This window comes from Piliocolobus tephrosceles, chromosome 9 (assembly GCF_002776525.5).
Source record: "Piliocolobus tephrosceles isolate RC106 chromosome 9, ASM277652v3, whole genome shotgun sequence".
Lineage (NCBI taxonomy): Eukaryota > Metazoa > Chordata > Mammalia > Primates > Cercopithecidae > Piliocolobus > Piliocolobus tephrosceles.
The window spans coordinates 127,621,545-127,693,633 of record NC_045442.1 but is presented as its reverse complement, the minus strand read 5'-3'; the positions used below and the strand labels follow the sequence as shown (position 1 = coordinate 127,693,633).

Below are 72,089 nucleotides of genomic sequence, written 5' to 3'. Positions count from 1 at the left end.
GACAGGACAGTTCACTATGCACTGATGCATGTTATCTAGGGGAAGATTTAGTGATAATTTGAAGAATTCAAGCTCAGGGTCTCAAATATATATATATACACAATACTCACACTCACATAACTGAAAACTGTCTCCACATTCACACCAGATGCCCTCATGATTGGTTTCGCACGCACCAGCATCAGTGTAGACTTAATCAATGATTAGGCCTATTCATAGAAAATAGGGACTTGGACTTGTTATTTTGAAAACCTTTAAAAGGAAGAAGAGCCAGGTGCGGTGGCTCACCCCTGTAATCCTAGCACTTTGGGAGGCAGAGGTGGGCAGATCACCTGAGACCAGCCTGGCCAACAGGGCAAAACCCCGGCTCTTCTAAAAATACAAAAATTAGCCTGGTATGGCGGCAGGCACTTGTAATCCCAGCTGCTCAGGAGTCTGAGGCAGGAGAATCGCTTGAACCCAGGAGGTGGAGGCTGCAGTGACCCAAGATTGCGCCACCGCACTCCAGCCTGGGTGACAGAGCAAGACTCAGTCTCAAATACATAAATAAATAAACAAAAGGAAAAAAATTAGATTTTTCCATGTACTAGGGTTAATTTGGGGGTTATGTGTTACATTAACATACCTTACAATAATTACATGCATTACATTATATTTTTGTCTAAACAGTCTTATGAGAATACGTTTCACATGTCTATGTGTGCTGGTAGGTTAAATTCCCCTTTCTTGCTCTTCTATTTAAAATTCACAGATTCACGTGGTTATTCTCACTCACTTATGTTCAAGGTATATTTTTAAATTAATTTATAAAGATTCCAAAGGAAATTCACTTAGACCTTGTTTAAAATTACATATGACATAATATAGAAGAAAATTATACCTTTATTGATACGGTTTGACTGTGTCTGCACCCAAATCTCATCTTGAATTCCCACATGTTGTGGGAGGGACCTGCTGGGAGGTAATTGAATTGTGGGGACAAGTCTTTCCCATGCTGTCCTCATGATACTGATTAAGTCTCATGAGATTGGACAGTTTTATAAAGAGGAGTTACCCTGAATAATCTCTCTCTCTCTTTGCCTGCTGACTTCCATGTAAGACCTGACTTGCTCCCCCTTGCCTTCCTCCATGATTGTCAGGCTTGCCAGCCACATGGAACTGTAAGTCCATTAAACCTCTTTCTTTTGTAAATTGCCCAGTCTTGGGTATGTCTTTATCAGCAGCATGAAAACAGACTAATACATTTATAATATTGAATTTCCATCCAGAAATTTATCTCTCATTTACTCAATTAAAAATTCCCTGTCAATTTTGAATGTCCTTTACCTAGTTTCCTTCTCTCTCTTGTTGAATTGTACATGCTGATAGAAAAGCTATCAGCCCAAAGGGAAAAGCAAGTGTTTTGTGTTCTGTATCATCACTACTTTAGGCAACATGATTGCTCAATATAGATTATTTTCCCAAATGTCAGAACAATGATTTATAAAGAAATATTCTATGTATGTGGTGCCACCTCATTATCCGGCAGACGTTGTAGCAGAAAGTCCTTTTAAATTTCACAGACTAGGTATTATCACAATACAATCAATAAAAACAGCATGATAATTACCAGATGAGATGACTACATAGTAAAAATGTTATTTGAAACTAAAATTCAATAATATAAAGAATAAAGATTTTCTAGGGCCATTTTGTATCTTATCATTCTTAAGAATGAATAAATACAGAAAAGTGGCAGCAGAGAGTCATGCTTTCTAGAAAATAAAATGCAGAGAAGGAACTGCTGCCCTTGCAAAAAATGGCTTAATTCCTTCAACTTTTCATGAATTGAAGAATCATTGCATTTCTTCCCTCATTATGCACCCAAATTAAAAGCGAAGATAAACCTTTTAGGAAAAATGACCATCTAGAAATGAACTTGATATTTCCAGTAGAAATATGTGTTTTGTTTTTTTTTTAATATTTTAAATTACAGGGAATTTTAATTGTCAACATTTTAGAAGCTCCAGTCTCACAGTCATCACTAGATATACTAACACCAGCCAGTGACATGCCACGTGCTTCACTAAATCTGACCCTCCCTGCCTTTCATGGAAATGCACACTTAGAATTACAGGTTTATATTTGTGGTTTCTGGCTTTTTTTTTTTTTAAACTACTTTTTTTTACTAGAAATATCTTTTTTTTTTTTTCTAGACTGTGCTACTAAAAAGTTCAGATAAAGATAATCTGTAAAACATACAGCTTATGTTCTTTTTTTTTTTTTTTGAGAGGGGGTCTTGCTCTGTAGCCCAGACTATAGTGCAGCGGTACAATCTCAGCTCACTGCAACCTCTGCCTCCCAGGTTCAAGCAATCCTCCTGCTTCAGCCTCCCAAGTAGCTAGGATTACACCCAACTAAGTTTTGTATTTTTAGTAGAGACAAGGTTTCACCATGTTGGCCAGGTTGGTCTCGAACTCCTCATCTCAGGTGATCCACTGGCCTTGGCCTCCCAGAGTGCTGGGATTACAGGCGCGAGCCACTGTGCCCAGTCAATTTTATGTTCTATGAAGTGTAAAATTATTCATCATTGTTCGGTTTCACACACAAAGCATCCCAGCCAACAGTGTGAGGATTCTATGGCCCAGTTAAGAATGTTAAGAATTGGATGCTACGGATTCTAAAGATAATTCATTTCACTCTAATATGTACTTGTCAAAGAAGCTTTTACATCACTACATTTTTTTACATCTAGCTTAGGAAAGAGAAATTGCACATATCAGCTATTCTCTACTCTCTACTCACAGAACTTGACAGTGGACCAGAGAGAGAGAGAGAATAAGAATGGGGCAACCACGATAGCAAATCATCTTTAACAAACATTTACCAAATTATCCATCTCTGTTTAAAAATTAGAATAGCTGAGATATAGTGAAGGCTTGCAATGTGCCAGATACGAAGCCCATTGGCTGGATGATCTCATTCAATTCTCACAGCAACTTTATGAGCTAGGTGCTATTAGTGTAAGTATTTTTCAGATGAGAACACAGGTCTTGCAGAGGACAGCTGGGAAGCAGAGCCTGTTACAGGGCTGTCATTGCGGAGCCAGCATCTGTACCTGGCTACAAGACTCAGCCACACTCCAGCCCATAGTCGTAAGTTTTAAAAGCACCTCCAAAATCCTTTTGCCACTCAGTCCATCATGAGGTGAAGCTTTGTCCCCTCACATTGATGGCCATACACACGGGGCATGCAGAAGAAGTGACTCGGGGCCTGTTGCCTTGGGAAATAGGGGTTTTCACCTTCTATTTCTAGAGGCATTTGCTGTTGAGATCCAGCGTCCATTCTGGGAGCCAGCTCGGGCTGCCTGCCTGTATCTGAGCCATCTTGGAAGTGAACCCTTTCGAACTCAGCACCCCTGCTTGTGCCACGGAGCACACACCAGCTGCCATTTCTAGCCCTAACCCAATGGCAGATTCCCGAGCAGATCAAATGAGTGGTGACTTCCAGCCACTAAGTTACCGTCCAGTTAACTGATACACAACTGTTAGACCGTCTCCTAAAGCTGCATTTAAAATAGAACTTTAAGCTAGTAGTGCTATAGAAATAACTGTTGACACACCCATGTTTTAGAACCAATGTCACTAGGCCATCTTATTTGCTATTCTTTTTTTCTTCTGAAAACTTCATTAATAAGAAGCCACAGAACTCACTGCTTCTCCTCTTGTCAAGATACCTCTTACAGGAACTCAACCCAGTGTACAGTAATGCTCTTTCACTAAACTAGGATGATGGGGGTTTCATGTCTTGGGGACGTTGACTTGCTGTTCCTGGGATGTTTCTGATGCAGCCACGGATGCACAGGAGTGCCCGGAATTCACAATCCCAATGAGACTGCAGGAGCTTTGCCACAGTGGCATGGAGGTAACACCGGGAGGAGACACACACTGACCCTGGGCCCATGACCCTTGTGAACAGTCTGACCCCCCTGCAGGACACAACAGTCTGTCCCAGGCTGGAGATGCCAGTGATGCCCCAAAGCGCCTTGGTAGGAGGGACTGTGGACACAGCCTGCCCATCCAGCAACTGTGCAGGCTGTTGCTCCATTCGCCTGCCTGCCCCCTGCTCACCCTACCTCTTTGAACACCTGTTGCCACCTTGGTCTTTCAAAGGTGTCCCTCTCTGCAGTCTTCATTCCAGAGTCACGTGAGTCTCTCCGGGCTGTCTGTCCTGTCAAGGTCCCGCCCACTCGGGCACCTCCACTTGTCTGATGACCTGCTCTGACTCTTCTAATCATGTTTTTGGCTTTAACGCCTCTTTGAGCACCACGTCTATAAGACCATAAGACCAAACTCCAAGACCAAACTCAAATGCTGTGAGGAGGTAGCTGGGGAACATCTGTAGGAAAAATAATTCGGTATCAGACAGCAGGGAGACGAGGGGCTTGGGTGGTTTGTTTATAATCAGAACTATTCAAGTTTATTATAACACCATCTAATAAAGCAAGTCTAGAGAAACTGATATGGGGCAAAGAGCCTCATTTTGACCCATTCATAGTTCCTGAAACTTTGGCTTAAATCTATCCCTGGGACTAACAAGAGTGGTACCCCAGTTTGGAAGCCATTACGATGAGGAGAGATGGGGCTCTAACCTACAAAATCACCCACTCCATGTGGGCACAAACCAGAGGAACCTTCCACACCTCGACCTACCTGATAGCAGAAGCATCTTTAAAATAAAAGTCTTAATTCATAATAATGCCGGCACGCTAAATTATGATTAAATAATTGAAATTATGATCAAAATCATTCAAAGAACCAAGCAATCACCAAGTAATCACACACAGGCATGTAGATGTCTATACCTTGGGTTTATGTCACCAGCCTTTTACAAACATCTCTCTCTCTCCAGCACACACACACACACACACACACACACACACACACACACACACCTTGCTAGAGTCTGCGCCTTTTCCAAGTTGCCCCAAGAGAACAATGGGACTCAAGCTCTTGACTGATTTGGGGGTGAACCAAGGAGAGAAGAAGCCTGCTTCATTAGCTAAAACCAAAAGAAGGGAGGGTACTAGCTATACAATGAGCTCAGAAAATACCTCTGCCATCCTTCCATCAGTGGTGTTTGTTTTACCTGATTATTTTAGTTTGTTACCATGGTCTGGATGGACCATAAACAGCAGAGTTATTTCTCACGGTTCTGAGGGAACCAAACTGCTGGGAAGTCCAGACTCGAGGCACTGGCAAACTTGGCATCTGGTGAGAGTTTGGCCCCCCAGTTCACAGAATGCCTGCTCACTGTGTCCCCACAAGACAGAAGGGGTGAGGCAGCCATCTGGGGCCTGATGATATGGGCACTAATCCCCATTGGGGGCTCCATCCCCATGATCGAATCACCTCTTAAATGAGGATTAAGATTTCAGCATGTGAATTTGGAGGGGAATGGGGCCCACACACTGTCTATTGCACCGATTTTATTCATTTAAAAATGTTGAAAGAGGATTAAAAATAAGAATAAAAAAACTCTCAGCCTAGAACATGCTATTTGCCAATGAGATTTTCTTTTTGTTTTATTTTTAAAGATCAACACCAACTTACTTTCCCAAGCTTATTTTGAAAGTTGACTTAACAGAAATAATAAGAGGCTTAAACTTTACAATTTCCTTTACCTAGAAATTCCATAAACAATCTAAAAGGCAAACAGAAAATTTGAGGGAAGTTTCCAACATACATGATAGGAAAAAGTTAATATTCTCAGACTGTAAATGACTGACGTTATTTGAAAAGGCACACACTTCAATAGCATAATGGGCAAAGAATATAAGCAAGTAATTTAGAAAAAAAAAAACCATATGGTCATAAAAAAAGAAAAAAAATATGTATGAAATTATTTAGCCTCAATAGCATTCAAAGAACTGTAACATACCAGATACTATTTTCACCCATCAAAAGTCAAATATTAAAAATAAATTATATTATCCAATGTTGTCCCACATATGAGGAAGTAAACAGCCTCCTACACTATTGGTGGAAAACAAATTCATACAACCTTTGTGTAAACTAATTTGCTTATTCCTATTAAAAACCTTTAAAATAAGTACATTCTTTGGTCCAATAAGTTTACTTGGAAAGATTTATTATAATAAAGTAATTATAGATATACTCAAAGATTTAACTGAAATATGGTCATTGTTTATATCTGATCAAATATTTGTACAATCTGGTGACCAGAATAATACACAGTATAACCCCATTTTTGTGGAAACAAATATTTATATGTACAGTTGACCCTTGAGCAACACGGGTTTGAACTACTCTAGTCCACTTATGTGTGGATTTTCCGGTGAATATATTGAAAAATTTTTTGGAGATTGTAACAATTTGAAAAACCTTGAAGATGAACTACTTAGCCTAGAAATCCTGAAAAAAGTTAAGAAAAAAGTATGCCATGAATATGTAGATGTAGATATGTAGATATGTAGATGTAGATGTAGATATATGTCTTATTTATATGTTAGTCAGCTGTTTGTGTTATCAATAAGGCTTCCTGTCAGGAGTCAGCTATCAGTATTTTGGGGGAATCAAAAGTCATATGTGAATTGTATTAGTCCATTTTCACCCTACTGATAGATACATACTTGAGACTGGGAAGAAAAAGAGGTTTAATTGAACTTACAGTTTCATGTGGCTGGGGAGGCCTCAGAATCACAGTGGGAGGTGAAAGGCACTTCTTACATGGTGGTGGCAAGAGAAAATGAGAGAGAAGCAAAAGCAGAAACCCCCAATAAACCCATCAGATCTCGTGACACTTATTCACTACCATGAGGACAGTATGGGGGAAACCACCCCAATGATTTAAATTATCTCCCACCAGGTCCCTCCCACAACACATGGGAATTGTGGGAATATAATTCAAAATGAGATTTCAGTGGGGACACAGCCAAACCATATCAAGAATTTTTAACTGTACAAGTGGTCAGTGCCTATAACCCTTGCATTGTTCAAGGGTCAACTATGTATAAAATACAGTTTAAAAAATACATAAAAGTATACACAGCAAAGTGGTTATTCTGGAGTGGTGGAATTTTATATGATTTTAATTTTTTCTGTGTTAATCTATGTGGGCTATTTTTCCTTCAATAATCATGTGCTATGCCCTTAGATTTTTTATTATGTGATAAACGATAGTTATTCCTTTATTACTAAAAGTAAATGCTTCTAGAATAAATAAGTATAAGTAATATAATTATTTGGTATGGATTTTTAATGAAATGATGCTGTTAAAGAATAAAAATTCTTACATATGCAAGGAAGAATCAGAATGTGTATAAACAAAAAAGCAATAGTCTTCATGTGTGATTATGAATTGTGAGATGTTTATTTTCTTCTTGTTCTCATCCACACTGTCTAATTTCTCTATAAGAATGTTGATTACTTTCTAAGAAAACATATTTTAATTGGCACCTTGGGGTTGTGGTGAAACAGGCATCCTGATGCCAGTATAATTGGCTACAGCCTTTCTTAAAAACAATTTTCAAATTCCCTTCACTATCCTTAAAAGACGACAGTGTTTTACATAGTGATTCCATTCCTGTTGATCTATCTTAAGGATATAATCAGAGTATTGACTCAAGACTGTTGTTTTTCCAGAATTCTTTTAAATTGAAAAAAAATTTAAAAAGAATATCTAAATAAATAAAAGTATATCGATATAATGAACGATTGTGCAATCATTAGAATTCTAAGTGTTTTTTAAGTAGTAACTTGTTATTGAACATTTAGTTTGAGCCATACGTTACATCAAACGTTTCACCATGCGTGAGTTCATTTGATTCTCTCCACAAACCTGTGAATTAATATTGTGACAATTATCATTCACATGAAAAAACTGAGGATCAGAGAAAATTACGAGACTCTTAAGTGACAAGATGTCTAAATAGAGTACTGTTTGAATCCATCCCCTATGCATTTTACTACTACTGTCTGGAAATGATAAAGTAAAATCAGACACTACCAGTGATTTAATGCTAAGAGGAAAAACGTCATCACCTAAATTGTATCCTGTTATAATAGACATATAGGCATAGGAAGAAATACAACAAAATATTCATAGACACCATCTGGGCATGGCAAGTTTTCAAATTTTTAAAATTTTGTTCCTTTCTGTGTTTCTCAAATGTACTACAATGTACATGTATTATAAGAAGAAAAAAATAGGCTGGGTGCGGTGGCTCAGACCTGTAATCCCAGCACTTTGGGAGGCTGAGATGGACAGATCACGAGATCAGGAGATAGAGACCATCCTGGCTAACACGGTGAAACCCTGTCTCTACTAAAAATACAAAAAATTAGCCAGGCATGGTGGTAGGTGCCTGTAGTCCCAGCTACTCGGGAGGCTGAGGCAGGAGAATGGTGTGAACCCCGGAGGCAGAGCTTGCAGTGAGCTGAGATCACGCCACTACACTCCAGCCTGGGCGACATAGCGAGACTCCGTCTCAGAAAAAAAAAAGAAAAAAATAATGTAGCTCTAAGTAACTGAAAAAAACACATTTTCAAATGGGGGTTATTCTCATGTTTGACGTGTTTCATGTAAACACTAACAGTGCTAGAATAATGGGTAACTTGACTTTATACACACCCTGCTTTATCATAATTCTGCAGAAAATGATACAAAATATATCACTTGACTTCGAATATGAGGGTCAATATATTTTGTAATCAGGTATTTGACAAATGCTTTCCTGTAAGAGCTCCTCCCTTTGTAAATATGGACACACTACTATCAATGATAAAATAAATATCAAAGTCTACTTGTCATCCATAGGGGCAGGATGTTGAGATAAGATTTTCGTTTCACCCTTTACTCACTATATGGTACAAGAGGGACCCCAGTCGAGCAGGAAGTTCAAGTAACATTATTCAGCATTACTCGAAGTCTCTTCTGAGTGTTTCTTTCTCGCTTGCTGTCTTACACCCTTCAGATATTATCTTTTACAAGATTTCAAACACTAATAAAATGATACACATTAGTAAAAGAGAAAAATCCATTATGTAACCCTTCAGAATAGGTTAAAGGGAGCAGAGTCCATTAAAGCTGAATCATCCCAATGTGTAGGTCCTCACAGACAAGAGTGACTTATCGGCTGAACCAGGAAACCTCATCTTCAGTACACGTGAGGTATCAGTAGCTGTTTCACAGGTTGATCATAAAGTGAGGCATTTAGGTAAAGATTCGCATTCTGACTTTATCACTCACTAATTAGAGAATTGCAGGCAAGTTACTCAAGCCCTTAATACCTCTGTTTTCTCAGTATTATGAATGCAGGCTAATGTCTATTACATAGGGCAGTTGTGGAATTTGGGTAAGAGAGTATGTGTTAAATCCAGAGTCTGACACAAAGTAAGTATTTGACTCAGTCAGCAAATGCATTTACTAAGTGCCAAGTCACCCACTGAAATCAAACATGTCCCTGGTGCCACAGACACAGCTGTAAGAATGCAGCCAAAACCCTGTCCTCCGCCAGCTCACATTTTAGTGGTCCTTGTTGTACAGGTCTTGCTTTTTTACCAATCAGCGGACATAGTGGTTTTTGTTATAATAAAATCTAGATTAAACGTATTTATTGGATAATTTTTAAATCTCCAGAAAAAGATTCACAAAAGAATATTTTATATTGCAATGTATATTTTTACTTGATTGGTAAAACTAAGATCTTTAATCAACTTTTCAGAAAGACTTTTTTGATAGTTAATTTTATGTCAACTTGACTGGGCAAAGGGATGCCCAGATAGCTGGTAAAAGTTCATTCCCAGGTGTGTCTGTGAGGGTGTTTTTGGAAGAGATTTGCATTTTAGTTGAATTGATGGGATTGATTTTTGAATTGGTGAATGGATGTAAAGAAGATCCACCCTTGCCGATGTGCGTGGGCATGATCCAGCCCTTTTGTAATCTCCCAGTGGGTTCACCTTGCTCGCTGCATAGACAGAACCGATTTATCAAGACAGGGGAATTGCAATGGAGAAAGAGTAGTTCACACAGAGCCGGCTGTGTGGGAGACTGGAGTTTTATTACTACTCAAATTAGTCTCCCTGAACATTTGGAGTTCGGAGTTTTTGAAGATAATTTGGTGGGTGGGAAGGGGCAGTGAGTCGGGGAGTGCTGATTGGTTGGGTTGGAGATGAAATCATGGCACGTCACTGTCTTCTTGGGCTGAGTTAGCTCCTGGGAGGGGGTCACAAGATCGGATGGACCAGTTTATCCATCTGTATGGGACCAGCTGTTTCATCAGGTGCAGGGTCTGCAAACCATCTCAAGCACGGATTCCAGAAGCAGTTTAAGGAGGGTCAGAATCTTGTAGCCTCCAGCTGTATGACTCCTAAACCATAATTTCTAATCTTGTGGCTAATGTTAGTAGCCTAGTCCCCAGGCAAGAAGGAGGTTTGTTTTGGGAAAGGGCTGCTATCGTCTTTGTTTTAAACTATAAACTATGAACTAAGTTTCTCCGAAAGTTAGTTCAGCCTATGCCAAGAATGAACAAGGACAGCTTGGAGGTTAGCGGCAAGATGGAATTGGTTTAGTTGGATCTTTTTCACTGTCTCAGTCATAATTTTGCAAAGGCGGTTTCACTTTCAGAGCCCAAACAGTATTTAAAAAAGTAGTGGAAGGGTGAATTTTCTCTCTGTGTTGTAGCCAGGACATCCATCTTCTCCTGCCCACACACGGTGGGAGATTCTGGTTCTTAGGTCTTCGAATTTGAACTTGGGACTTGGGACTGAGCCACATCACCAGTGTTCCTGGCTCTGCAGCTTGCAGACAGCAGATTGTGGGACTTCTAGGTCCTCATCATCTCATCAGCCAGTGCTGTCAATCTCTCTCTCTCTATATATATATATATACATATATATACATATATATATGTATATATACACACACACGCATATATACACATATACGTGTGTGTGTTCATGTATGCATGTATGCATGTGTGTGTATAGTAACACTTTTGTGACTCCATTTAACCTTGATTATGTAACAGTCACCAGCAAGTATTTAAATACAATTCTTTTTTAATTTAAATTATTTGGTATTTTGTGTGCCTTTTGGTTTAAAGGCTCATATTCTTTAGCTTTAAACAATATTCTTGTTTCACTTCTTTTATAATTTCTATTTTTCCAAGTTTACTTTGCTGTAACTCCAGTTTTTTTTTTTTTTTTTGCCTTCAAGGTACACATATATACTTTTTGTCATATATATGCATGTGTGTGTGTGTCCTTGATGACAAGAAATATATGCATATGGACCTTGAAGACAGGAACTATACACACACACACACACATGCATGCACATTTTATGTATTTGCATCTATACATGCATGTAGAGCATATATATCTATATGTGTGTGTATGTGTGTGTGTATGTATGTGTGTTAGTGTGTGTGTGTCATTGAAGAAAAGAAACATATATATGGACCTTGAAAACAAGAACTACACACACGCACACATACACACATGCATGCACATTTTATGTATGTGCATCTATACATTCATATGGAGTATATATATGTATATGTGTATATATATGTGTGTGTGTATATATGTGTGTGTGTCCTTGAAGACAAGCAATACAGCTATTGTTTACATCTCCTGTACCTATCACAATGCATGGGATATGATATGCTTTCAGTAAAGCTTGCTGAACAAATGCATGAACGAATGGGTTAGCAAAAATATTTTAACCTGCCTAAAAGAAACCATACAATTTATAACTTTTTTAAACAAGACTGTCATATATGTATCAACAGATAAATGAAAATTTGTTCGAGAAAAAGAAAAAGCCCAGAATGAGAATATTATGTTCTCTTTATCTAAACTAACTCCTGTAGATGTGAAACTTAGAGAGAAAATATACAGGATCATTTGCTTAGGATTTCTCTTCTAAGAGCTCTAAATATCGAAAACAGATTGAGTAGCAATATTGCATCTAAATCTGTTGGTTAAATTAAAAATGTACAAAATAACAAATATCTTCCTTAGTGTAGGCCCATTAAAAATAGATTTACTAAATGAAAGAAGTAGTGTTTCAAAATAATTTTTGTCACAAATTTGAAGGTTTTGCTTTATTGCATTTTTTGTTCAATACTGCTAAAGCAATTTTTATCATTTTTTCAGTGATTCTTTCTCAATTTTGAACCCTTTTGTTACTCCGTTTAACCTTGATTACATAACATTCCCAAGCAAGTATTTAAATGCAATTCTTTTTTTAATTTGAATATTTGGTATTTTGTGAGCCTTTTGGTTTAAAGGTTCATATTCTTTAGCTTTGAACAATATTCTCGGTTTATTTCTTTTATAATTTCTGTTTTTCCAAGAAACTTTTGCTGTAACTCCTGTTGTGTGTGTGTGTGTTTAATTATTATTAAGCTTCCCTGAAATCATTATCTATGTATTTTACTTTTCCCTATTATTTTCTGTACCTTTGTATTTTTCTCAATTAACTACTAGAATAATGTAAGTATTTGACATTTTGAAATCTCACCATCAATATCAGAGTCACAATTTATGAGGAAAGAAAGAAGGTTAAAACAAAGACAGCGTCTAGCATAATCTCTTTATCAATAGTGCTGATTGGATTAACTATGTACTAAGTAGAGCAATAAAGTAGCTGCAATGAACAGCAAGGAAGGACAAGCATCCCATTCAAGGAGCATCAGGAAACCTTTATCTGGCCCTCACCAGTTCTGTGCCCCACGTTGCTGATAGATGATCAACATGACTTTGTCCTTGACCTTGAGGACTGAAAGCTTAATATTTCCTTTTCTTACCATCCTTTGCCATATTAAAACAATTCCAAACTGGTTGCATGGTGCATACCTGTAATCCCAACTACTCCGAAGGTTGAGGTGGGAGGATCCCTTGAGCACAGGAGTTCAAGGCTACAATGAGCTCCAGTGGTACCACTGCGCTCAGGCCAGGACAACAGAGCAAACTCTATCTCTAAAATAAACAAGGACCGATACGGTGACTCACACCTGCAATCCCAGCACTTTGGGAGGCCAAGACAGATGGATCACCTGAGGTCAGGAGTTTGAGACCACCCTGGCCAACATGGTGAAACTCCATCTCTACTAAAAATTCAAAAATTAGCCAGGAGTGGAGGCACACACCTGTGGTCCCAGCTACTTGGAAGGCTGAGGCAGGAGAATTGGTTGAACCTGGGAGGCGGAGGTTGCAGCGAGCCAAGATGGCACCATTGCACTCCAGCCTGGGCAACAGAGTGAGACATGGCCTCAAAAAAATTTAAAAAAAACTAAACAAATACATAACTAAAAATTTAAAAATAAAACAATCTCAGGCTTTGAATAAAGCTTCTCATTATATTATGATATAAAAATATTAAATTTTACTCCTAAAAGTCTTACAATCACTACCCCTCTTTATTTTCTGTTGGACCATACCAGGCAGTCAGAACATTCTCGCGCTCTCTAATCCACAAAAACACACGTGCATTCAATATTCGCATGCCCTAAAGCTATCTCCACCCATTATTCAGTTTATATAAAGTCACTATTCTATTTCCAATAGTCATCCATCCACTCATTCAAACCAAGGTTCTCAGTTAACTGTAATTCCATGAGCTGCAAAGTTCTTCACCTTTGAAGACGTCACATTGTTTTCTAGAATTCCTCCTTCCTCCTAACAGTCTTGTCACCATATGCATCTTGCTCCAGCTGCCTTCTGGAACAGGTGATGTGATGAGAGAGCAAGAAGAATCCCTCCTCCCATCTCTCAGAAGTGTGACTTCTGCCAATCACCATGAAACAGCAGGAACACTGGGCTGGAAACAAGCACTGAAGGAACAAAGAGTAAATAAATATCAGCATAGAGGCAGACCTTGATATCCAACTCATCAAAGTGTGCTGCACCTTCCTAAAAAACAGTCCCTTGCTTGAAAGAGCATTAGAATTAGAGACGAGCCTATGACGCTCTGCAATACCACAGCTGCTCTCAGCAGGGTGCCACAGTACAAAAGGTCTCAGGAAACTGTCACGAGTGAAGGAAACACAAATGTAAAATTGATGAGGAAAATACCTGCCTTAAAATTGTATGGCAATTGGAAGTATTCCAGATGGGGTCAACGTGGAAATGATCAAGAGAATGAGATTACAGCGTAGTAGGATCCCAGGTCGATCTTAAAAGTTGTTGTGTACATCAATGTTTATTAATTTGAAAATATATTCATATATTTTATGAGAAAGGTCAGGTTTCAAACAATATGTAAGATAGGATTCTGATGTAAAGACATAAGAAAAGGAGAGAATGAACAAGAACTTGACAGGATCTGTAACTATGTGTAATGCTGGATAGTGAATTATTTTCTTCCTTCCTCTTTATTCTTTGTTCCTACCGTCTAATATTTATAGTAAATATATATTTTACAACTAGACAAAAACTCTTTTTTTTTTTTTTTTTTTTTTTTGGGACAGAGTTTTGCTCTTTTACCCAGGCTGGAGTGCAGTTGGTACGATCGCAGCTCACTGCAACCTCTGCCTCCCTGGTTCGAGAGATTCTCCTGCCTCAGCCTCCTGAGTTGCTGGGATTACAGGTACGTGCCACCACACCCAGCTGATTTTTGTATAGACTAAAACATTTTTAAATGTATAAATTTCACACCACAGTGCAATGCAATGCAGAGAAGCACTGCAGTGCGGTGGGAACCCTGTGTGGGGGCCACATGCCCGGGTTTCACCTCCAGTTCTGCTGCCAAGACATGTAAGAAAATCATTTAACCTACTAGAGTTCATTTCTCCACCTTGAACATGAAGACGCTAAGTCCACTTACGGCTGTAAAATCTGGATTAATCAATTTTTTAAATCAATTTTATATACCTACCTACCCTAAACACACTGTTCTTACACACATTGCCAGACTCTCCAGCTCATCGTCACACAGCAAAGCCAAAGACCTCAAACCTTTCTGCCGGATGACAGCCCTGCTGGAGGCTTCTGGTCACCCCGTACATTCTGGCGTGTCCTCTGTGGACAGAACGCCACACAAGCCTTTACATCCCACAATCCAGGGGAGGCTGAATTAGCAGCTGTGCAACGCCACGAATTGGAAGCCTTTCAGACTTCATTGAGTTTGACTTAAAATAAATGGAGACTTGTGTGTATCGGGGATGGGAGTGCATATCCCCATTTTGTTTAATTTGGGAAGGGACTTTTGATGGCTCTGCCAAGCCATGACAATATTTGCAGTAAAAATTCACAGCTGATTATCTCCCTTCTGGTCTATGGAATCTCCTTGGGAACCACTGATATGAATCCAGCCCCTGTCTGCAGAGGTGGAGGATCAGGGGGCGTCTGCAGGAGCAGGCGGCCAGGCATGGGTGCACCTAGACGCGGTGAGTAGGGGGCTTGGAGAACAGTGTCTCTGACACAGGGACGCAGGTCGTGGAGGACATCAGCCAGGGCCCCTGGAGCGCCATAAAGCTACTGGGGCTGAGGCAGGATGAAGCAGGCACAGGGAATGTTGTCTGTTTCTCAAACTGGGGGACGGTGGGATGAAAGCGGCACCCAGGAAGGCTCAGCCTGGCGAGAGTGTGTGAGCTGAATGGAATGTGGACAGTGTCTGCCCAGGACGCAGCTCAGAGGCTGTTGCAGTAATCCGGGCATGAATGAGGCTGTAATCCCCACAGAATGATGTGCTGGGTCATGTGGAGCCTGACTTCATTTCCAGCTCTATTTATGGCTCTGAATTACAGGAAAAGTTGGGGAGGGAATTGCTCCCAAAGTTCCGTTTCCTCCTCCCGTGGTCCTAGGTATCTGACCACCTGCAGCCACAGTCCCTAAGCACACTGCGCATGCCCGAAGCCCAAATACACAGATTCTGGAACTTTCCGAAGACACAGGATGGCTCTGTTTTTCCCCTGAAGGCACCTCATCCACGCTACACGTGTCTTTATCACTACCAGGACGCTCCAGTGTGTCCTAACACCTCAGGTTTGATGGTTGACTCTGTTTCACTCTGAACACCACAGAAGATGGCCATGCCAAAGATGGAGGGAAATGAGAATGTCTGCCAGATAGGAGCACAATTTTCCTCTCAAGCTTGGTTCTTAAGAGTGACCCTCGCTTTATGACATAAACTCAAATTTCTTTTACACTAAAATCAGGGGTCATAATAAATAGGTATTCTATGTGACCGGGAAGCATGGTCAACCGTAAAAACAGAACTTCAAAACAAGAGGCAGAGCCAGTCACGGAGCAGTTCCATACAAACAACATGTACAGCAAGGGCTGAGAAAAATACGGCCTTTTCCTGGGTATTGTTTTGTGGGACTGGATCACGGTTTCAAAATTCATGTGCCTCATTAGAAGCACAATGTTCTGCACTTACACCCTAGTAAATATTTTTACAAGATAATATTTCATGATAAAGGTGTTTTGCTCACAAAACCTCTCCCGTCAACAACTGGAGATTGACCTCTTACTTGCCCAAAGCTGTACAAACACTTGTGGGGGATATTTGCATCTGTCGCTTCTAAAACACCTTCCGTTTTAAAGCTCGTATGAAAGACAGTTTCCTCAAAAAAAAAAAAAAAAAAAAAAAAAAAAACGAAAGCTGTTCTTTTTTTTTTTTTTTTTTTGAAATGTTCATGTTCCTAAGACTGGGGGAAATCTGAGTGTTTTCCTGAAAGCAGAAGTGACTGGCTGGTATGAATTAATAGGATGTCACTGGTGCTGACTCCCCCACCTGCACATTCCTGCCCACAGTCGCGAATCTTGAAGATGAGATCCGTGAGCGCAAAGAATTATGCCCGGCAATCCTAGAGAATGGAAGTGTTTAACCTTTTCCTCGCCATCTTGTCTGCTTTCATCTCTGCAGAACCCTCTGTGGAAGGGGTGATCTGACACACAAGCATTTCTGGGGGATGCTGAACGCTGCTTACAACTCCCTGCTGCTGTCAGGCAGAAAGTTCTCCAAACCGCATGAATTTGGGAGTCTGGACACTTCAGGCATCATCAGGGTTATGGTTTTGTCATAATCCTGCTGAAAGTCCTTTACCATCTCCAGGCCTCCATTTATTTTCTATAAAATAAGGAGTTTGGAATAACACTGTGTTGATATTCTCCAGTTTTATGAAACATCATATTCAACAATCGCCAGCAGGCGTTTTACAGAAGACCTTGCTTTCCTAGACCCTGTTCAAGTAGAGCATTCAGGTTAGTGCTGAGATTTAATATGCTGCCTCCATCTGACCTCCATATTATGAAAAAATATATATAAAGGAAAGAGCAAAAGGTAGAGCAAGTAGGTTTCTGGCTTGGTAGAGTAGCTCTGAGCGCTGCCCTGTCCTTGGCTGTGTGTGTCGGGCGAAGCATCTGTGAAGGTCCCCAGTGGGGTGTGCAGAGCACAGGGGCTGCTTCTGAATGCAGGCACGTGATCCAAGGACACTGTGCATCGCCAGTGTGACCCCATGAGTAGTTTCAGAGCTTTGATAAGACCTAGGCTGGGCTCGGTGGCTCATGCCTGTCATCCCAGAACTTTGGGAGGCCAAGGTGGGTGGATCACATGAGGTCAGGAGTTCAAGACCCGCCTGACCAATACGGTGAAACCCTGTCTCTACTAAAAATACAAAAATTAGTTGGGTGTGGTTGCAAGTACCTGTAATCCCAGCTACTTGGGAGGCTGAAGCAGGAGAATCAGTTGAACCTGGGAGGTGGAGGTTGCAGTAAGCCAGGATCATGCAACTACCCTCCATTCTGGGAGACAGAGCGAGACTTCACCTCAAAAAAAAAAAAAAAAAAAAAAAAAGAGAGAGAAAAACAGGAGCATCAGATGTAGACTGCATTGATGGCCTGCCTCTCTCTACACCACAGGAATGTGGGCTGTAAAGGCGGGATGTAAATTCAAGTCCACATGCTATGGAGAAATCAGAGGTTTCGAAAGTGTCTCCATGACTATTTTTAAAGTCACAGCTAATAATTCACCGTCTGACGCTCTGGGGCTTGCCTGGATCTAAAAATAGTTGTTCCTGAGCTGGTCGGGGAACTGGCTGAGAAGGAGGGGAAGCTGCGTGGAATACATTCTGAACCATCAGGAAACCCAAAGCAAAATCGAATCTAGCCACCTAAGATTTGATTGTTAAAAGATGGATTTGACTGCTGATCCCGTATTAATTACATTTGTGAAGACATTTGAAAGAGAGGAATGAAATGACAGTGGCCCTGACACAGTCCTTGGGGTTTAAGATGGAGTCTGACATTGTATCCATCTCCAGTCCTGCAGCAGCTTAGTGACATCAGAGACAATTGAAGCAAAGGGCCCACTTAGGGCTGACAGCTGACCCTGCAGTCCGGCTGGGGAGCCCCTGAGAGGACCCAGGTCCAGCCACCAGGGAAGGGAACCAGCATGGCCCCAGGGGGGCTTTAGGCTGAGGCTTCTCCCAGGATGTGGAGGCTCAGCACTTTGCACAAATCGAATTCATGCCAAAGGAAACTGAAAGCCCGCCTTTTTTTCTCCCCCAGCGCACATCTCAGATTATTTGGCCTTTGTCTGAAGACTGAAAACAGTTCTGTGTCCAAGTATGTTTTTAATAGCTGATATTTATTTCACAAAAAAACTGAAATTGCTTTGTGTGTCCAGGCTTGAATGTTTAAGGCGTGCTTGATTAATACATGTGTGCTGAGTGCTTCCTAGGGCTCCTAGACACTGCCAAAGGTAGCTCAGTGGGGAAATTCAAGGCAATTTTCCTCTTAACTTTTGCTACTTCTGACCATTTTCCACTTAAGTTATTATGCTTCTCTATCCATCTATCTGCCTATGTCTAGCTATCCATCATCTATCAATCAATCACTCTATCTTGCAATGGAGGAATTAACTGTGATGTTTTCAAGCATATCGCTTCTCTCATATTCCTATTAACATATTGGAAATGCTCAGCTAAATAGAATAAAGTATTTAGCCTAAACACACGTGAATGTCGAATGCTTTGGGCAAGATATTGAAGGGGTGGGAGAGAAATAATATTAACGCTTTCATGGACACAGCTGGGCTTCTTTCCTCCTAAACATGAGTGAGAATGCTTTCTATGCTTCTAGCTGGGATTGTAGATAAATAGAGAAATCACATTTGAACACAGGAAATGGCTTCGGATAAGGAAGACACATTCCTATCTCTCTCTCACACACACACACATGCACACGCACGTACGCACACATGGACCACCCACCCACCCATCGGAAGTGCATCAGCGGCCTCTGCCTCCCGCCAGGATTCCCGGCTGCAGGACGCAGTCCAGCAGGAGAAGCTTTTCCCTCCATTCTTTCAAGGGTGAGTGGAGACATAGGCTGGTGTTATGTGTTTTGCTCAGTTGAGTGAGGTCCGATTCCTGGAGCTGAGTTTCCTTTAACATCTGAGGTCAGTCACATGGTCCCTGCTGCAGAGCCTTCAGAGAGGAAACGCACTGGTTCCAAACAGGTCAGTTTAGTTTCATTCAAATACAGAAACATGGCAACACAGATTAGACTCGTATGATCAAGTTGTACTCAAGCAAAGAATACAATACCAAAATGTTTGATTTCTTATGAGTGTCCTGAGTCTCACATACACTCTAAGTTAGTTACCAAGTTCTTTATGAGATCTTTTCTAAGATTATGAACATCATATTTGACTTGTGTAAAGCATCACATCATTGACTGAAGAAAATATGCGTAAATATATATATATACACATACACAAAGTTGTATAATATTCAAAATATTTCTGAGTGGTATGACTTGAAAAGATATTACAGTAACTGATTATCATTGTATGGGAAGATGCTTTATAAAACAAGATTCTTCAGTATAGGATACTCTCAATGGCATTATTTCTTGACTTCTATTTATCATTAATAAATTTGGTGGAAATATTAAAATAATGTTAGAGGTTATTTAATGGGAAATATGTATGTTTCTTTCCATTATAAGAAACTATATATCTTATAATAGGATGTTTTTCTCACCTCACCAAAAAATAACACAGAATGTCTTATTTCAGATAAATATTAGTTTTAAAAGGTTTTAGTTATATGTCTTATATCCTGTTTAATTTGAGTTCTTTTTACACTTGGAATGAACACATCCAGATTCTAACAAAAACACAATAAACACAGATGAGACACATGGGCTAAGTTCAGGTATGAGACATTTGCGTCTTCTGTCCGCAGCGTTCTCAGGAACATGTCACTGTGGACACAGACATGGTTTTAATGGGAAAGAGGTAAAATTTTTCCCAGAAAATTGTATGTCATAAGGCATCATTCTGGAGACAAGCCCTTGAACTAAGGCTTTACATTATATAAAGACAATTTCTGGAGGCGAAGGAGAAATTACTGTAGAAGGGGGACAGGTGCTTGGAGAAGTTCCCGTTCTGCCCCAAGGGCGCTGGGGAGGCCAGGAGGAGCTCTGCTTCCTGCAGGGCTGTGTGTTGTCAGCATAGCCCCTGGTGGCCTCAGAGTGACCCCATAGAGAGTGGAAGTCGGCATGTACGCTTTGCACAGTGGCAAGCGTGTCATATCCCAAGTTTAAATACACCAGTGTGCACCTTTGTGTGATGATTCTGACATCATGAATGCACCAGGTCTCATTGTGATGGGGTCTATTTCATAAAAAACATTTTGAGGACTAGAGAAAACCATACTCTAACACAGTTTTTTTTTTTTTTTTTTTTTGAGACAGAAGCTGGTGCTGTCACCCAGGCTGGAGTGCAGTGGCCAAATCTCAGCTCACCACAACCTCTGCCTCCCAGGTTCAAGTGATTCTCCTGCCTCAGTCTCCCAAGTAGCTGAGATTACAGGTGTGTGCCACCATGCCCAGCCAATATTTGTATTTTTAGTACAGATGGGTTTCACCATGTTAGCCAGGTTGGTCTTGAACTCCTGAGCTTGAGTGATCTGCTCTCCTCCGCCTCCCAAAGTTCTGAGATTTGCAGGTGTGAGCCACTGCTCCCGGCCCTCACTGTTGATTTATTAGGAGGAGTTTTCTTCTAAATACCCCAAAGAAGCCATGTGGGACACAACCCTGGGGTGGTGGGCAAATCAAGAGTCAAACTCTGAATGTTTCCCATCCCAAGGAGAGGAAGAAAATAAATCTAATCAGAGAGAAAGTGGAAGGCTTATTATAAGAAGTCAAGCCAGATTATCAGCTCCTGTTTTGGGCCAGGCCTTTGAGGGGTAGCGTCCTGAGCCATGAGGAGCAGGTATCAGGCTAGGGACTGGTGGAGATGTCAGGAATCCTTACACAGTCCCAAGGAAGAGGAAAGAAAACCTACTGAGGACTGAAAAGGTTAGTCACGCCCAGTGGAGGTGAGGAGTGGGGGTACAGGAGACTGATTTCCTGCTGTTCAGCAAGGAAGTCTTGGGTGTTTGTCACTGACGTATTTTATGTTTCTAACTAAGACACAGGACTTCAGGAATAAGATTGCCCTGAAACGTCTCCTTCAGTGGCTCTCTCTCCTGGGGTTGACTTGACTTCCCACATCCCACCCAAGCAGGGGACACGTGGCAATGTCTGGAGGTAAGTTTGCTTGTCACAAGTGGCAGATATGCCCCTGGCATCTAGTGGGTGAGGGCCAGGGGTGCTGTTGAACACACCGTGTACAGGACAGTCTCCTACCACAAAGAACTGTTTCTGTCAGAATGTCAACAGAGCTGAGGCTGGGAACACATACTCTAAACTCTCTGGAAGGTGCCATGGACTGAATGTTTGTGTTCCTTCAAAATTCATGTCGAAATTCTGACCTCTTAGGTTAGGTATTAGGAGATGTCATCTTTGGGAGGTGATGAGGTCATGAGGATGGTGTCCTTAAGGATGGAATTAGGTCCCTTAGAAAAAGTGACCAGAGAGAGCTCCCTCACCCCTTTCACCGGTGAGGACCCAAGGAGAAGGCGCCCTCAATGAGCCAGGAAACAGGCTCCCACCAGACACCGATTCTACCAGCATCATAATCTTGGAGGTTCAGCCTCCAGAACTGTGAGAAATGATAATGCTTGTTTAAGCCATGTGTATTGTTGTTATAGCAGCTCGAATGGCAAAGACACAAAGCAAAGAAATGGCTCTGATATATTAAACTAAAATATAAATTATATAACAATATTTTACATATATAGAAAATGTTCACCAAGGCAGGCAGATCACCTGAGGTCCGGAGATCGACACCAGCCTGGCCAACATGGTGAAACTCTACCTCTACTAAAAATACAAAAATTAACCAGGTGTGGTGGTGGTTGCCTGTAATCCCAGCTACTTGGGAGGCTGAGGCAAGATAATCGCTTGAACCAGGAGGTAGAGGTTGCAGTGAGCTGAGATCGCACCACTTCACTTCAGCCCGGGTGACAGAATGCGACTCCACCTCAAAAGTAAATAAATAACAATAAAATAAAAGTTCAGAAAAATACATAATAAAAGGACATGAATTTATAGAACTATAATTTTAGGCTTTTAAATATGTCCTCCTCATAATGGGAGCCCACCGCTCTGGGGTCAGTCAGGTCTCGTAAAACAACATTTTCCTGGCTGTGTTGGAACTGTTTTTCTCTGGTCAGAGTGAAAAGAAAGGCAGTCCTGGCTTATGAAGCTAAACTTTGTGACTCGCAGGGAAAGATTGCAGCCGCCTGTCAGTGGGCTGGGTTCTGTACAACCTCGGATGCCTCTCCTGGCCTCAGTTTGCTCATCTGCGACAGTGTGATAATAACAGTATCTGCTTCCGTTTCCAAGAGGATTAAATAATACAAAACACACATCTTGGTGTTTTGTGCATAATAAACCCTCAATGAGTATTTGCTATCATTTTTGCAATTTTTAGCTTTGTATCTGAATTATTACACGGAAACGAATCTACATTCAGAACGATTCATGAAGAGAATATATTAACACAAGATCTTTTGAGTTAATTTAAAACATGAAATAATATTTCTGATGAGAGTTATTTTTCTTGCCCTTCTCCTCACCCCCCAAACTGGAAAGTGAACAAAGAGGGTATGTGTTGATAGAACGCTGTCTCAAAGAGGTTTGGGAGATGGTAGAGTTTGATTGACCTGTCGCCTTGTGGAAGAACCCACCTTACATACTAACAGCTTTTGAGTTCTTCAGGAAGGAATGGCCTGCGACCAGCTGAATCAGCACTGAGCTCCTATTTACTACGAAGTACAGTATCATTTATTTACCGTGGAGTAACCCTTCACACAGCAGCACCTCTTGAAAGCTTCCAAGGAGAGGAAACGTACTTAAATGTGAAGTCTTATTTTCTCAACAGTTCTCCTGATCGAGTTTAAAATTTAAAAATTATCTTGCCAAGCTTTCTGTGCCATGACTTATGCAAGAATGATACAAGAATGAAACGGATTGCCTTGGCAGGCTGAGTCACTAGCTACGATATCAGGGAGTATCTTCCTGCTGCAGAGGAAAGGGGACACGTCATGCTCTTTGAGTCACAAACCTTCTAATCATCACCTGTCTGAAAGAGGACCTGTTGTAACTGACTCAGCTGAGACTCACCAAGCAAGCACGCTCAGTGAGTACAGATACCTGGTTAGCAGATGAGGATGCTGGGGTGAGATTGGCAGCTGTCACTCTGAATTTTGACATGTAAGAAGTCCGATATCTGATTCAGGAAAAGTGGTCACCTATGCGTACCGACACAATGGGCTCACTTACATAATTACACACATTTATCGTCTGTCATTTAGGCCTTGAAATGTATGAATTAATCCTCCCTGTGATGGGAGCGCATGGCTCTGGGGAAAGTCAGCTCTCATAAAGCAACATTTCCTTGGCTGTGTTGGAGCTGTTTCCACTTATTCATTCTCTGTTATCACATTCATTGTGCTGAAAACATTCAGGTCACTGTTTTCACTTTTCCTGGGATCCTAGACAATGTCCCCATCATAGCTGTTCCAGAACAAGCAGTTGTGTGGCGATGGTGACTCATTCAACAGAAGTGACCTGTCTCTGGTGAACTCTCCTGTCTGTCTCCCGCCTGAACTGAAAGTCACAAATCAAATGATAAACCTTGAGCCTCAGCCAGTATCACCCCCGATCTTCAAAGTGGTTCTGAAGGGCCTCAGATGTCTGGCTACTAAGAAGTCCTTCAAGTTTTGTTTACCTCACTAATCCTGCCTGTCCTGCTCTTTAGATAGGCAAAGGAGAATTGCTCTAGGCTACGGCTCAGGGCCTTCATCTAAGGCTCTTGTCAACAGCTCTTTGGAGGGTCTGGAGGGCTGGGAAGGAGTCCCGGGTTCCTAAACAACCACATTTCTTCCCATAGTCACAGTCCTCTGGACTCCTGAATATTGTTTCCAACACAGCCATGTTGTTTTGGAAAGGGGAATGTCTGTGGCAAGAGTCTCTAGGTATTCCAAAGTAAATATCAAAGAAAAACTGTAACCGGGAGATTTTATAAAGGGTCAAGCTGTACAGGTTTTCCACTGATCCGGCTAAACCGAGGTCCTGTGGGAGCATCGAGCAGAAATTCCCACCAAAGAGTGAGAAACAAACCAAACGAAAATGATGCACACACGGAAAAAAGGAATAGCATCTGCTACAATTGCTGCCTGTGCCTGGGTCATTATTTCCGTGAGTGGGACCTGAAATGGACAGCTGTCCTCGGTCAGGCCTGCAGCTGTGTGTCTTAGCTTTGCCTAGGGAAAGTTCTTTTCCATACAGAAGATGAATGCATTCCTCCTCCTTCTTCTTCTTCTCCTCCTCCTCCTCCTGCTCCTCCTCCTTCTTCTTCTTCTTCTTCTTTTTCCATAAAGTCGAAGTCCCAGGTTGAGTAAATAAGGATTTTTTGTTCCTTTGAGAGGTTCCCCTATATAATGAAAACAGAATTCTCTAACATCTTGCGTGAACAAAAGAACACCTATTTACTAAAAAGCAAACACCACATCCAGCATGGTGCTATGCACCTCACTTCTAGGATGCAAACTCTCATAACAGTCCCAGGAGCAGCCAGGTCCCCTTCATAGGTGAGGGCTAGTGAGGTGCCTTTCTCAGGTCTCTTGGTCTAAGGAGAACAAAGCTGGTCTTGACTTCCTTAAGGCATAGCCATTTCCAACAGCAAAGCATATTGAAAAACTTTGGAGTCAAGTTGGCTTTTCACAACCCACACCCCAAGAGAGTGGCGAAAGAGAAATCAGCTGCTGCATTGCTGTTCAGTTTTGCTGTTATTGAAGCTATCTGTTTTAATGATTTCAATCAATGGTGTTATTATGTGTACTCTCTGGAACTTTAAGCAAATGGAATAATGTAGAAAATTCAATAATAAGTAAAGCGAGATGAAGAACAGAGAACACTGTGTTTTTCAGGCAAAAGAACAATAGCGGCAGTGGCATCAACAGACTCCTCTTCTCTGTGGCCTTGCTGGCTTGTGCTGCAGAGATACTGGCTCAGTTCTCTCGGCCTTGTCACCTAAGGTCAACACCAGTCTCTCTTATGTTGTTTGGACTTCTCTAAGAAGCTAAAAGTCTCCCTGTAGCTGCTTAATTTCAGCCATCCCCACAGTGCTTCTGAGCAGTATCATGGTCCGACAGATGTCACTTATATGTGTGAACCACAGATCTGCACCTGGGCAAACTGGTCCTCATGGAACCATGTCTTGCCAAGACAATCCTACAAAGAGGAAATTCACCTGTGTTCTTAAACATGATCTTATTTAGCGATGGGTCAAGATTCCTGGGGAGTCCTAGGAGCAAAATCCTAGAGATTCCTGCATCGTCCAATCTTATTCGCCCTGAAAACAACAAATTGGATTATTAAGTGAAGGGAATACACCCAAATTATCTCTAAAAGTGTAGTTTGTCATCATTGGCAGAAAAAAGTGATTCAAAGAAACATTGTAAAAATCACCCTAAGGACATCTTCTCGGAATCTTAGAGAACAAGATGACTCACCTTTCCTGCCTTAACGGGCAACCTGTCTGGGCCTGGCTCAGAGCTCATCTTGCACCAGAACAGCTTTGCCACTGCCTCCCTTTTCCTAGGAGTCATGCCATTGCCATGTGGTTTAAATCATAGCTGATGCCTATGGGGGCCTACCGCATCCAGAACTTCTATTTATAGCATCTCATCTAATTTTTATTAGATAAGTGCAATAATCACCGGATGAAAAGAGGCACAGATGACCCTGTCCAGGAGCAAAGTGGTGGCAGGACTGGACCCATGCCAGGTCCCAGCCAGTCCATTCCTCCTCGCATGGCCCAGCTGCTGGGCTGTGGAAGCTGCAGGCAGGGTCCCTTGCAAGCCGGTGGCCTCAGCCCCATCTCCTTACTTCTCTGCAGCTTGTTTTCTTATGTGCAAGCTGTGACTAATCCCACCCCCCTTCAGGGGATTTTCACAGGTTTCATAAGTGAAATAAGTTCCTATTTTGTTTCTTTCCCTGTGTGTACCTTGTATCCCACAGATGGACACATGTGTCTAAAATACCTGTTTTGTCAGTGTTTTCCTCCAATTCAGAAACACCGGGAGCCCTCCCCAATCCCTCCATTTCTATCAGGGCAAAGCTAACATGCTACCGGCAGCAAAGAGCTCAGTATCAGCAGACATCATTTTGCAGGTAAAGAAAGAAAATCCCTGGGTGACGGAAAATCTCCCCAAGTATGGGCCCAGGGACCTTGATGGGTCAGGTCTCACTGCATGCTGTCCCACTCTGGCCCAGCAAACTTTCTTCTCCAGTCAACACTGGTCTCACTGTCTGAGGAACACCTGTGCTGACACTCAGGCGCAGCCCATTGGGAACACTGCTCCCTGCCCTCTCCCGTCCAAATCAACACACCTTCAAAGGAACAGAAGGCTCCTGCAGCCTGGCAAGGTTCCCTTTCCGCTGCCTCCTCCTTCACAGAGACTTTGGGATTGTCCTCTGATGACAGAGTCCCCTGCCTCCTGATGGAGTGATGCTGGGATTAGGGGTGGGATGGAGGATGCCTGCTCACACCTCCCAGATCATTCACCAGGGAGCAAGGCCAGGCCATCATGCCACTGTGTTCATCTTGGCCAGGCACGATGGCTCACACCTGCAATCCCAGCACTTTGGGAGGCCAAGGCGGGCCGATCACTTGAGGTCAGGAGTTTGAGACCACTCTGGCCAACATGATGAAACCCTCTCTCTACTAAAATACAAACATTAGCCAAATGTGGTGGCATGTGTCTGTAATCACAGCTACTCGGGAGGCTGAGGCAAGAGAATCACTTGAACCTGGGAGGTGGAGGCTGCAGTGAGCCAAGATCACGCTACTGCATTCCAGCCTGGGCTACAGCATGAGACTCTGTGTCAAAAACAAACAAACAAACAAACAAACAAAAAACCAAAAGTTTGAAACCACTGTGTTCATCTCACACCTTGCAGACAGATATGCCCAAGATGGGGCTGAATAAAAAGCTAATAGTAATAGCCACCCTCTATGGAGAGCTTCTCATGGACCACACATTCTGCTAAGGCCTTCTCTTGCGTGAGGTGAACACAATGGTTAACCCATTTCACAGATGAAGAAAGAGAGACGTACGCTCTTCAGCAAATTGCCCAAGCTCATGCATGCAGTAAGTGATGGGGTTGAGATTCAAGTCCAGGCAATCTGTCAGCCATGCACATGCTACTAGTGAGGGAGGGAGAAGGCGAGGGAGGAAGAAAGAGAAAAAGGAAGGAAAACAGGAAAGGATGAAAGAGGGAGGGAGAGAAAGGAAGTGAAAGGAAGGAAGTCAAAAAGTGAAGAAAGGAAGGAAAGAGAGAGGAAGGAAGGCAAGAAAGAAAGGAAAATGAAGGAGAACAGGAAAGGAGGAAAGAGAGGGAGGGTAGGTGGGAGAGAAATGAATAAAAGACAAAAGCAAAGCATGGAGAGCAGAAGGAGGGAGAGGAAGGCAGGAAAGGAAGGAAAAGGAATGACAGGAAAGAAGACGGAGGGAAGAGTTCTGAGAAAGTTGATTTAGCAAAACAGATTTTGTCTCCGCCTAGAAGGACTAGCTGTGCCCAGAGAACCTTCTCTGTCTCCTCCAACTGTGGGATAAAAGGAGATTTCCACAAAAGCGAATCAGGGACATGGCCCATCTCTTAAGGAGGAGGCTCTGAGAGGTGAGTCCAGGGGTTTCTGTCCTGTGCGATTTTCAGGCTTTGTAGGAAAAAATCCTTAGCAGAATCTGAAGGGATGGAGGTAGGACCAAGTGACTTTGAGAGCCGAAAGGGAAAGTGGGAGGTCTGTGGTTTAAGGACAACAGAGTCAAAGAGGAAAAGGTGCCTCCTTGCAATAGTCCCCAGGTTGGTTCCTTTTGACAAGAGTTTTTAGCCCTAGATGTGACTGAGAAGTCAGGGGAGAATCTGTGCAAACACCACGCTCTGGATGCCCGGCTCCCAGTGCTCCCGGGTCCTTCTGGAGCAGAGTGGTTTCTAAGCATCACGGGCCCACCATCTGGATAAGAGGAGGTCCCGAGACTGAGCTGCCCTGGAGGCCTCTGGGTGCCCGGGGCCAGTGTCATCGGCTGACACTGCCACCTGTTCTCAAGTCCCTTTTTGTTTCTTTTCCCAGGACAAGAATCCTGATGCAGCGCATGGTATGAGGCAGTTTCAGGATGCCCATGTCAGGCAGAGGATGGCTCAGTGGCCTCTGGCCCAGCTAAGGTATCATGAACTTTACTCCTGGTCCCGCTCCCAAATTAGACACTGGAGATAATGGATCACTGTAAGCATAAAAGGGGCTTTTTGTTTTCTTTACAAATATGCCTAGACAATTCTCAGAAATACCTGAGAAACAGCATGTGTTCTCGTACCTCTCAGACCTGTTGAAGGGGAGGGAGAAGGTTAATGAAAGGCTGCGAGAGCGCGATGCACAGTCCAGAGAGCTTTTGAGATCATCATCCCCGCCTCTGAGCTCCCAGCACTTTTTTTTCCAACCATTTTATGCTTAACTAAGGAATCTGTGCTTAATTATTAGCATTAAGGAGAATAGTGGAGGCTAATAGTGGCCAGCATTTTATTCTTCAAGGTGCAGAAAAACATACATTTCCTTCCTTTCTTCCTTCCTTCCTTCCTTCCTTCCTTCCTTCCTTCCTTCCTTCCTTCTTTCCTTCCTTCCTTCCTCTCTCTCTCTTTCTTGCTTTCTTTAGCCTGTGCAGGAGTCAGACTCTGTATTGCATTTAGAATGAAGAGAAGTTGAATTTTTAATCCCTGAGCCAAACCCATCGGGTAACTTTCAACTTCCCCAGAATCTTCTGATTTTCACTTAGGTTCAAAACCACAGTTCCATATGCAGTTGAAGTGGCATTTTCTTCCATCGGCAACTTCTGCATTTGGTATCAAACCTTTGGTTATGCACAGAGCTGAGGGAGAGCAACCTGATTCCTCACGCATGTTCCACCCTTGGAGCACTCACCCCTACCTCTAAGAGAGCCCTTTCAAATGAGCTTGAGTCCTCCATCCAGAAACTATCCAACACTTCTCACACAGAAGATGGCAGGGCCTCGTGCATCAGAACCCCAGCCAACCAGGACTACAAATAAATACCCAGAAGCTGGCCTCAGTGATGCACTAGGTATAGGAAATGAAAGACGGAACCAATGGTTGCAACCAAATGAGAGCAGAAGTGAAAGTCTGCAAATAAAAATTACAGGTCCTTCATCACAGCTTTCCCCCCACACAGGCAGTAAGACAACCATGCAGTTCTCTAAGAGACGGTTTTGTTTTTTTTTTTTTTTTCAAGAGTTATTGAGTCATCTTGGTTTCTGTCTCTTGATGTAGAATTTACTCTGAAAGCAATAAAAGAGTAAAAACACCTCATTCCTCTGCTTTGCATGTAATGGACTCACCAGGAAGATATTCCTGTACAAAATGTCCCACTTCCGGGGATCTTCACCTGACATCACCTTAGTGTGAAGTTACTTAACTTGGTATTCTGGCATATTTTAGAAAGCAAAAAGCACCTTAAACCTTAACATTTTGTGTCATTTCTAGGCCAAACACTTTGGGGCTTTTAAAAAGAAGTACACCAAGATAAAGTCATCATGGACTCTGTTGAAAGAAATGGTAGGAAAAAAAAATTTGACAAATGCATTAAAAATTCAAGGCTAAATGGGTTGGACAAAAGACTGGAAGCCGAGGTAATCTGTGAGAGATCCCTGCTCAGCTGGCTAAGCTTTTCATCCTTCGGTTCTTACCCCTGACTTGCTGAGCCAGCATGGTTAGAAAACGCAGGACACACACACAAACAACGCTGAAATTCCTTGGAGGTCGAACTTTTGATTCACACCCATTCTGTAAAGCATTAGGAGGTCAAAGGGGTATGCTTTTGTGCAGCTTGGAAAAGAAGGAGCTGACCGTTTCCAGCCTTCAGTGCTCTCTTTCACGCTCATAATTGAGCTGGAATTCCTGAAGAATGACTCTGGGCCCTGAGGTTAGTCCTGGGAAGTAGGGGTGGGGTTTGTACCTGCAGTTTGCATAGGATCCTCCCACCGACCTGCCTGTTAGAAAGGACAGTGGCTTCAAGATCTGTTTGTTGTTCATTTGTTTTTCTCCCCATAAAGAACAAGGTGAGTGGAGGTATTTTCAATGAGAAGGCCTGAGCTCCCGTTCTCCTGTTACAAACACACCACATCAAATATTTCTCGAGTCAGTATGTTTTAATAAGCACTCTTTATTTATTGGGCCTACAATACTATAATTGAAATTGTTTGCAGACCTCGTTGATTTTGACTGGAGGTCACTGGAAAGCCCGATGGTTCCTGCCTCAGCAGAAGCTTGTGTGGCAATAGGAGTGGAGGCCGGAGAGTCCTTAGGTCAGTCTCAAATTCTCTGGGGTAAAAAAGGGCTAACAGTTCCTTCATTGAATTAACTGTGGAGATAAAACATTTGTGAATATTATGTACACACATATAAAATTGCCCCTAAACAAATTATTCCGGAAATACGTTAATCTAGCAAATGATCATTCGAACGGCGCACACAGCATGGCTGTCGTTTGGGTCTGTGCAATTCGGAAGGTCCAGCTGAATTGTGACAGCAGGTTCATGAGTGGCCCCAAGCTTTTTCCTCATTATTTCCAGCAAACCCTGTCTCTGTCTACTTACCTCCTTCCTTAACAACCTTTCCCCAATCAATTCTTTCTGCACCCCTAGAAAAATTGAGTTCTGCAAATGCTAAAGGAAAGGAAATGGGTATCTGCTATCTGCTCAGTGCTGATTTCAGAGAATGTCCACAAAGTTTTTCTCTTTTTCACAGACACTGCACTGAAGACTCGGATGGTTTGAGCTGCTGGAGCCCCCCAAATTCAGGCACCTCCTCCACCCCAGGCCACTCTACTGTCCCGTGCTGCCTCCCACACCCATCCGGTTGTGCGGAACACTCCCCGCGTTTCTTCAGCAAGTCTCATCGGGCTCCCTCCTTGTTCAATAAAGGTGAAGGGTGTGGGGTTTTCTGTGCTTGCTCAGGAAGTTGAGTCCGGGTGAAACGTGTCAGGCTGCCATTTCCCAGGCTGGAAGATTTTCCCAGGACGGTATGAATAGGCGATGAAAGTGCACACTCTTACCCGACTGCCCGACCCAGGTGCCAGGCTTCTGACTCAGGACCATCTGTGGGTGCCAGTGCAGGGAGGTGAGTCACTGCAGACTTGCCCAATCTCCCTGCAGAGGTCAGCTCCTGGGCCCCGAAAGTTGCTCCAGGACGAAAGCGTGCTCTCGGTAAGACTAAAATTCTGGTCATTTGCTATCTGCAGAGTCACGGACATGTAACCCAAATAAAGATCTGGACGATGGTCTGGCTCCTAGTTTGGTGATATTAGCATGTTTGAGCACTAGAGAACTCTATCTTAACATGCGGCCAATAATTACTGCCCTCACAGAATTTGGGAAGGAAAAAACAAGACAATATTTGATATGTAGAGGTGGTCAATGCGGTAGCATGACCAAGAACCAGAAACACCAGAAATGAACTATCTGGGCAGCCTGTGGAACAATGAGGTTAGCTTTCACTGCTATTGTTTGTTTATCTGATGTTATTCAGAGTTGATTTCTTTTGTTTTAAACCATTAACCACTCAGGATCCTCCTAACATCTCCCCGTCCCCTCTTCAAAACCTCTGTTAGGAGCCCAGGAGCATGGGCTCCGTGCACCTTGGCGTGCTTCATAAAAACACGTTAACCCGAGAAGGGGCTCCTTGGATTTGCCCACTGGGGACAAAAAGGCACAGATGTCACTGACACATCTTCAAGGTTTTTGTTTCACGAGACAAGAATGTTTGCTAAACCCACCCCACGACCACTTGCTTCTCTTTTGCTGGCTTTTTGAAATTCACTCGGGTGTCTAGTGGGTGGGTCTCTGGGGACCTTGCCATTGTACCACCACGGTGGCATTTCTTTTGGCTAATGTGAATATGGTGAGCCCAACAATACGACGGCCCAGCAAAAAGTAGAGCCTGTAATCTTATCCTGAAAGAGAAATCTCATGGCTTGGTGCCTCTGGAGGGTGAGGCAGAAAGCACTACCTCAAGCCATTGTCTGGGCAGCTTCTGGGCCCAGTTCTTCACCTTCAGGAGCTGAAACTGATGACCGTCTTCAGTGGTGCGGTAGGCACAGGCAGAAAGAAGCTTCCAGCACTGTTCCTGGCCACCGAAAGCTAAAAATCTGCCTCTGATTATAGATTATAAAGAGAAATCAGAGATTATAAAGATAAATCAAAATTGTGGTTTGGACAAAGAGGTGTAGCAGCAGATATCCAAACCCTAATGTAGAAAAACAACTTAGCAAATGACTGTTTTTTCTGTTCATGCCCCAGTACCTGAAGGAGAATTGCTGCTTCCCTTCGCGGTGCCTGCCACTGCACCCAATAGTTAGCACGTGAACGTCTCGCTTGAGGTCAGCTTCTGGGTGTAAAAAGAAATTTAAACATAGAAAATTCAAGTAACACCCATTCATTTATTGAAGATCTCAAATGTTCTATGATCAGGGCAAAAATCTAGTAACCGAACAGAGGATTCCCTAGTTAGTTTGAAAGCCACGCAGAAGGATGGTTTGTATACAGCCACTATTTTTCTAGAAGCCAGGGTAGCTTATGTTTGGGATATACATAAAATACAAGGTAAAGGCTCTTTGATTTGGGAAGGGATGATGGTAGGAGAAATAAAGGTATAAACATGAAGTAACAATGGAAGTCAAAAATTCAGGTAGATAGGGTAAGAGCTGACACTGTTGCAATAGGTTCTTCATTCCCCATACATGAGTTGCCTGAGGTTTCTGAGGTCACAGAAACTGTGATGAACATGATTCAGTAGGAAGCAAGCAGTACTGGGAGCCAGAATCCTGAGTTCTCCTCTCAGCTCTGATGCTGACGCTGTGATCTTATTACATAAGATTAAATAACAATTGTATTTTAGATGAGTAGGCAGAGAAAAAGTCACCATGCTGAAATTGGCCAAGCGACTGAACAGAACCTGTTGTGTAGGATCTTTTTATGATTCTAAGTTCTACAGGAGTTAGACACGATATCTGAACAGTCTCAGGTCTCTCTTTAAGATACTAGAACTCAAGATTGAACTGGAAGTTGAAACAGAATACTCTGTTCGCTGAGTGCTGGGTTCTGCCAAGAGGTAAATTTTTCTCCGGCCTCTGCAGACAGAGAGGTACCCTGAGCTCCTGGGATCTGGGGCAGCAGCCTCGGGGCTGTCCTGGATTTGAACGGCCAAGTACAGAACTGCATCCACCCTCTCAGTAGACCTGAGCAGTAGACATCCCCATGCCCACTTTAGAAACAGGAAGGTTAAAGCTCCCATGTCTTAATCAGTTCTCATGGTTAGAAACTTCTGGAGCTGCCATTTGAGAGAAGGTCTGTTGGACTCTGAAGCACATCTGTCTTCTCATTTAAGCCCTGTGCTAGGCACTTCCCCATACAGGATGTAAGACTGGGCTTGTTGGTAACGTCCCTGTGCTTGTAGAAAGAGGACAGAAGAGGCTGCTGGCGTGGGCCACCACACAGGGAGTGGGCTAAGAAAGAACAGTCGGAATGCAAGAGAGAAATTTCTCCAAATTCGTAATCGGCTGATTGTGCAGGTGCAAACTTTCTGATCTGTGCACACCAAAGATCATTTCCGTATTTGCCTTGTAGCTGCCACTGTTGTTGTTATTGGCTAGGGAAAGGTGACAGTGTCTTTGAAAAACTGTTCTGTTGCCCTGAAGCCACTTGATATCCAAAGTTTTCTTCATCCCTCAACCACAGCAAGCACTGACCCTCACAGTGACAGCATGTGGGCAATTCACTGTGCACTCCTGAGTTACACAAATAAGGATTGATTTGATCATTTCAAAACAAGAAGGCCACTGCAAAATTCAACTAATGCATTTTCTTCGCTGAGAGCTCCTCCTCTGCCAGCAGTACCTGTCCCTCTCTAAGAAAAGGATTCTCAGAAGTAGGCAGATCGTAAGAGCTATGACTGATGATGAAGCAAAGATAAAAATCGTCTTCATGACTTGCATGTGCAGCAGAGGAAACCACAAGTTATTCCCTGCGAGCCGGAAGCAGGCGGATGTGTTCATGGCCAAAGGCAGTAGTCCTCATTTCTGCCTGTCACATTTTTCAGGTAACTTGCTGGAAGAGAGGGAGCAGGTGGCAGGGACGGCAAAGCACAGGCACCTTCTAGAAACAGTGAAGGGCTCAAGACATCCTGAGAATGCCAACAGCATGCATGTGTCTGCTTCCCACCCACCCAAAGTCTTTCTGTTTTTGAGTCTTGTACACCTGCAACAAGGGTAGGAGGGTAGTTTTTTAAATCATTTTCCGTGTTTTATGAAGAAGAAATTACCATTATAATCTGGATCCCATGGGACTGTGACATACATCACCCACCTTTGTGCCGGGACCGGGGCTAAGTTCCTTGCAGATACAGTTTTTAATCCTGGCAACCATCCAGCACATTTGCTATCCTCAACCCCAGTTTTACAAATGAGAAAACTGAAGCAGAGGGAGATGATGAAGCAGCCGCATCTTATTTGAACACAATTCTCGCCATTAAAGGTGCTTTTCCATGCATTTGCTCTTGAGAGCTCTACACCAACTCGGGAATTTAGGAAGATGAGAATTTCTCCTTCAGATAAGTAGTGTGTTGGCCCACATCACAGAGCTAGGAGGGAGCTGGGGTCTGGGACCCAGGCCTTTGAGCTTCAGTGCATTTAATTTGTAGCCGAGATCTGAATGAGTATTTCCTTGTGATTGATTACAAAAGCTTAATGAAATGGAAAAGAGTTACTAAAAGGAATGGTGGACTTGGGACTTAAAACAACGTGCCTCTAAGTTAGCCATTGGGGTAAAAGTGGAGTGAGGTCAGAGGCTCATCAGGACTGTATTGGGCACAGCCCTGCCCTCCTCACTCACTACCCACAGCCCCTCCCAAGGAACCTCACTGGTGGAGGAGGAGCAGACCCAGCCTGCGCTGGGATGGGACGCAGATCACCCGAAAGGGATTCAAAGTCCCTTTTTCCATCTCCGACACTGACTGCATCACACATTACCTCTAACTGGAAAAAGACAACATGTACTTTGCAAGGTTCTGCGTTAAGACGGATACATGATGAACAGTGACAGCTTAACTGTCTGCTTGACCTTGAAGAAAAAAAAGACGACCATTCTGTTTTAATGTAGTCAAATAAACATCAAGTGGCTTGCAAGTAAAAAGCAGGAAAAGGCAGCACTTTGTGAAAAAGGAGGTTTGGGATTTGTAGACGTTTTAATGAGTCATCTGGGAAAACCCAACGTGTGTCCTGTGTGTAAAAGACTCACATCCGGAATTTCAAAGGTTTTGCATTTAGCGTAGAAGTGATGTATTGAAACATCCAACTGTTTAAAATTTAATGACAAACAAGAAACCTGCTTTAATAAGATTTCACTTTCATTTCCCTGAGTAGCTGTGTTCAGGGGCCTGTGAATCTTCGAGGAGCATTAAATGCATTTGTCAGTTTGAGGGGTATCCTTTCAATTAATATGAAGTCAAAATAAAGGCCACTCAAAGGTCCTTTCTTTCCCAGGTGGGGGTTCTTGCTGGTGTTGTACTATTGAGAATGCAATTGACAGGTGTGTGGACGTCCCTGGTCATTTTCTTCTGATGTCTAACCACGTCATCTTTCCCATAGCCTTTCCATCTACCGAGAAAAGGGAGAAGGAAGAGAATGAAATGGAAAATGTGTGATTGGTCTTACGTAAACCCTTCCAGGCAAAACAAGAACCAGAGGAGGTCTAATATTTTGGATCAAATGAGTTGCTGGGTTTTACTTAGAGATCTAGCTTAGAATTAATGCCTCCATGCTGTTGGAGAAGAGAGCAAAGTAGTGACAACATCAGGCTCATTGTTCATTCATTCATTCATTCTTTGAGCATTTCTAGGGGCTGAGGAGTCAAGAGGCATTAAATTTTATCCAGTAATCCTCCCTTATCTGTGGGTTTGCCTTCAGCAGTTCCAGTTGCCTGTGGTCAACTGATGTCCCAAAATAGGTGAGGTCTCAAAATAGGTAAGTACAAGAAGAAATTGAGAGAGAGAGAGAGATAGAGAGACCGCATCACAGGTATGTATGTACAGGAAGAAAACATAGTATATATATAGGATTTCGTGCTGTCCATGCTTTCAGGCATCCACTGGGGGTCTGAAACTTGTTCCCCTGGGATAAGGGGGACAACTGTATGCACAATTCCTTGTCCAAAGGACTCATCCTCCAGGGAGGAAGGGAGAAGGGTGAAGATGCTCAGAGCAGAGGTGGCCACCGGCTCTCCCAGGACATTCCGTCCATTTCTGGAATGTCATTATGCTTCAGTGAGATTGTGCCGGATACTCACTACTGCTCAACGGCCACTCAGTAGAAACGAAAACAAGTGCTCTTTGTACCTTGTTCAGCTCTACCCTGAGTGTTCTACGGGAGAAACTTCAACCCTTGCCCAGAAGTGTGGACATTGCGCTGCCTCTTTCTCTCGCAGGTGTCATTCCTGAGCAGGGAAGTTGTGATCTGGGGCCAGAATGAATGGCCCTGGTGACTTCTTACTCAACTGATCCCACACCAGTCAGAAGGGGCCATGAAGGCAGTGGCAAAGGAGCCACAGATGGGCATGAAATGGGCACACTGACCATCAAGGTCACCACTGTGAGAAAGCAGGTACTGAGCCCAGTTCTGTATGACGACGGTGATGTTGGGCTGAGGCCACACACACACAGCTTTTGCTTGGAAACGACCAGGTCCTTCATCATGCGTTGTCAACAATACATAAAAGCCAAAAGGCGTCTCACACTTGGGCTCATGATCCGCAGGTAGCCAACATGCAAGAAGTGACAGAGGGGCTCCCAGCATGGTGCCTGACACCTAGAGACAACCAATACTTACTGCATGCGTGAATGAAGGAAATGCGTACTTGGCTCCAGAATCGTCCATCGCTGGCTGGCACGGCGTTCCGTTGCTTAGAGGTGAGAGAGTGAGTACGGGCTCCTCTGGAAGACAGTACGACATAGATGTGGTTCGGCCACATATTTTATCAAGGTGTACCTGTGACTTCTGCAGCACATAATTCGAGAAATTGATAAAATAGCTAAACAGCGTATATTATGGTAGTTGAAAAGGTGAGTTGGTTATAACTCCAACTCTTTCTTGCAGGGTTGTATGGGTTCATTGGCTGTGTCTCGGGTTCACCCCTGCACAAGGAGAAAAATGACGACTGCCCTGTGCAACCCTGGGTCATCTCAGGAGAGCCATTCCCAGGTTCATAGCAAGCACTCCTGTTACTCAGACGGGCCGCCTGCATCAAGCCCCAAGGAAGCACTTATTAGTCGAAAAAAACAAAAAACAAAAAAACCAGAAAACAGCCAGTGAGACTATTTTACAAACAAGTGAAGAATAGCAACTGAAAGCAACAATAACTACAACATAAATCCTTCCACAAATACTTGGGATTTCATTTCCACTAAGGATAATGATGGCGTAGAAGGCATGTTTGTGGGAGTTACGCACACGGGGAAAAAGGTGATGAAAATAATAAACCAACAAATAAACAAAATTCAGTTAATCAAAACAGAACAAAATAAAATGAGCCAACCAGCGTATCTGAATGTAAGCGTAATAATTGTCATTGGACGAACCTTTGCCAAATCAAATTGGCTTCTAGCACACAGACTGATACTTTGGGATGTAAGCGGTGTTCTACCCACATAATTCATTTAGTTGCAAAGAATGTAACAAATAATGCAATTATTCCAGAGGATCATGGTGAGACATCTATTTGGTGGTGACTTAAGCAGAATGCCCCGATTCAGAAGAGTTAGACCAGTCTCTGGATTTACGGCCACTCATGAACACTGCAGTGAATCTCTGGATTTACAGCCAGTCACGAAAACTGCACTAACTCTTGGGACATCTGGGTTCCTTGTCTTTTGTCAAAATCCCAGGGAATTCAACTCACTGAATCTGTTGGTCAATTCAATTCCGCCATTGGTCAGTATGACTCGGCTTTTGACAGAGAGTTTTACTCAAAGACTTGCAAAACTTCCTTCCTGCAAGATTTCAGAAGCATAGCAAGCGTTGCAAAAGGAAACTACCTTATAAATTGTACAAACCCAGCATCGTGTTCTTCGCTTGTCCTTCCCTGAATTTACTGGAAAATTATGTTGTGAAACCTAAATGCAAATTAATCTTTCTTATTGCAAATTAAACACAAAATCCATTTTCATCTGAATTCAATGGGAAACAGAAATTATTTTCTTAAAAAGTAAATATCCACCACTCTGTAATAATTGTGATCCGCTATGGCTTATTTGTCATGTCTGGGGCCATGGACTCGGTCCTCTGCGTACCTTACCTCTCATCCTGCAATAATCCTGAACGGGTTCCCATTGCCTCCATTTTAGAGGTAAGAAAGACACAGCTTTAAGGTTCTGAGTAACAATCCCAAAGCCAGAAATTGCTGCAATCTTTACTTGTGGGTTCCATGAAGGAAGATTCCTCATTGCTTGCTCAGAACACAACAGGGTGAATGTCAACTCTTTGCAAATGTCATTCTTAGCAATTCCTTAAAAACAGTAAGTCCTAGATTGCAGTACTGCTGAAAGTTTTTAAGGAAACCCACAAGCTGAAAGAAATGGCCGTGGGGTACTTGGGTAAGAGCCTCCCCACTTTCTTACCCAGGAGCCTGGCTTCCAGGTATTACCCTAGGCTGGTCATGAAGATACGTCCACCCTTTTTTTTTTTTTTTCAAGTTACAGAGTCGCAAATATTGTAATATTTTAAATTGATAAACCCAAGTTATTTGAATGTCATCTTTGAAGTTTTTTATTTGTTTTGTTTGTTTGTGCCTTGTCTTGGTTTTAGAAGTTTTATTTTCGGTTCCGGGGCACATAGCAGGTTTGTTACACAGGTACTCTCCTGTCTTGGGGGTTTGTTGTATGGATTATTTCACGATCCAGTTACTAAGCCTATGCCTCCTTAAAAAGCAAGGTTTCTGATTCCCTAAGTGCAGGCAGCTCAGCGGGTGGGGTACAATTGATTAACCGTGACCCAGGAGCTTCAGGCATGCCTTCCCCTCTTAAACCGCATAAACCTTTCTCGTAGGGTGGAGAATGGGACTGGCCCTGTTCCCACAGCTGCCTCCCCTTGCCATCCTTGAGCCTTGAGAAGGAGCTGCTTACACAGCGAAGAAGGCCGGAAGGTCTGTGCCACATTCTTCGGTACCGTCTGTGGACATTACTGTTCCATGCAGCGGAGGCTCTGCTCAGCATTTGTTGATCTTACTGTACCTCCCCTCAGATCTAGGGGAACTTGCTGGGAGCCGCCTCAGAAATGGGGGACTTTCTAGTAGTCTCTTGCCCTACACATCCTGGAGCAGCTCCTGTCTCCTGTCTCTGCCGTATGACAGGGCACGATGACCTTTGAATGCACGACTTTGAAGTTTGGATCCTAAGCTGACTGTTTTAAATCAGTAGCTAACCCTTAAGTTCTCTTTGATTTACATGAATGCAATTATTTATATATTTGAATGTTGCTCAAAGGCAATGTACCATGAGGAGTTAGATTAAAAAAAATAAAATAAAACCCAGCAAACACACATATGTGTCATGGTGAGCCCACTTGCTCTAGCTTCTGAACTTGTGAGTAAATCACCTGTTTAGGGAGGATAGTACATTGCACAGGGAGGGCGGGGGGTGGCAGTGAAGGATTCTCCCATTTCCATCTGAAAGAGGATATGGAAGGCTGCATTCCACTGCAGCCTCAACCACCCCGCTTTCTTGTCTCCTCAGCAACAGAAAAATGCCACCTGGGTCACGCCGCCTGGCTCTAGAGTGAGTTAACTGATGTCAGTGCATGTCATTAACTATCTCGCACATCTGGAAGCAGATCTTGCACAACCAAATGACATGTGGTAAAGCGAAACTTAAGAAATCAAGGGGAACAGAGCTGCGCTGGGCTGATACACGCAAGTCACCCATAAATGTGCTTGTCGTCAACAAAGGGCAAATCTTGGAAAAATGGCGTGTAACCCTGTGTTCAGTTACCCGTTAGCCAAGCCCTGGAGCTTTGAAAGAAGCTCATTGTTTGTTCATAGCAGATCTGAATCAGGGGCTCTTAGTTTAAAAAGTAATTCTAGAGATCATGTGATGATTGAGGTGTGTATATATATACATTTTTGTATATGTATATATAAAATACACATGCATACACACAAATACACATGTGTGTATGTACATTTTATGTATACATGTACACATATATTTAAATACAAATACACACACACTTACAGTTTTTTGTACAGATCATGCAAAGGAAAGTAATTAGTTTAAAAAATAATTCTAGAGATCATGTGATGATTGAGGTGTATATATATTTTTTGTATATGTATGTATAAAATTACATGCATACACAAATACACATGTGTGTATGTACATTTTATGTATACATGTACACATATATTTAAATACAAATACAGTTTTTTGTACAGATCATGTAAAGGAAAGTAGTTTAAAAAATAATTCTAGAGATCATGTGATGATTGAGATGTATATATATATTTTGTATATGTATATATACAATGTACATGCATACAAATACACATGTGTATATGTACGTACATTTTATATATACACATACGCATATATTGAAATACAAATACACACACAGTTTTTTGTACAGATCATGTAAAGGAAAGTAAATGCAACTTAGCAACTGGAGCTGAAAGGGACTTGTAGGACAATGGGCATTCTGGTTAAATCTGTCTTTTAAGATTCTGTGGTGACCGTGCCGCCCAGCGTGGCTTCTCTCAGGACATGTGGAACCCATATTTGCTCTCCTCTTTGTCTCTTTTCATCCACAGACGTTTAGAGAATTCTCGTTAAAATTACTCAGACACAGAAAGACCTTGTTATAAAATAAACCCAGTTAAACACACTTTGTTGTGTTGCCTCATTTGCGTGATGCATGGGCCTCATTTTCGTCTCTCTGTATCTTAACTGTGTGCATTAGGTGATTCATGCCAATTAATGCAGGATGTCACATCTCCAATTGCTTTCTCTATCTTCTTAAACATTAAAAATAAATACGTGCCATCTGTCTCATATTTTGAAAGCAATTCAAAATGGATACTTTTGTTTTCTCAGGATTACAGCACAATTTATAGCCGGAGTGCTTCTGAATTGTGAGAAAGCTCTGTCTGCATTATATGCATGTAATGTCATATTATGGTGGCTCCTGCAGATGGAACAGCAAGGGTTGGACGAGACCGCAGTGTGGGATGGTGACAAAAAGCACGGTCTTTGGCATCTAAGAGACCTGCACCAGTATGCTGAGCCTGCTGCTTCCTAGCTGTGACCTCAGGAAAGTTGTGTTGTCTCTTAGGGCCTCAGTTTTCCTCATCTGTGAAATGGATATAACATCTACTGCGGTCGTCCCCAGCCCTTTTGGCACCAGGGATTGGTTTCATGGAAGACAGTTTTTCCTCAGACCAGGGATGGCGGGATGTGGGGGTGGAGAAGGGTAGGGATAGGTGGGGGTGGGAGACGGTTTGGGGATAAAACTGTTTCACCTTAGATCATCAGGCATTAGGCCATTATATTCCCAGAAGGAGCATGCAACCTAGATGCCTCGCATGCACAGTTCACAGGAGGGTTCATGCTCCTTTGAGAAGCTAATGCCACCAATGATTTGGAACAGTATCGATCCCTGGCCTGGCGGTTGGGGATCCGCAATCTACAGCACAAGAAGTAGGACGCAGATATCGTTATCTGCCTCATCATGAAATTTTGCTAGGAAAGTAATTCCGTTTGCCAAGGATGGTTGTTTAAAAGTAGCTCCTGGTGGCACAATATTAACAGAAAAGAGGGGAGTTAGGTGTGAAAGCAATTACAGCAGCAACGGAAGACACTCTCCTCCGGCTGCCTCTGTTGGCCTTTGAGCACTCAGGTCAGCTTGGAGAGGGAATGGAGCCGGTGAAGTGGGGAAACAGGAGACTTTGGGTTCATTTGTGGCTGCAATAGCACTTTTCAGAAATGGTGATTTTAATTTAAAAAATGGTATGCTGTAACGCAACGAATGTCTGAATAACTTCACTGTAATTAGAGGGGCAAAGGGCAATTTGAGAAAGTCCTATTTTCCATGTGAGCACAGTTTCCTCAACAGTTCTTTCATGTAGCACAAGAGAAAGCTTTCTCGAGCTGAGGCCAGCACTCTGAAGATGGCGAACGTGTAATTTGAAGCGCACCCTGTACTTACAGACCACAGAATTGTAGTGCTGTAGAGAATGCTGGATACATGTGACCTAGCCCTAACTATTTTAGCAATAAGCAAACTGAGGGTCGGTGTAGCTCAGCAAATTGTCCAAAGCACACAGCTCGTTCAAGCTAGAACATTTCCTTTCTTTTAGCTAGGTTTCAAAAAATTTGTTAAGCAGACTGAAATTTTTTATACTTCTATAAATATCCTAGGGTTGCAGCCGACTCCTTGCATGGCAGCGCTCCTAACAGCCTTATTTGAACATAACCTAGCTGTCCCGCATAGTCTTTCCATGACAAAGTGGTCAAGTCTTAATAGTAGCCGAGAATGACCATCAAGACTTTATTTAGACTGTACAGTCGGGGCAATCCAACGGTGAGTCACGTTGACATGTGCTTCGGGTTAGAACACGCCCATGAATCCTGGCAATGATGTCGTCTGCTCCCCACGTCCTGCCCTACCACAACTCCCTCCAAACTGCTGCCATTTTTACCACAGTTATAGAAAGAGAATTCATTAAAATTCCTAATCTGGGCACACATCTTAACATCCCCTCTCTAATTATAAAATTAAAAGCAACCACTGTAAATTCCCCGCGTTTAGCAAAATGAAGAGCTATGAAGAGGAGTGAGCACTTAAGCCACCTAGAGTAGAGTATCCTTGTTGTCACACTAAGCAGCTGGTTCCCACGGAAACACATTGATTTACCCCATTGCTACTGGCTGGCTTGGTGTCATCTGAAAACGGACTCCCACCAGGATCAAATTGTCCTGGTCCACACGTAAAGCAAAGCTGAGGCTACTTCCTAAACATTGCTCTAAATAACAAAAGGCTGCCTATTTTCAAACAAACTCTACATTTAATATATCTCATTGGCCTAAAAAAAAAAAGAGAGAGAGAGAGATGAACTCATTTGGCAATGATACCATCTTTTACTTTCTGCCCTCCTTCACTGCCAGTGGGCTGAGGTCCTGAAAACAGCCCTCTGGCCTGGAGTCCCTGTCTCCTCCTCCCCTCCCAGACATGCCACAGCCAGGTGCGTGGCAGGTCCGGCTGGGGAAGGCAGGCCCAGCTCTAGCTGCAGAACTGGAGCAGGCTGTGGGGGCACAGAAGTGGCAGGGAACCACTCAAGTTTGTCGTTGTGCAGATGCCTCTGCAATGCATTCCCTGGCTTGAGCAATGGAAGATAAAACCTGGCCTGTTTCTCTACTGTGGCCACAGCCTGTGGGTTGTTTTTGTCAGTCCTTGGAGAACAGTATTCGATGCATTCAGGGAGGGCAATGTCAGGCTCACCGACATCCTCTCCAGCTCCCAGGACAGGCTTTGGAAGGTGAGAGGAAGGGGCTGAGGTAGGTGAGTGGTTCTCAGGGTTGCACGATGGAGGTTTCAGGAGGAACCCAGGGTGATTAATGCAGCAGGAATCTGTTCCAACAATCCCCTTCCCCCCAAAAACAACCAGACTCAAGATGCTGATAAGAATTCTTTTATGTTATTCCAATAAAAAATACATTCATACAGAAATATAACAATCTTGCAAAAAACAATTTCAAATAAAATCTTGTAAAACAAAATTTTACAAAAATCTTACAAAGATTCTTTAGATAACAGGGTGCTTCCAAAAAAAAAAAAAAAAAAAAGAAATTTCACTAATAGAAATTTTTTTTTTTTTAATTTCAAGCAAAAAGTTTCTGCTTGATTGAGGCTCAGTTATCACCTGAACAGAATGTACTTCTTTATGTACGTGCTAATTATGAAAATCACAAGCATTGACAGGTACGGTACCCAGCCCCACCCAGGCAAACCGCGCCGACGTGTTTCAGAAGTGAGACAAGCCAGTGCAAGTTTTTTTTTTTTCGTCTTTTGTTTACCTTCTGGCTTAATGGAATTGTTATGGCTAAGCACACAGAAGGCCAAAAAAGGAGTTTTCCAAAACCAGCAAATCAAGTGCTTGGATTCTGAACTGCTGAAAGAAAACTGCACTTCCCCTCTAAGCAAAATGAAATGAGTTCCTTAGGTAAATGTATTCATCAGCCCAGATTTAAAAAACAACAACAACAAAAAAAACCAGTTATGTGAGCGTTAGTCATTGCTCATTTCCAGGAAGATCAAACAAAATACCAGCCCAGCCAGACTCACATGTGTGTATATATATATAAAGCAAAGAGCCACACCCACAAGCCAGCAGCTGGGTGAAATATCAGCTGTCCACGCTGTGGTATGCCAATTCGGGGAAACTACTCCTCGGAAAAACAAGAATCTACATGCTGGAAAAAATAGCTTCATCTGCATAAAAAGTGTTCTACAAAAGAATCCCTGTGGTTAGCTCACTCTTAGGTTAGATCATCTAATAAGGCTGAAATTCAAAATCAAAACTTTAGTGTGTCCGAGTCCAGCCTGGGTTTCAGCATTCTGTTCAGGCCCCTTCTCCACGGAAAAAGGTGCCCCATTCCAGACCTGCCCATTTGATGGACACAGCAGACAGCCTGGAACAGATTCAAGCAAGAAAGTCCTCCGTACATCGTTAAATTAAAGATAAAGCCTCTATAAAAGTTAGGTTATAGTTTTCATTTTTACCTCCTTTATGGCCATTTTGAAATACTTCTTCACAGGCTGTGGAATTTTCTAGCTAAACATTCTAGTTTCTCCTTAAAAAAAATATTTATATATTATCTATATATATAATATATATATATACACACATACACATACTATACACACAAATATACATACACAAGAATTCTGCCCACTTTTAAAAAAAGTAGTATACTTTCTGTATTACCAACAGATAGCTAGACAGATATGTGAAACTTGTGCCTTTTAAGCAAATACATTAACATTGGGTTTATTTATTTTTTTTTATACTTCTGTATCTTTAATATGTGTGAAAATGTTACATATTAAATACAGCCGGTGTGTGATCTATACAATTGTTGTGCAAGGTCTATATGAAAGTCTCAAGGTGGCAGAATTGGTCAGATTTTTCCATTTTCATGTTTTCCATTTGAACACTGACAGTCAAGTTGTCTAAAGTATTGAACAAATACTGACATGTAAAGGGAGTTTCACTCTATGTTTTTGTGAAGGAGGACCTTAAAGAGATTTTTTTTTTCTGTGTTATATGTTGATACAGTACACTGCCAGGTGAAAAAAGAGCCTTAATTAAGCATGCATCGCCCACACCCCTGTATGAGACCCCCACATAAGGGATCGCTTGCGTAAGGCACCATTATGAAGGTCAACAGTGCATTAACAGCTAGAAAACCAGAAATTAGTCCTCAAGGCATAAATAAGAGAAACATAGCTGCATGAGAAAACAGTTTCTAAGCGTTAGTGGTTTTATCCACCCAACTGAGAAAAATTTTAGGTTCTTAGTCTAATGAAACATTAGACCAGCAATTCCCGGCCCCAGCTTTGTGACACTCAATACGTGTCCAATTTCTTCGAAGGGCATCACACAGTTCTCCAAAAAGTTACTTCAAATTCAGAATCATTTAAAAATAATCCTGTGTTGCACAATGCCTTTCTGGAAGGGGAGTGTTACAAACTCGGAGGGGAAAAAAAATTGTAGATTGCCAGGCCCGGATGGCTAGGGGTCACTGTATTAGACAGATTGGATCTTAGCTGCTCATTAACTGGAATCAGTATTGCAGTCCTGACTTAAAAATGGAAAAGCATATAGTTCCCCAGACCATGCATGACTTTTTGTATTCTAAGGAAAAGTTAAATGGTTGTGTTATATTTGTAAATACACAGCTTATACAATGGGTTACAAATGAGCTATGTTGTAGCGTGTAAAACAAGCTACTTGACACATTGCACATTTAATAGCTGCACCAAACACTAAGAGCTCCTCTCACGCAGAAAACGGGGAGAGACGCTCTCCCTCCCCACACCACTCGCCACTCGGGGGTCCTGAGTTCCCACGCCCACCCTCCAAGATTTTCCTTCTTTTTTTGTTTTTGTTTTTGTGTTTTTTTGATTTTTGTTTTTTTTCTAAGGTGCAGACACCCCCTCCCCCCACCCCCCGGAAATGATTGGTGGTCATCTCATCTCATGGTATACTCCTTACACGCAAAACATTCAAACTCCTTTTTTTCCATCTCTTGCGGTCTTGCTACCACAAGGAAAAAAAGTTGGCCTCATCATACGGTCAGTAATAGATCCTCAACATACAATCAACCCAACCATTAACATTCTCAGTGTGCATGCTCACGGCAAAGGCTTAGTTGCCACTCGGAAGGTCGGGTACCAGTGGCGAGTCCAGGATCACCCACACACCATGCACCACGGGTGCTATGCCGCTTCTTACAGGACTGGTTTAGCCCTCAAGAGACCTTCCAAGGAGAGGCCCTGGAGGCAACTGGGTAGGGTGTAGAACGGCATGCTTTGGCTGGAACACGCATCCCTCCTTCCACGGCCGGCTCTCAGCCTGGAAGCCTTTTAGCCTACAGGATCCACCTCTCTGCTCCCTCAGAGGTGCCTCTTCATGTGCAGGGCCAGGTGGTCAGACCTGGAAAAACACCTGCAGGGGCAAATCAGAAGCACAGAAGTTAGGTTCCCAGCCTTGCCAGCGTTCCGGCCCGGCGCCCTCCCCTCCCTGCCCTGCCCAGCCCAGCCTAACCCTCTGCAAGGAAAGATGTGATTCTCCTCCCAAGCCTCCTCAGCGTCTGCAGGGACAGGAGACACCAACTGAGAGGAATGTGAATTAAGAACGTCTCCCACCAGTGGCTGGAGGTTCTCTGGAGAATCGGAACGGACTTCATTTCTAATGCTTCAAATCCGAACACTGTCGAAAGGCCCATTTCCAAAAACTATCAATAAACGGACTCCAACGTCAGGTGTATCTGGAACAGCTCTTCCTAACCACGGACCATGAGCACACCAGAAACTTTCTAAAAAGTCCCAGGCTTGAAAAGAAACGTTCACACCTCGGAAACTGCGTGCCGTCCTTCACACGTGCCCTGCACGCCTACATAACCCTGGCCGTCACATTCCCAGGGCCCCACGCTCCCCGCCCGGCGTCGTCCTCAGGCACGTACCTGTCACAGTGGGAGCATTTAAAAGGCTTGGCCCCGGTGTGCTTTCGGAAGTGCCTGGTTAACTCATCACTTCTTGCAAAACGCCACTCACACCCTTCCCACGAGCATCTGTAAGGCTTTTCTCCTGCGGAGAGAGCACAGGACAAGCGGCCCATGACTTCACTGACCCACAAACAGAAGGGGGAAATTCAACCACACACACAGTGGTGGGACGCCAGGTCAGGGACCCAGTGGCTTCTGGCATCGGTAACACACTTCAGTGAAGGACTGCAACTGGCAGCCTCTCCTGACCCAGTCTCAGGCCTCCCACTGCTGGCCAAGGGACACGGCTTCGGCAAGGCCCATGGTGCTGTCATCAAAGTTAACGTGGAAGAATGACCACGCCTCAGACCAGCAAAATGCTTGCAGGACGAGGTGTCAGCCTGCCGGACCCACAGCCCCCGCAAAGGCAGAGCTATTGCTTTCTCTATGGTAACTGTTTCTCCCAAACACACTTCTGTTTCGTACGCGCTTGCCTATGGAACGAGTCTCTGCAGTTTCCTCAGGGACGTTCACCTTTCTACCAAGCTGCAGTGAGGAGCTTCTGGAAAGCCCCAGTGCAAGGCCCTGGAATCATTCTCTACATGGCAATCGAACAACCGGGTTGACTTCACTCCTTGGTCAAATCATAAATATGAATTTACTACAAGTGCTACCTGAGAAAACAAAGTTGCCAAGCCAATCCTAGGGGATGCTGAGACAGACCTGGGCCTGGTTTTCAGGCCACCCGGATCTCAATCTCAGCTGTCACCAAGCCTGTCTGGGACGGACTCTCAGCAATTTGCTCTCCTACTGATAAGAGTCTGCATCACGTGATCACTAAGACCTTTCCCAGCTCTAAATTTTCTGATTCCTCACCAATTATCCTAGAAGTATGTCAAGGTATTTTCAAATGGTACTTTCACCTAAGGTACGGCATTTCATTAAGAAATTGTTTCAAGCAGTATCAAAAACAAAGGCTGCATGAGACACAGAGAAGTTCTCAGGAAACACCCGCTGATCAACGCTGCTGCTAACAGAGCAGGCCGGTCCCACCTGGGCCTCGGGTCATCAGCATCAAACCCACACACTCCATGCTGCCCAGCAACCCTCTGTCCTGACCCTTGAGTTTCATTTAGGAAACCCAAGGGCAACTCGAGGTAGCCTCGTGCGTATGCACGGGTGAAGGGGCAGCGGCCTCGGAACCTGGGTACTGCTACGGGGGGTGGAGGTTTGGGTGTCCATGGAGAAAAGGATCTAGTCTCTTGTTTGTTTAATCTGAAAACTGTTAACGCATTTATCCAACTCAAAAGTCCGGTCTTAGATTCTACTCTGAGCTCCACAAAGACCCAATGCTTTGGCGGAAAACATCTGAGGAAGTGAGGATTTGTCTGCTCTGACCACATCCTGTGGAGCCAGCCCTGGCTCCCTCCAGGGCTGGTGCAATGCAGTGGCGCCCACCAGCGGCCGCCCTCCGGGGCCCGCGTGGGCACTGACCTGTGTGCGTCCGCTGATGTGCTTTCAAGTGGGAGCTTTTGGTGTAAACTTTCCTGCAGCCGTTGAAGTGGCACCGGTGCACCCTCCTCCTGCCGTCGGGGGAAGCATCGCCACTTCCCTTGTCACCTGGCTTCCCCGAAGTCCCGCTGCGCACCTTCCCTGGCGAGGGCAGCTCCCCAGGCACACAACCCCACAGTTGAGAAGGTTCCCTGCTCAGTTCCGGAGAAGATGGAGGCGTGGAGGTGACAGAGGAGCTCAATTTTCCCGAGCTGACCAAAACTTCGCCAATGGGGTCGGAGGTAAACTTGGCGGTGGGAGAAAGTTCCTCGGAGCTGTCAGAGGATTCGCTGCTGACATCTGAGTTCAGGCTGTTGGTCTCTAAGTTGTAACAAAAGCTCGGGCTGATGAGAGTGTCCTCTGGAGGACTGGAAGATACCTTCAGTTCGGATTCCTCCTTTTTCTCCCGAGCCAGAATGATTTTGGTCCACAGATCTTCCTGGCTGTCAAATTTGATTTCTGAGGCTGAAACATAGCAGGGCTCACTCTGGAGGTAACGTTCCAGCTCGAGGCAGGTCTGTGCAAAATGAACCAGAGAAGGCACGTGATTGCTATGGCGACCAAAAGTAAAAGCAAAAGCAATTTCCAAAAACATGCAAGAATGAAGGACAGATACACTGCTGCCGGCTCACTACAGGGGCAAAACCGTTCATAATTAAGCATCCATGTCCTTACGGAAGTTAGAGGAAATCTGTTTCTAGAAGGGTAAGAATTCAGAGGGAAAGTCAGAGGGCGAAACCTCTCCTGGCTTTCCCAATGTTGGGCCAACGGCCACAATAAGTGATGATTACTAAGCCAGTTTTGTTGTTGTAGTTACCAGTGTTGATGTTTCTCATGAAACCACAGGAAGAGAACCGGCCCCACACACATACCCCCCCAACAGGTTCAACCAGATTGTGTGACATTGTCAAGAACCATGTGTTTTAAGGAAAGCCCCAGCCATCCACCCTTCACACCCCACAGATACCCGCACAACAGGACAAAAAGACTGCACGGCACACAGCGTGTTCTGAGGGACCCCCTTGGGGACACGGCTGACAACACAGGGCCACACTCGGGGGAGAGGAGACAGCAGCTGTCTGTATTCAGGGGCATCGAATGGAGCTGCAGAAAAACCACCCATTTCCTGTGCAGCCCAGATCGCCTATGTTTTCACAGAATGCCGTTCCCAAGTGCAGGCCCTTGCATGACACAGAACTTTAATTACTTCTCCAGTGGTCAGAGAAAAACAAGGAACTTCAACAACAGGAGTGCAGAAATAATTCCAGCATGGCCATCTGCTATTGTGAAGGATGCAAGGGGAAATTACTCCACGGCCCTGCTGGGAGTCCCACAATGAACAAGAACTTTATCTACTGGCCAAGAGTACAACTGCATGAGTCATCACTCTGATTTCTTTCACGCAATGCCAAAGGACACTTCCTTTTGAAATTCTGATCAGCAGCCAAATAAGGACCCAGTTCAAATGGACATGCAGTGTGGCATGGACAGCGCCCCTTCCCCAGCCCCGCAACCAACCTTTCAAGAAGCTACAACTGCCGAGATCAGCATCCCCTCTCCCCACCATTTCAAACTTTCTAGCCACTGGAAAAGAAAAATGGTAGGAAACATTTTAGGATTAAATTATGTCTGCCCTGATTTTCACGAGGATCAGTTGCCTGCATGTCCATATAAGGTTGTCTATAGTACTGGCAATTCTACAAATTTCAGTTTCTACACCACTCTGCTCTGGTGAGCACATCATTTTTCTGGGCAGGGACTATCCTGAGCACAGCCTACCCCAGGGGCTCAGGCTGACTTAGCAGTATGCCTCTCGCCTGCCACAGGCAATCCCTCCCCCTCCCCAGGCTCGCACACAGCCAGTGTGAGCAAGCACACGGGAAAATCATGGTTTCCCCTTTCCCCCGAAACTAGGCGTCTGAGTTACAATGCACACTACAGCGTTCTGAAGAGGGGCAACAGCGATATATTTTATTGATTTTCCAAAGAAAAAAGAAAAGCCCATTTATGGAAATCTTGTTAAACTTTAATAATCCGGCTAATTTAAAATCTCCATTACGCTGATGAGCACCCGGGACCTGAACGAAGCTCTGGGAGAGTTTAAAAGCCTCCGAAGGCGACCAGGAGCCAGGTCTGGCCGTTTGCCCAAATCCCAAATGCCCGAAGGAAACTACTTAGATCAATTTCAATCACGTCCCAGGGAGCAGCTTCTTTGAGGAGAAAAAAAACAAGAGGGGGAGGGGGAAAAAGGCAGGAGAGGATTGTGAACAATTAAGCAGGCGTGTGAAGGTTGCAACACCCTGCATTTCATCCTCCTTAAAGCTTTCGAGGCTTGGAAACCCACAGCCTCTATTTGATCTGGCAATTCACTTTGTGACGAAAAACAAACAGCACAGCAGGGCAGGGAGACAACAGTAAAACCCTCCTGCGATCGCTGGAGAGACAATGGGACGAGTGTCAGTCTCTCCCCCCTCGGGCGATGCTACCGATAAGCACGGGGACACGGTAAGTTTCTTAAATTTCCAATGCCCCCAAATTCCAGTTCTACGACAACGTCGGAAACCAAGGTCCTTTTTCCCAAGCTAAGACTTGAAGCAGTTTGGACGGGCTCATCGTCACAACACTGACAAGTCACTGGAGTGTACACAGTTTTGTTTATTTTTATTTTTCTTGGTCAACAAGAGAAGCACGTAAGACAAATAAGGCAGATCTAGGGGAAATGTTAGGCATTCCAAAGAGGGGAAAACACATTGGAAATGGTCTAGAGTTTTAAAAAACGATAAAAAAATAAAATAAAAGAGCCGGTCTACGTTCTGCTGGCAAAATGTGAGTATTTTTTAAAAAGCCGTTATCTACAAGCACCAAAAAGCAAAACAAAAACAAAATCCTTTAAAAAAAAAAAAAAAAAAAAAAAAAAACCTTGGCAGGCAGAGCAAGTTGGTCCCCATGACAAGCTCCAGCTGTGGCGTCTGGAGCAGGGACAGGCTCCGAACTCGTGCCAGGGGCTTGGCCGGGCTGCGCCGGGAGTTGGGGCTTCCCTGGGCGGACGCTGCTCGCGGGCTGGAGAATCGATCGGAGGGGGCGCTACGCCCGCTCCCCCGGTGACAGCGCGGGGCCCGGGCCCAGCGGACCGCAGGGAGCACCGGGTCTGAACCCCAAACAGCCGCCCTGGCCCGCGCCCCCTGCCCCGGCGCCCGCAGGAAACCGCGGCCGGCTGCGTTTACCTGTTGCCAGTACTCCTCCAGAGACGGCAGCGCCGAGAAGTAGCCGGTCTCGTGCACGATCTGGAGCTCCTGGAAGATGCTGCACATGGGGAGCACGTCCATGTCGGGCCGGGTCGGACGGAGCCCGCGGTCGCGAGGGCGGCGAGGCGCGCGGTGGGAGCCGGAGCCGAAAGTCTCCCCGGAGCGCAGGTGAAAGTTTCATGCAAACTCCAGGCTCGCAGAGACGCCCGGCCGGACCCTCCCGCAGCCCGCAGCGCGCGGAGCCCACACAATATTTGCAAACACCGGACTGACTGCAAACGTAACCCCTGCAAAACTTCCCTATTCAAAGCTCCGCTGCCAGCCTCCCCATCCGCCCCCGCCTGGCTCCCCCCACTCCCCCTCCCCCCACGTGACTCGCCCCGTGCCCGCCCCGCGCGCGGCCCAATCCCGTGGCTCCCGGCCCGGGGGCTGCGCGCCGATGATGTCAGCTGCGGCCAATCGCGGGCGGCGACACACAGCGGCCCCGCCTGGCGTGACCAAGACTCTCCATCACGGCCCGCACCATTGGTTCAATTCGAACTCTGCTCGTTCTGATTGGAGAGTGGTCTCGCAGGCTATTTTTAGCAGGGTATATAAGGCGCGGGCGGCCGCGCGCCGGAGGAGACCGCGCTGTGAGGTGCGCGGCCGAGCGCTGTGCTGCGCCCGCCGCCGGGGCTGAGGGATCCGGGGCTGGGAGAGCCCGGGCGGGCCGCGTCGCCCGTCCCTAGTCCCAGTCCCCCTTCCCTGCTGCCCGGTCCCGCCACCCCGCGCCCGTCCCGGTCACCAAGCCGGGCCCCGTCGCCGCGCGAGCCCCGGTTCCGGCAGCGCACCCCGCGTGCGGCCGCCCCGTCCTGCTTCTCTCGGCCGTCAGGTCCCGGGGCCGCCCCGTTCCCCCTGTCCCCCTCTGTGCCCGAGGCCGCCCCGTCCCCAGCTGTTCCCTTCTACGCCCGGGGCCGCCCGGTCCTCAACTCTCCACTTCTACGTCCGGAGCCGTCCGGTCCCCAACTGTCCCCTTCTACGCCTGGGGCCGCCCCGTCCCCCACTGTCCCCTTCTGTGCCGCTCTGTTTCCCTGCATCCCCCTGGTCCCCCTCTGTTCTCTCACCTTGGGGTTCCCCGCTCTGTCCCCCTCCATCCCTGAGCCCCTCTCGGTCCCCATCGATTCCTAGGTCCCCTCTCCTCCCCTCTGTCCTTAGGTCCACCAGAGTGGGGGAGGGGAGCACGCAGGCTCCCCGTGGAATTGGGAGAAACGTGTTTATCTTGTAGAGGGCGATCTCAGCCCTCACCAAGGTTAACAGCTAGGTTTTCCCATGAATGTGTAAACAATTTAAATTAGGTGGAAGCCGACATTTAGTGTGTGTGTGTGTTTTTCCATATAAATTATCTCCTAAAATATACCGTAATGTTGATTTTTAAGAAAAATGTCGAGAACGCTAACCAGAGCATTTTTAAATCCAAAATGGGAAACTGAATTGTAACTATATTACAGTTTTTGTTTTAAAATAGAGTTTAATGGACATTAAACATTTTGAAAGAATGGACTATGTAAAAAAAAAAAAGGGGTTTTGTATGTTAAATTTTAGAGAGTCCTGCAGAAGCCTGTGGCTTAAGACTAGGTGGGGACCTTAGTGAGTCTGGAGTGGAGAAAGGTGGTTTGTCTTGTACCTGTGGTATGTGGGCTGTGAAGGTTATGCAGAGTGAATTGACGGTGTTCTTGGCCCCTGTTCATCACATTTACCCCAGCAACTGAGAGCCAGGACCAGCCCTCTTTGGGGACCTGTATCTTAACTGTTTCCAGGAAGGCAAATGGCTTTGTCAAATGGCTTTGTTTTGAACCATCCACAGATTTACCCAAGCGCCTACTGACCGGTCCCCAGTAACTGGCAGCCAAGAGCGTTTGGGCAGCCGTTGTGTTGGGGGCAGGGTTCGCTCAGTAATTAGCGCTTGTGACCTTGTCCCCGCTAGTTCCAAAGTAAACAGGAGTGTGGAGCAAGTCCCCCGCTGAGGGCCAGGCACCCTGGATCAGGGGGAGCCCAAGATGAAGGGGAAGGCTCTGTCTGGGCCAGGGAGGCCAGGATGGCTGCCTCTGCAAGGTGTGTCGGCGTCCTGGTGAGCGGGTGTCCCAGCTTATCTTTGGGACAATTAATTATTAATTGTCTTAATGTTTTTTAATAAATCCACATTCCTATAGAATTTAAATTCATCCTTGTCTCTTAACATACCTTGTCCGGCACTATGAAGATTATATCGTTTATTTTTACAAGAGGGAACCTGATTAGTCATAATGCAGATACAGTACAATAGGCATTGTCATTTTCAGAAAAAAAAAAAAGATTTAAAAACATGGTACGTATGAACACTAAATTTCAAATAGAATAGGTCCCATGGCATCGTGCTGCACTCGTTAACCATTTAACACATACTAGTCACACCCTATGACTGGCCAGGTATTGGTACACAGAAATTTACAAAACAGGCACAAATCCCTATTATGGTGTGGCAGAGGTGGGCTGCCAGGAGAGTGCAGATGTTTGAAAACAGAAGTCCTTATTGCTAGTAAGCATGTAACCAGTTGGTGAAAAAATATTTTCTTTGATGTGACAAAGAATATATGCATTGCATGTGAACACTAATAGTTGCACCTGATTTTTTTAAGAAGAGCAACGAAGACTCACAAGGGCCAGATTAATTCAGAAGGGGGAAGTATGGCAGGATGTAAAAAGATGATGAACTTTACACTCTAGTTATCCACACTGTGCGCATGTCCCTGGTCACGTTATTTAAATAGGAGATTAAAACGGCCATTAGACCATCGGAGAAATGCAAATCAAAACCACAATGAGATACCATCTCACACCAGTTAGAACGGCAATCATTGAAAAGTCAGGAAACAACAGGTGCTGGAGAGGATGTGGAGAAATAGGAACACTCACTGTTGGTGGGATTGTAAACTAGTTCAAGCATTATGGAAAATAGTATGGCAATTCCACAAGGATCTAGAACTAGAAGTACCGTATGACCCAGCCATCCCACTACTGGGTATATACCCAAAGGATTACAAACCATGCTGCTATAAAGATACATGCACACGTATGTTTATTGTGGCACTATTCACAATAGCAAAGACTTGGAATCAACCCAAATGGCCATCAGTGACAGACTGGATTAAGAAAATGTGACACATATACACCATGGAATACTATGCAGCCATAAAAAAGGATGAGTTTGAGTCCTTTGTAGGGACATGGATGCAGCTGGAAACCATCATTCTCAGCAAACTATTACAAGAACAGAAAACCAAACACCGCATGTTCTCACTCATAGGTGGGAACTGAACAATGAGATCACTTGGACTCGGGAAGGGGAACGTCACACACTGGGGCCTATCACAGGGAGGGGGGAGGGGGGAGGGATTGCATTGGGAGTTACACCTGATGTAAATGACGAGTTGATGGGTGCTGACAAGCTGATAGGTGCAGCACACCAACATGGCACAAGTATACATATGTAACAAACCTGCACGTTATGCACATGTACCCTAGAACTTAAAGTATAATAAAAAAAATTGGTATGTAAAAAACAAAACAAACAAACAAAAAACCGACCATTAGAATGAGTTTGGTATAATCAGAAGAATTAATGGATTAAAATCCCTGCTTGGTAGCAAATAGTAGTCATTCAATAAATTGAAGGCAATGTTCACTTGATCAACATTTAGCCATTTCTAAGTTTGCTCTTGATAATTGTTTTATAATCCCTCGCCCCTTTTTTAACAGATGAGTAAATGCAGACAGAAAAATGAAATCAACTTTGCAGGCCACAGAGCAAATCGGAGACAGAGTTGGACCTTGACTTGTCCAATAACCCCACAGGTGCTTCCTCCTCCTGCTCCTCGCTGAAGATCCTTGCTCTCTTTTCACTCTTGCAGTCGTGGAGAGAACATAATCAACTCCATTTCTTGGGTGTGACCCTCGTTCTCTGCTCACCTTGAGCCGCTCCAGTCTCTGCCACTGTCTTCAAAAGGTAAAGATCCCTTCTGGGTGACAGTCGGAGGCTCCTTTCCACATTCCTGGGGGCCACTTCACCCCCCTTGCACCCCGGTGTTACTTCCTCGGTCTCCACTTACACCTCCCTGCTCTCCTCCACTGTCTTTCCCTTTCCTGCTAGGCCTCCAGGCTGCACTCATTTATTTCATACCAGGAAGCTCTCTTTGTTGCCTCTCAAAAATAAAAGTATACATTTGAAACCTAATTTTAAATGTAATTTAAAAATTAATGGGATGACATGTTGGTATTGAGTACGTTTGATCTTCCTGTTCTAGGTCATTCAAGATGGGCTCTTAGGGGAAGTCTTACAAATCTGTTCTGAGGATAATTCCAAATAATGCCCCCTAATTATACTGACAGAGAATGCTCCAACTTTGGGGCAAGAAGCCAGTTTTGTTGGTTTTTTTTGTTTTGGTTTTGGTGTCTGTCTATACCAGTATATTGCCTATTCTGGAGCAAACTAACCTTTTATTTCATCTGTTTATTTTGGGTGTGCAAAATACAATTGTTAAGAAAGTACTTCTGTTTACATGATAGGTCCTATGTAAGTGTAAAATGTTCCTTTTTTTTTTTTTTTGAGATGGAGTCTGTCTCTGTTGCCCAGGCTAGAGTGTAGTGGCACAATTTTGGCTCACTGGAAGCTCTGCCTCCTGGGTTCAAGTAATTCTCCTTCCTCAGCCTCCCAAGTAGCTGGGATTCCAGGAATGCACCACCACGCCCGGCTAATGTTTGTATTTTTAGTGGACGTGGGGTTTTACCATGTTGGCCATGCTGGTCTTGAACTCCTGACCTCAAGTGATCCGCTGCCTCGGCCTCTCAAAGTGCTGGATTACAGTCATGAGCCACTGTGCCTGGCCCCATGATGTTCATTTCTTAATTGTCTCATTTGCAGATAGCTCTGTTTAAATAGTGAGTTGCCTTTTCTCTCTGTAGTGTTTTTTAGGAGGTAGATGAACTTTTTACTTAAAAAAAAAAGATTACTACATAACATGTAAGGTGTAGTAGATTCACTCTTTAACAATTTGTGCTGAGAATAATGAAAGAAAATGCCCTATTGATAGTTTTCAAAAGATGTTGAACTTTACTATCAACATATGCAGGATAAGAAATACAATGACAGGATATCTCTGGGGCATTGATTGGGAAGAACTTCTGTCTATCTAAGACCTTAGTTTTAGCAGCCCTCTCTAAAAATATAATTGTAAAATGGGAGAACTGTAAAGTTCACCTCACAATAACGGCCCCAGAAGGAGCTCCCTGTGGAATATCCACAGGTACAAGCTATACCACGTGTGTGGTTAAGATATCCGTTCTTTACAAGTTGGTCTGTGCATTCCACACAATTCCCATCAAAATCCCAGCAGGCTTTTTTGTTGAAGTTGTCCTGCTGATTTAAAAATGTATAGGAAATGCTGAAGAGAGCTATATCTAAACCAGTCCTGAAGGCTGAAGGTTTTATATTATGTGTTTCGAGACTTAAAGCAAAATTGAACATGATTGTGTGACACTGGCGTAGATACAGTTAAATCAATATAACAGAATATGGAGCTCAGAAATACCATCATTCTTACACACTTAAAAAAAAAAAAATTCAAAAAGGTACTAAAGCAATCCCTGTGTGGTTTACTGAGGTCTTGTATCTGTGGTTTGTTGTATTTCATTAAATCTTGGAAAGTTCTTGATCACTGCAACTTCAAATATGTCTTCTGTCCCATTCTGCTTCTCTTCTCCTTCTGGAACTCCAGTTGCACATGTGCTTAACAGTTGGATATATTGTGCCACAGATTTCAGATGCTCCATTTCATTTTTTCATTCTTTTTCCTGAATATGTTTCTTTTTTATAATTTCTATTGACCTGCCTTCAAATTCACTGATTCTTTCCTATGCTGAATCCTGTCTGCTGATGAGACCATTGAAGGGATTCCTTAGATGTGATAGTATTTTTTATATTGCTTATATTTCCGTTTTATTCTTTCTCATAGTTTCTTTCTGCTGCAGTTCCCCATCTTTATATTGTCTACATTTTCCCCACTAGATTATTTTAATCTTTTAATTGTAGCCATTTTAAAGTCTTTCTTTGATAGTTTCAGTATCTTGTTAATCTCTGGGCCGAATTTTATTGATTGTCTCTTAACAATGTGTTGTTTGCCTTGCTTTTTGTGTGGCTCTTAACATTTGATTAAATTGAACGTATGTTGAGCAGAATAGTAGAGACTTATGTAAGTAGAAATTTCTCCTGAAAATGGGCACATCCCTTATCTCTAGCTGTCTTTATAGGGTAGGAACTGGCAAACTTTTGTCTGTAAAGGGCCACATAAGTAAATACCTTAGGCTTTGTGGCCCACAGGATCTCTGTTGTAACTTGTTGATTCTGCCAATGTAGCCCTAAGCCGGTCACAGACAACAAGTAAGTGAATAGCCATGGTTGTCTGCTGTTAAAACTTTATTTACAAAAACAAGTGACAAGCCAAATGTGGCTGGCTAATGATAATTTGCCAGTCCCTGGTGTAGGGATTGAGTCCGCCTGGTCAGTCAGTAGTTGAGCTAGGTTTTGGTTTTGTCATTGTTGTAGTTCCTTTCCATGCGTGAGAGACTTGTTAGAACTGTCCAGCACTGGGCTGCTGCTGCCTTGCGATTACCATGGAGACTGGGGAGCCTGGTGCCCCTCAGTGCTCCTGTTGCACACCTACTTTGGCCATTGCTGCACACCTGTTGTGATGGAAGCGTGTGGGGAAGGAGATGGGCTCCTGGAGAGGGCAGGGTGTGTTTTCAGTTCTTATCTGAGGATGGCCCTGTGCCTTTGTGCTTTGGGGCTAGAGCTTTCTCAGTGTCCCTGCCTCCTCTCCTTCACCAAGCCAAACTATCTGTATCTGTCAGAGGACAGGTGGTAGTTGGGAGGGAGTTTCCTGCCCCTCTCCTGGGAAGAGAAGATCCTTGCTTCTTGGTATGTAGGACCTGGGCCTGAGGGAGTATCCTGCCGTCCTGCACTGAGAGGCTTGTCTTCCTTAGGGGAGGGGTCTAGGGATGCAGGTGGGGGCTCCGGGGCCTACTGCCTTGCCTACCGATCTTCCCCGTGAGCACCTGGTAGAAGCCTGCGGAGAAGAACTCGTAGGTGAGAATGGGATCCCATTTATTCTAAACTGTGGTCCAGCCCAGGCTTACCCATTAACAGATTATTAGAATGAAAGCTGCTTCCTCCTTCTACTTTTCCAAAGGCAAAACAATCTGTGGCACCATTTCCCTTCAGATGTTTTGGGTGCCTGTGGCCCTTACTCTTTAATAGGCTAAAGAAAAATAAGATTTTGTAGAGTAGCTGAGTTTTTCTTGTTAATGAGGTGGAAGCAATGTTCTCTTGTGGTTTTTTTCCGTACATCAGAAGTGGAGTTGCAGAGAAATCCAATGGGGAGAGGAAAGTCTTCAACAAATGATGCTGGGACACTTGGGAAAAAAGGAGGCATACAGACAGGCAGAAAGGAAGGAAGGAGAGAGAGAGAAAAGAAAGAAGAAAAGAGAAAAGAAAGGGGGAAAGAGGGAGGGAGAAAGGGATGGAGGGAAGAAAGAAAGGAAGGGAAGGAGAAAGGAAGGGAGGGAGGGAAAGAGAGAGAAAAACTCAGCCCTACCCCCTCACATTATACATACAAGTAAGTAAAGACAGATTGTAAAGTACATAAAAAAGCAGAACTACGAAAGTTTCAGAAAAGAAAAAAAGGGAGAAAATAATGATGGGGGATTCTTGGGAAACAGAGTAAAAATTTTTAAAAAGTGATTAATGGATTTCATCAAATTTAAAACTTTATCAAAAGGCAACACTAAGAACATGAATAAATAAGTCACAGACTGAGAGAAAATTTCAAAAAAATCCATCTAGTATTGAACAAGTATCCAGAATATATAAATGACATATAGAAGTCAATAATAAACATATTTTGAAAAACTTAAAAATAAGCAAAGTATTTGAACAGACACGTCACAAAAAAAGATATGCAGATGACTCATAAGCACTTAAAACCGTGTTCAACATTTGTTGTCCTCAGGGACATGTGAAATAAAGGTCACTGGAATGGCTAAAATTAAGAACTTCGACAATACCAAGTGTTGACAAGGACATGTCATGAGCCAGCAGAACTTTCCTCAACTATTGGTCAGAAGGCAAAATGCCACCAGCTCTCTGGAAAAAAGTCTGGCTGTTTTTAATAAAACTAAACATTCACCTATCCTCTGACTTGGTTCTTCCATTTTCCAGGCATTTAACTTAAAGAATGAAAAGAATATGGCCATAAAGAGATTTGGTCAACCTCATTCATAGCAGTTTATCCGTAATAGTCAAAAACTGGAGCCTGTCCAGGAGTTAGTGACCAGAAGATGTGGTGAATTGTACGATATGAGGCTGCTCATCAACAGAAGAGCCTGCAGCAACACGAGTGTGTCTCAGACACATTTGGCTGAGTAAAGAAGCCTCACATGCAAGAATGCCTACTGCAAGATTCATTTTGATTACGTTTTAAAAGAGGCACAACTGATGTTTAGAGAAAAGAACCAGAATGTCAGTTGCCATGGTGAGCAGGGGTGGAGATTGACTTGAAAGGGCATGAGGGGGCTCTCTTAACCTGGTGGGCATGTTTAATGTCTGGATAAAGGTTTGGGTTACACAGGAGATTACATTTTTCCCAAACTGATGGGCTGATATGCTTAAGATTTATGCATTTAACTTTCTGCAAATTTACCTCCCTCTTCCCCACCAAAAAGAAGAGAGCCATAGACAAATATTGAACTCACACAGTAATAACATGCAAGCTGCAGTGTTCAGAGGGGAAGCATGCTAAGGCATACTGTATGCTTTGAAACTTCAAGAAATTGAGAGAGAGAGAGAAAAACGGGAAGGAAGAGGAGGAGGAGGAGGGAGGGGCAGATGGCTTGAAGGATGGATCCGTGATTGATGCATGGGTGGATGGATTTATATGCCACAAAGCAAATATAGTAAAATGGTAATTTTCGAATTCCAGTGGAGGATGTTTGGGTGTTCACTGATCCTTTAAACTTCTCTTTATATTTGAAAACGTTTTTGATTAAAAGTTGGAGGAAAATATGCTAGAGCAGGGAACATTAGGTGCCATGCTGCAGTGCACCTTGATTAATGAGATCTGGCTCCAAATTCTGAAACCTAATAGCTATGAGACTTGGGTAAGTTATCCAGCACATCTAAACCTCAGTTTCCTAGCCTATAAGATAGGCTAATAATTATGCCTGCTGCCTGTACCTGTTCTCTAGGCACTCTACGGCCCTTATTTGGTACTAAGTTATTCCTCCTAACAGCGTACCATGGAGGCCATTTCTATTGAGCACGCTGCTGTACAGATGAGACTGAAGCTCAAAGGGAGATGAAGAGAGGAGCCAGGATTTGTCTGGGGTACCTTTGGTTCCAGGCTTGGCATTTTTGCTCACCATGCTCAGGGCCTCATAATTTCAACTGAACCATTTTGTTGAAACCTATGTTGATGCTGAGAGGAAGACTTCAAGCCAGGTTATTTTGGAGTTAACTTTAGAATCCCTGTCTTTGTAACTAATTATAGCTCTAGTATGCAGATTTAAGGCATCTAATGAGTCAGAGTAGAAAATTCGTACTTGAATAGAGTGTATTAGTCTCATGTGGCTGCTGTAACAAACACCACAAACTTAGTGCCTCAAAACCACTGAAATGAATTCTGTCAGAGTCTGGGGGCCAGAAATCTACACTGAGTCATGGGCAGGACCATGCTCTTTCTGGATTCTCCAGAGGAGAATCTGTTCCTTGCCCCTTTCAGCTTCTCGTGGCCGCATCACTGCAGTCTCTCCTCTGGTCATGTTGCTGCCTCCCCTTCTATAGGTGTCAAGTGTATCTCTTGCTTCCATTATAAGAACACTTGTCATTGGACATAGGGCCACTTGAATAATGCAGGATACGCCCCTGTCAACCTGCTGAATTTAATTACATCTGCAAAGATCTGTTTTCCAAGTCAAGCCACGTCCACAGATTCCAGTGACTTAACATGGATATCTTTGGGGAGGCCATTTCTTTGTTCTGCCACACTCAGCAAAACCATATAAATTAATGTGTATTCAATAGTGCTTAGCAGTAGAATAATGGATTAAATATTGCAAGATATTATAGGCAAGAGGTAAGAAGACTGTGGACAATCACAGTAAATCTTAAGCTGATATCATAAAGCCAGACTCAGTGGAAACAGGCGTGAAGACCACAGCATTTCCCAGTAACTTGATATGGATTATTTAATGTAATCCTCAGGATGGCCCCACCACCTCCATTGTGAGTAATGAGGAAACTGAGGCACAGGAAGTATTTATCTTGCTCAGCCACCGAGCTTTGGTAAGGAAAGGTCATAAGGAAAGGTGACACTCAGTGGGTGTTCCACATTGCAGCCCTCTGAGGTAAATACCACCATAATCTCTGCTGTATAGACCTGGAAACTGAGGTGGGGGAGAGGAACTAACATGCCAGAGGTCACTGACTGTCAGGTGGCCGGTAGAGGAGGAGGGAGTCCAGGAGCTCACAGGGCAGCTCTGCAGCCTTGGACAGAGTAACGGGCAGGGATCTGAACCCGGGGTTCTGAGCCCAGAGGCTGAGGCACAGCCACTGCTGTGTAATAGTAACCAAGAGAATTGAAAGAGAAGGTTGCAGACTTGTTTCCAAGGATTATCATTAGAACTTGGTACCAGGGAGATGAGGTGAGCCATAGTCCCGTCTCCAAGGAGGCTGCAGTGGGCTGCGAGTCCTGCAGAGGACCCTTTACTGCTTCACTGTGCTCGGGCCACATGCCCTTGGCACTAGGAAGTGCTGTGGGACCCCTATGGGGATGGTCACTCATCTGAATGCTGCTGCTTCCTCCATCCCCTTCTAAGTTAGCCAGGAGTGTGTCCTCCCTTGCATTCACTGAGAGCCTGTGCACCTGTCCCTTGGACTTCCCCAGTGCCCTGAGCAGCACCCCCCTTGCTGTCCTCCCTCACTTTCTGCAGCAATCACATGGTGCTCTCATTGTGGATCCTGAGGATTCTGCACTGGTCTCCCTGGGCGCTATGGATCCTGCAGTCTTGGTGAATTGCTGTGCCTTCCTCCTAGGTCTGTGAGTTTCTAAGGGAAGGGACTGACTTCCATCTCCACATCCCATTGCCACTATGAGACGTGCAGAAGTGGGCAGAGTCGATAACTTGAGTCGGAAATGCAACTCATTTAACTTCCTGCAGAACGGTGCTTGGGAGGTAAACTCCCTGAGTTTTTGCCTGTCTGTAGGGGTACTGTTGTCTTTTATGTCTTGTATTACAGCTGTTTGTGAATATTTCTCTTCTCTCCTAGACTCAGTTGCCAGGAAATAGTAATTGAGTCTTCAGCATCTTTCTTCCCTTTGCAAATGTCAGCAAGCACTCACCTTAAGAGTTTTAAAAAGTACTAGTGTTATCTATTAGTCTATAAAGCAGCCTTTAGAAATTAAGATTCAGAACTATTAGACTTTATAAGAAGGCAAAAAGAAAAGGGAAGATTGCCAAAGATTAGTGATTGATACATTTGGTATAAATCTAAAACCCGTCATTGAGTATTAAGTTGTTAAAAAAAAAAAAGTAGGGAACATGAAAAAAATTACAGCTGGGTAAAAGGATTGAAGCTGACAATTGCAAGTCAGATTACAGTTTACCCCTGTAAATTAAATAAGTTATGGTTATATTTGCTTCTGAATACGTTTAATCTTACTTTGGTCAACTATATTCTAAATAAAATGAGCTACCAGTAATGCCTTCTAAAAACTTAGCAATCACTAAAAATTTTCCAAGGAAATTTCACAAGGATGGGAAACTGGAAGATGGTCTTCAGGTTTGAAGCACCTGCAAGTATGTAAGACACTATTTAAATAAACAAATGAACCCTACTCATATTTCCATGGTGTCTCTACCTTCTTCTTGCAGTTCTGGCTTTAGTTATTGCTTTATGTCCTTGTCTCCTCTGTCAGCCTGAACACAAGAGGGTATGTATTCCTTCTTAAAACCAGTGTTTAGTATAATGTCTGCACTCTCCCAGCTATTCAATAAATACTTAACTGAGTGAGTGAATCCTTGAATGACTATATGCATGAATACAGAATTTATCCATGAGTTAAAAATGGAACTTCAAAGTATTGTCTAATTATTGTCGGTTGTGACACAATTTTTTTAATCCATTAATGATATTGCTTCATTTTCATTCTCTTTTGTTCCCATACAAAAATTTAAATAAACATTGACTCTTTTATCCTTCATAAGTCACAGCTGACTTAATTTCACATTCTAAATGTCTGCACTTAGGAAACTCAGCATGTATGATGTGGTCCTGAGTAAATACATATCCATGGGATAAACTATATGCCAACTCAGAAATGTCGAATATTTTGTATTTCATTGCATGTGAAGAAGTTGAAGGAAAATCTACTGGACTGTTGAACAGAGGCCTCTAGACTACAAATAACCAGTCAAAGCTTGCTTAGCTCATGTGTTAAGGTTGACCCTAGGTGCCCCACTTTTTGTGGATTTCATTTTTGTATTTTCTAGATTTATTTCTTCGTTTTTCTGGAATATATCCTGTAGTAACTTCCTGAGGAATGTGTGGAAGGTCGCCTTTCTGAGTCTTTAACTCTCAATTTTTTTTTAATCTTCTCATATGCTTGATTAATAATTTCACTGAATATATAAATTTTGGTATAAATTTCTCTTGGGCCTTTGAAGATAATTCCACTGTGTTTCAGATTCAGTTTTGTGTTTCACTTGACTTTCTGGTTAGTTTTTCTCATTTCTGGTTCTTTTATGCTGGTGATACCTGGTGTCTATGGTTTCCTAGGCTTTGTCCTGACTGATCTCTTCATGGTAGGAATTCTCTCCAGGACTCTGTAAGGGGCAAATCATTTAGAGTATGTGTGCAGGGAGCTGGCCACAGGCTGCAAATTTAACCAATGAAAGATATTGTCTCCAACATTTTCTCTAGTTTCTTTGGGGGAGAGTGTTTTTGGGAGGAGTGTTTTGCTGGAACATAAATGCCTGAGAGTCATGAGTGATGGGTAGAAAAGGGGAAAGAGGGTGACGTTTTGACGGGTACAGTTGCCCCACAGATAGAACTTCAATTGCTCCTCTGTCTTCAGCCCTTTCCACCTCCTATACTCCAGTCTGTGTGCTGATCTGAGCACAGAAATCTCTGGGCTTCCTGGGTGGACTGAGGCCTACCTCTTCTGAAACCCACTTTCTGTGTCCCCCACACTGCAGACTTCTTGGCTTGCTAACCTTGTGCCTTGTGTAACCCTCTGCCACCCACCTTCTGTTTTCTAGAACCTTATTTAAATCTTGTATATGGTAGTGACTCCCTGTTCAATTCCTGTTATATGGTTCTTCTTGTAATGCTATATTTTTATTTCAGTGGGATCTGGAGAGAATGGGGACACAATTATAGTCCTGGTTCTTTAACTTAAACCAGAGGCCCTGAATGTCATCAACAACTAAGTTCAAGAACTCCAAGATGATCTAATTAAACTTGTGTTCATGGTTATGCTTTTATCTTAGCATGTAAAATAGATAGATATATATTTTATTTCCATTTTAATGTACTGAGTTTTACAAAGCCTGCTAAGCCTAAGACATTTAAACACAGAGGGATGAGAGAAAGAGTGAGAGAAAGAAAGGATGAAATGGCAAGGCAAAGTTCTAACCTTTCTTAGTATTTCAAGAGGAACCCAAAATGAGAATCCTTTCACCAGAGGACCCACATAGAGATTCTGACAAATTTGTACATGGGCCCAATTTCTGTTGTGCTTTTCCTGAAAATTGAAATCCCCTCCTGAATAAAAGAGATATCCCACTTAGATCAATTTAGAAGATCTCATCTTCTTCCATGCGACTTTCTCATTTCCATCAGTACATCCAGATGAGTCAGAAATCTCTATCTGCCATCTGGTAGCACCTTTCCGCCAGTCAATACATTGCTCTTCTACAAAGACTTCAATGTGTTTAAAGAAATGCATATTTTGTTTTGAGCACTTACTATGCACTGGCCATTGTCTGTGTCTTCAGGAAGCAGCAGTGATCAAAACAAAGTCCTTCCTCACACACAGCTCATGTTCTGGTGGAGGGAAAAATAAGGAACAGGTAAGCACATAATGTCTCAGGTGAGGACAAATGCTATGAAGGGGATGGGATGGAAAGTGGTGGGCAAGGGGACTTAGCAAATACTCACGATGGTTATGGAGGGCCTCCCTGATAAGGTGACATTTGTCTAGAAAGAAGAATGAATATCCAGTTTTCTCAGCACCATTTATTGAAGAGACTGTCCTTTCCCCAATGAATGTTCTTGACAGTTTTGTAAAATCTCAGTTAGCTATAGATACTTGGATTAATTTCTGGATTCTCTGTTTTCTTCCATTGGTCTGTGTGTCTTTTTTCATGCCAGTATCATGCTGATTTGATTACTATAAATTTGTAGTCTCTTTTGAAGTCTGGTAGTGTGATACCTCCAGCTTTGTGTTCTTTTGTTCATTTGTTTGTTTTAGTTCCTCAAGATGGTTTTGGTTATATGGCATCTTTCATGGTTCCATACAGATTTTTAGAATTTTTGTCCTACTTCTGTGAAGAAGGTCAATGGTATTTTTTGATAGGGAGCACATTGAATCTGATTGCTTGAGTAGTATGGGCATTTTAACAATGTTAATTCTTCTCATCCACGAGCATAAGATGTCTTTCCATTTGTTTGTATTCTCTTAAATTTCTTTCAGCAATGTTTTATAAATCTCCTTGTAGAGGTCTTTCACCTCTTTGGTTAAATTTATTCATAGGTATTTTTTTGGTAGCTATTGCAAATGATACTGCCTTTTTAATTTCTTTTTCAGCTAGTCTGTTTTTCCTATATAGAAATACTGCAGATTTTTGTGTATTAATTTTGTATCCTGCAACATTATTTAATTTTTCAGTTCTAACAGTTTTATTTTTGTGACATCTTTAGGTTTTTCTCTGTGTAAGATTATATCGTCTGCAGACAGAAACAGTTTTAACTTTCTCCTTTCCAATTTGAATTTGCTTTATTAATTTCTCTTGCCTGATTGATCTGGCTAGGGCTTCCAGGACTATGGTCAATAAGAGTGGTGAGAGTGAGTATCCTTGTCATTTCCCAGCTCTTAGAGAAAAAGCTTTTATCTCTTTCTCGTTCAGTATGATGTTAGCTGTGGGTCTGACATATATGGCTTTTATTATGTTGAGGTACTTTCCTTCAATTAATTTATTGAGAGTTTTTATCATGAAGAGGTGTTGGAGAATGAAACTATATCCCCACCTCTCACCCTGTACGAAAATCAGCTCAAAGTGAATCAAAGACCTAAATGTAAGACCCCAAACTGTAAAACTAATAGAAGAAAACAGAGGAAATGCTTCAAGACATTGGTCTAGGGAAAGATCTTATAAATTTTTATGATCGTAAGATTTTTATGAATCTCAAAAGCATAGACAACAAAAGCAAAAATGAACAACTGGGATTACATCAAACCACAAAGCTTCCACACAGCAAAGAAAACAATCAACAGAGTGAAAAGACAACCTAAAGAAAATGAGAAAACAACTACAAACTATTCATCTGCCAGGGGCGTAATATCCAACATATACAAGGAACTCAACTCAACAGCAAAAGAGTAAACAATCCAGTTAAAAAATGAGCAAATGACCTGAACAGACATTTCTCAAAGGAAAACACATATATGAACAAGAAATATATGAAAAAAAATGCTCATCACTAATAATCAGGAAAGGATGAATCAAAACCACAGTGACATATCATCTCACCCTGGTTAGGATGGCTATTATCAAAAAGACAAAAATCACAAATTCTGGCTAGGATGCAGAGAAAAGGGAACTCTCGCACACTACTGATGAGAATGTAAACTAGTACAGCCACTGTGGAGAGCAGTATGAAGGTTCCTCAGAAACACAAATAGAAATATGACCCAATATTGTGCATTTATCTAAAGGAAAGAAAATCAGCATATCCAAGAGACACCTGAATCTTCCATGTTTATTGTAGCAATATTCGTAACAGCCAAGATATGGAATCATCTGAGGTATCTGACAACAGATGAGTGGATAAAGAAAATGTAGTACATATGCACAAAGGAATATTATACAGCCATAAAAAAGAATGAAATCCTGTCATTCATGGCAACATGGATGGAACTAGAGGACAGTATGTTAAGTGAAATAAGCCAGAAACAGAAAGTTAAACACCACATAGTCTCCTTCATATGTGGAAGCTAAATAAAAGTTGGTCTCATTGAAGTAAGAAGAAGAAAAGAGAATGTTAGAAGCTGAGAAGGGAGGGGAAGGGGAAGGACAAGGAAGGGTTTGTGAAAAGATACGAAATTACAGCTAGATAAGTTTTAGTGTTCTGTACTAGATGACTATAGTTAATCACATATGATATAGTTATTGTTATATAATAACTATACATAGTTAACTACGTAAGTACATATTATATTTACTTATATATTATTTATATGTACTATATAAGTACACATTACTTATATAGTTAACTATATAAGTACACATTAGTTTCAAATAGCTAGAAGGAGGATTTGAAACTATACAGCTATATATTCTAAAGTTTCAAATAGCTAGGAGGAGGACAGCGAATATTCTCAACACAAATACATGATAAAGGTCTGAGATGATGGCTATGCGAATTATCCTGATACGCTCACTTTACATCATATGTATGAAAACATCACTGTGTGCCCCACAAATATGTGCGATTATTAGGTGTCAATCAGATTTTATTTACTTATTCTTTTGAGATGGAGTCTCACTCTGTCGCCCAGGCTGGAGTGCAGTGGCGCGATCTCGGCTCACTGCAAGCTCCGCCTCCCGGGTTCATGCCATTCTCCTGCCTCAGCCTCCCGAGTAGCTGGGACTACAGGCGCCCGCCACCACACCCAACTAATTTTTTTGTATTTTTAGTAGAAAACGGGATTTCACCATGTTAGCCAGGATGATCTCGATCTCCTGACCTCGTGATCCACCCGCCTGGGCCTGCCAAAATGCAGGGATTACAGGCATGAGACACGGCGCCCGGCCCGATCAGATTTTTTTTTGAGTTAAAAATGAAAAGTGAAAAGTGAAGCGATGGCTGAAAGTGGGGTGTAGTGTTATCTACCAGGAAGCGTGCGCAGGATGTAGTTATCAACGTGATAAACAGTTTCTTTTTTAGTCTTAATTTTAAAAGATATTTAGAGATTTTATGTCCATTGAGGTATTTCTTTATGTACACATCGCAGTTTTTTTATTGGATAACATTTGTTTGTAGGTAACCTCAAATATAAACTGCAGGGAGGTCATGAGGACCTATGTAGAACTGCTTGGAAGAAATAAGTTTTCTAAAACACAGCATTTGTGCGTGCATGGGAAGGGCCTTCTGTTCCAGTGCTTTGAAAGAGTTCTTGACTCTGATGGAGGAGAGCGGGTCAGCCACTGCTCAGAGCAGTTTCTACCACTTCAAAAGCCGCTTCAGCTCTTGTATACTTTACAATCCTACAGCCACTACAACATCCCCATTTTACAGTTTTGTTGATCAGATAGAGAGCCTAGAACACCCCAAGTCCTGTTGGAAGCTCTCCTAGAAACAGAATTCCAGAGAGGCCAGTACCTCCGCCCAGAACGTACCCCAGGATTTGTCTCTGTGGTGCCAAAGCTCTGGTGCTTGGACCAAACACAAGCTAGCCTGGTGCAGGTTTTGTGGAAGTGTATGCTCGGGTTTTTTCTGATTCACTCGTGATCCTCCCTTGTCTCATTGTGACTGGACACAAACAAGGCAACCCTCACAGTTTGGAGTCCAGTGGGTCTCACAAAAGCCCAGAACACCCTGATGTCCACATGGTCATTTCCAAATCTCCACGCGACATTTGAGTTGCAAAGTTGAAGCTGATGGGGAATCACGTGTCTCCTTCCCACCTCCAGGATCCCTTGACATGTTTGAAGGGCTCTGGAGGAAAGATGGCCTGAGGTGAGAGTTGCAGGCATCATGCCCCAGAAATATAATTGACAGCAAAGGGCTTGAGGAGTTTTTGCGATTCCCTATTGACTGTTACAGAACTTGGAAGCTCGCCTATGGGGCCTGGGATCCATCACCTCTCATAACAGGCATTAAACTGATGTCATTATTCAGTGTCATTCAGTGCCATCAAAACAGGACCTGCTTTTGAAGACCAGCCTGGCCTTGAGCCTGATCTTTGCCATTTGACCAGCCGCCCGAGGGCAGACACGTTTCCCAACTCTTGAATTTCTTCTAAAGACACGCTGACCTGACAGGATTGGTTTAGGATTAAGTGAGATGATGTATGGTCGGATCATAATAGAAGCTCTACTAAATACAAATGCTGCTTTTTTGTTGCTTTTTTACAGCATGGTGACAAATTCTCCTCTGGAAGATCCTGCAGATGTGAAACTGGGTGGAGGTGTCACCCGCTGTGACACCGTGACAGCGGTGGGTTTTTCTTCCCTTGGGTGCCATAAGGGTGAAGAGCTGGGGTGAATACTTGGAGGACGGGCACTTGGTTTGGTTCTGTTTTCTGTATTTCCATCTCTACTGGATTATTGATCCACCGGGTCACATATTGTCCTTGAGATGCCCACAAGCCCCAGGGATCTACCAAAATGTCCCTCTCAACAGCAGTGACTTCCTGGTCTTGGGTTTGGGTCAGTTAGCAGGATCGTGTCCCGGAAGTTCCACTCAACCCCTCCTTCTGACTCGGCATTTGTTCTTCCCACCTGGTCTCAAACATAGACAGTCTTCACAGACTTCTGTGCTTGGTTTCCCCCTCCCCTAGAACACGTCTTAGTTGGGAGTGGAGACACACTCACATAGACCCACAACAGACACAACACACACAATCACACAAAGACACACACAGACACATACATTGACACACAGAGGCAAACATATACATGTTCACACAATACACAGACACAACACACACAAACTTACACAGAAACATACACTAACACACGGAGAGGCACACATACGCATGTTCATATACATGGACACAACACACACAACAGACACAACACATACAACATACACAGACTTACACAGAGACACACTGACACAGAGGCACACATGTACATGTTCACATATATACATAGATACACACATTCACACAGAGACACAGACACACACAAACACACTAACATACAGAGTCACACACAGACACAAACACACACAGACACAGACACACAGGCACAAACACAAGCACACTTATTCACACCCAAGAGGGCCTCGTGGCTACTGTGGCCACTGGTTCATGAGACGCTGGAGTTTTTCAGCTGGATGAAGGCAAAGTATACCCTGAGTGAGTTATCAGGTTGGTACAAAAGTAACTGTGGTTTTTGCCATTATTTTTAATGCAAAAATCTGAAATACTTTTGCGCC

The 72,089-nt window shown here is 43.3% G+C and overlaps 1 protein-coding gene and 2 long non-coding RNA genes across 3 annotated transcripts; 1 reads left to right on the top strand and 2 right to left on the bottom strand.

Annotated features, from left to right (window-relative positions):
- Positions 1-21,952: 21,952 nt before the first annotated feature.
- LOC116418929 lies at positions 21,953-26,215 on the bottom strand. The gene is made up of 3 exons (XR_004229143.1): positions 26,132-26,215; positions 25,663-25,764; positions 21,953-22,005 (listed from the first exon to the last, which is right to left on the bottom strand). It is a non-coding gene; the product is annotated as an uncharacterized LOC116418929 (long non-coding RNA).
- A 7,923-nt stretch (positions 26,216-34,138) lies between these two features.
- Positions 34,139-40,576, top strand: LOC111527011. Its single transcript, XR_002726554.2, has 5 exons — positions 34,139-34,577; positions 36,442-37,134; positions 37,287-37,439; positions 37,627-38,875; positions 39,574-40,576. It is a non-coding gene; the product is annotated as an uncharacterized LOC111527011 (long non-coding RNA).
- A 3,614-nt stretch (positions 40,577-44,190) lies between these two features.
- KLF6 (Kruppel like factor 6) lies at positions 44,191-52,927 on the bottom strand. Its single transcript, XM_023193141.2, has 4 exons — positions 52,559-52,927; positions 49,278-49,851; positions 47,763-47,886; positions 44,191-47,245 (listed from the first exon to the last, which is right to left on the bottom strand). The coding sequence occupies exons 1-4, from the start codon at positions 52,658-52,660 to the stop codon at positions 47,194-47,196; spliced, it is 852 nt and encodes a 283-aa protein (XP_023048909.1). The 5' UTR covers positions 52,661-52,927; the 3' UTR covers positions 44,191-47,193.
- Positions 52,928-72,089: the final 19,162 nt, after the last annotated feature.

Coding starts and splice junctions, on each gene's coding strand:
- KLF6 (XM_023193141.2), bottom strand. CDS start 52,660: ATGGACGTGCTCCCCATGTGCAGCATCTTCCAGGAGCTCCAGATCGTG. Junction 49,852..52,558: donor TGGAGGAGTACTGGCAACAG/GTAAACGCAGCC, acceptor CATTTTGCACAG/ACCTGCCTCGAGCTGGAACG. Junction 47,246..47,762: donor AAATGCTCCCACTGTGACAG/GTACGTGCCTGA, acceptor TTGCCCCTGCAG/GTGTTTTTCCAGGTCTGACC.